This window comes from Rattus rattus, chromosome 11 (genome assembly GCF_011064425.1).
Source record: "Rattus rattus isolate New Zealand chromosome 11, Rrattus_CSIRO_v1, whole genome shotgun sequence".
Lineage (NCBI taxonomy): Eukaryota > Metazoa > Chordata > Mammalia > Rodentia > Muridae > Rattus > Rattus rattus.
Window position 1 is genome coordinate 40,160,825 of NC_046164.1, and position 72,089 is coordinate 40,232,913.

At 36.6% G+C, this 72,089-nt stretch overlaps 1 non-coding gene across 1 annotated transcript; it reads right to left on the reverse strand.

The window, feature by feature from the left end:
- Window positions 1-28,594: 28,594 nt before the first annotated feature.
- Window positions 28,595-28,722, reverse strand: LOC116912990. The gene has a single exon (XR_004389553.1). It is a non-coding gene; the product is annotated as a small nucleolar RNA SNORA17 (small nucleolar RNA).
- Between the last annotated feature and the right edge of the window lie 43,367 nt (window positions 28,723-72,089).

A 72,089-nucleotide genomic window follows, 5' to 3' on the forward strand; every position in this document is an offset into this window, starting at 1 on the left:
CTCTGTTTGGCTGGTATTGTTGTTCTTATGCGGTGCAACCCCCTTCAAATCCTTCAGTCCTTTCTCTAACTCATCCAATGGTGACGCATTCTTAGTTCAATGGTTGGCTGCAAGCATTCACCTCTGAAATTGGCATGTCTTCTGGAGAGTCTCTCAGAAGACAGATAGATCAGGCTTCTGTCAGCAATAACTTTTTGGCAACAGCAATATTGTCTTGGTTTGGTAGCTATGTGTATATGGACTTGATCCCCAGGTGGGGCACTCTCTGGATGGCCATTACTCCAGTCTCTGTTACAAACATTGTCTCTGTATTTCTTCCTATACTTATTTTAGTTCCACCTTCTAAGTAGAACTGAAGCATCTGCATTTTGGTCATCCTTCTTCTTGAGTTTCATGTGGTCTGTGGATTGTATCTTGGGTAATCTGAGATTTTGGACTAATAGCCACTTATCAGTGAGTGCATACCATGTGTGTTTTTCTGTGATTGGGTTACCTCACTCAGGATGGTATTTTCTAGTTCCATCCATTTGCCTATGAATTTCATGAAGTCATTGTATTTAATAGCTGAGTAGTACTGCATTGTGTAAATGTACCACATTTTCTGTATCCATTCCTTCGTTGAAGGACATTTGGATTCTTTCCAGCTTCTGGTTATTATAAATAAGGCTGCTATGAACCAAATGAAAGCATGTGTCCTTGTTATATGGTGGAGAACTTTTTTGGTTATATATCCAGAAGTGATATAGCTGGGTCCTCAGGTAGTACTATGTCCAATTTTCTGAGGAATTGCTAGAATGATTTCCAGAGTGGTTGTACCAGCTTGGAGAAATGGTCCTCTTTCTCCACATCCTCTCCAGCATCTGCTGTCACCTGAATTTTTCGTCTTAGCCATTCTGACTGGTGTGAGGTAGAATCTCAGGGTTGTTTTGATTTGCATTTCCCTGATGACTAAGGATGTTGAACATTTCTTTAGGTGCTTCTCAGCCATTTGATATTGCTCAGCTGAGAATTCTTTATTCAGCTCTCTACCCCATTTGTTTCATCTTTATTAACTTGGGTATTTCTTATTTACATTTCGATTGTTATTCCCTTTCCTGGTTTCCTGGCCAACATTCCCCTAACCCATCCCCCTCTCCTTCTCTATTGGTGTTCCCCTCCCCATCCTTCCCCCATTATCGCCCTTCCCCCAACAATCTCTACCCCATTTTAAATAGGGTTATTTGATAATCCGTAGTCCAAATTCTTGAGTACTTTGTATATATTGGATATTAGCCCTTTATTGGATGTAGGATTGATAAAGACTTTTTCCCAATCTGTTGGGGTTGTCGTTTTGTCCTAAGGACAGTTTCCTTTGCCTTACAGAAGCTTTGCAATTTTATGAAGTCCCATTTGTGGATTCTTGGTCTTAATGCATAAGCCATTGGGGTTCTGTTCAGGAAAATTTCCCCTATCCCATGTGTATGAGGCTCTTCCCCACTTTCTCTTTTATTAATTTCAATGAATCTGGTTTTATGTGGAGGTCCTTGACCTATTTGGACTTGAACTTTGTACAAGTCAGTAAGAATGGTTCCATTTTAATTTCTACATTCTGACCACCAGTTGAACCAGCACCAGTTGTTGAACATGCTATGGATGGTTTTAGCTCCTTTGTCAAATATCAAGTGACCATAGGTGTATGGGTTCATTACAGGGTCTTCAATTCTATTCCATTGACCTATATGCCTGTCTCTGTACCAATACCACAAAGGTTTTATTTTTTGTTTTGTTTTGTTTTGTTTTGTTTCTTTTTTTTTTTTAATCACAATTGCTCTGTAATACAGCTTGAGTTCAGGGATGAAGTTTCCACCAGAATTTTTTTATTGTGGAGAACATTTTTTGCTATTCTGGGTTTTTGCCATTTCAAATGAATTTAATAATTGGTCTTTCTAACTCTATGATGAATTGACTTGGAATTTTGATGGGGATTGCATTGTATCTATAGATTGTTTTCAGAAAGACGTCCATTTTTACTATATTAATCCTGCTAATCCATGAGTATGGGAGAACTTTCCATCTTCTGAGATCCTTTAGCATCCTTTGTCATCAGTGAAATGCAAATCAAAACAACCCTCATGCCAGTCAGAATGACTAAAATAAAAAAATGCAGGTGACAACAGATGCTGTCAAGGAAGTTGAGAAATAGGAACACTTCTCCATTGTTTGTGGGATTGCAAGCTGGTGCTACCACCCTGGAAATCATTCTGGCAGTTCCTCAAAAATTGGACATACTACTGCCTGAGGACACAGCTATACCACTCCTGGACATATACCCAAAAGATGCTCCAAAATATAACAAGAGCAAATGCTCCACTATGTTTAATTTATAGCAGCCTTATTTATGATAGCCAGAAACCTAAAATAACCCAGATGTCTTTCAACAGAGAAATGGATACAGAAAATGTGGTACATCTATACAATGAAGTATTTATTCAGCTATTAAAGACACTGACTTCATGAAATTCTTAAGCAAATGGATAGAGCTAGAAAATATCATCCTGAGTGAGGTAGCCCAATTACAAAAGAACACACATGGTATGTACTCACTCATATGTAGATATAAGACCAAAATCTCAGAATATCCAGCATACAATTTACAGACCACATGAAACTCAAAGAGAAGGAAGACCAAATTGTGGAAGCTTCAGTCCTTCTTAGAAGGGTGAACAAAATATGCACAGGAGGAAATACAGAGACAAGTGGGGTAGAGATTGAAAGAAAGGCCCTCCAGAGACTGCCCTACCTGGGGATCCATCCCATATACAGTCATCAAAATTCAGACACTATTGCAATACCAGGAAGTGCGTGCTGACAGGCACCTGATATAGCTGTCACCTGAGAGGCTCTGCCAGAACCTGAAAAATACGAAAATGGGAGTACCATCAGAGGAGTTACAGAAAGGACTGAAGGAGCTGAAGAGATTTGCAACTGCATAGGAAGAACAACAATATCAACCAACCAGACTCCCCAGAGCTCTCAGGGACTAAACCACAAACAAAAGAGTACACATGGTGTGACTGATGCCTTCAACTGCATCTGTAGCAGAAGATGGCCTTGTTGAGCATCAGTGGCAGGAGAGGCATTTGGTTTTGTGAAGGCTCTTAAACCCCAATTTAGGGGATTGCTAGGTGGGGAGGAGTGATGGAGTGTGTAGGTAGGTAGGGGAACACTCTCATAGAGGCAAGGGGAGAGTGGATAGGGTAGGAGTTTGCCAGAGGAAACCAGAAAAGTCGATAACATTTGAAATGTGAATAAAGAAAATATCCAATAAAATAAAAAAGAATTAAATGCACATATGATGTGTTTTTCTCTTTATTATTGTTTTCATGCCTCATAATTTATGGTGAAGTTATTTTGTTAGTTTCTAAACAGTCCAGAATTCAAGAATTCTTTATTTCTAAGCTTTAGATTGATCTCTCAGACTTGTAAACACCATCTGTTCCAGATGCTTTCTAGGAGTTCCTGGGTCAATGTTGGCTGCTAAAACCAAATATTTCATCTTTAATAACCCATCCAATTGTGTGGGCTGCCATGTATGAAATTTTCAAGTCTCCACACTTAGAACGACCTCATGTTTGATTTGATGAACTGTCAATTCTGTGTTAACTTTCTTACTAATTTTTAACAAAGGCATATCATTTTCTTTGAACTATCAAATATTTCAGTTTTAATTAGAGCTAAGCCTACTTGCCTGGAATTTTTTTTATGATTCTCTTTATTTAGTGATTCTTGTCCCAGATTTGAAGGGCAGTTTAGTGTCAACTCCAGGTTCCATTTACTGCGTCATCTTTCTGTAAGCAAACACTTAAAATAATCAGAAAATCAGAGCATAAAACATTGACATTGACATAGAACATTAACTGAATAATCATAATTTCCTTATTCTTGGTTGTTGTTAAAACAGATAGACATCTAAACCTCATTTCTATTGCTCTATAGTCACACTTATAATAATAGTTTTAAAACCTGAGGATGTTTCTAGGTTAACTAAAGTCACATGAACATTATTCAACATAATACACAGCTTATACACAGCATTTGTATTCAAAATTTTCTAATTGTAATAGTCACTATACTTTAAGGTATTTGGACACAGTGTTTCATTTGGATCATATTAATTTACTATGACTAATATACTTAAATGCTTACTTTTATTAAGAGTGATTTTATTCATATTATATGTCTGGTTTAACACAATTTAATTAAAGGAAAAATAATTATAAACAGATTATGAACAAATATTAAGTACCAAAATAATAAACATACTTTCAAATTTACTTCTGCTTACTTTCTTGTAAGAATAAAAGTAACCAAAAATCTTTTAAATATTCATATATAACAATTTTTATTATAATATTAGTAAATTTTAACATAAGAAAGAGTAGATTACAATGAAGTCACAAAATTACAAGTTATGTAGTAACTAATCTTTGAATTACTTGGTGGTATCAAGTATAATTATCAAGTAATTTGTAGGAACATGTAATTCCCCTGTAATTATAGAGCTATTATAGATGCCCTACAAAAGAGGGTGCGAACACGGCCTTACGAGTCTGGAATCATCGCCATCTTTTCACATTCACTGACTGATATTCATGAATGAAACATCTGACTTCTAAGTGAAAGACTCCAGATGCATTATGTACAATAGCTATTCTTTCAATCAAAAGTCTTCCTTATTCTTATGACATGTGTAGAAGAGATTTCCCCTGCCATTGACTATGAAAACATTCTAAATTACACTGCTGTGTGATTGATTTGGATAAGAAAAGTGGCATCAATATGAAAAAGACTCACACTCTCAAAAAGTCTTACCTGTTTTAAATCCAGTTTTGCCTCAATATTTTTCTTAAATCCTTGCTCATCAAAGAATATTTAGAATGGAAAAATCTGGTATATTTTGCAGAAACCTACACACAAACAAATGTATTTCCAGGAAGTCTTTGAAAGAAATGGCAATGATGAAACATAATTTAAAATAGAGAATTATAACATTTCTAGTGCACAACCTAACACAGATGATGTCCTTGCTTTTAGGCTAGATATTCTTGTTTTGCTTTGTTTGCTTTTTGGTCTATTTAGTCACTGAGTACACAGCTTATCACAGCCTTTGGCACGTTGACAGGACTTCTAACCACTGTTTTATGTGGCACTGTGTTTCATGTTTCAATTTCTATGCAAACCATTAAAATTAAAGATATATGGTTACTGAGAGAGACATTATCTCCAGTCAAGAACACTAGAATTTCAGATTTTTTTTATTATTGATATCATTGTAAATTTTTTATTCTTCACCCAGTAGGATTTCACAGATTGTATCATGGGTTGAAATATATATTAGGACAGTGACATGGTCAAAAATTGGCCACAGTGACAGAAACAGATGTCTCTGTGTTGACCTTCCAAAATCAAGAAGAACATAATCATAAGTTCATGAGTTATAGTATAAGAAATATTTCAATAAAATGGGCTACCTAACTGATAATCATTAATTAATCAAATCTTTTAAAATATTTATTTCATCCAAAAGTATGAAAATTTATGACATTTGCAGAAGGTCATACACTCATTTTGAAGAACTTGTATTAAAATAGATAAGGGAAGGCAATGGTTTACCTCACAGTTGAAGAAAATTTAGTAAATCTTAATTTCATTTCTCCTAAATCAAGTGTAGTGACCTAAAATTTGAGTTTGTAGTTTTCTACTTTTCTTTAAGCAGAAGCACGTACTTTGATCTGCACGGCACTTTTTTCAATAGATGCTATTTTATCATAAACATTATTGTAATTAATCTTGAATTTCAGTTTATATGATAGAAGATAATGAAGTTAACAAAAATAATTGATGTTCTCAATGCTAAAGCTATTAACAGAGAAATAATAAATTCAGTAGACCAGCAAGAAATGATATATCAATCACTTCTGTTCCATGACATCAAGGAAACTGAATATTCAACAGTTGCTCAGTATCAAAAATCAGTGGCAAAATTGCGTCTGCTTTTTGACTCTCTGAGTAACGCCCGCCTTTCCCACTGCATTTAAGATTCTTCTAAGTCTCATTTTATTTAAAGTCATCTCTCAATAACTATATGTAAGTTAACATTAGATTACACATGTCTATTGGTATTAGAAAGAGAAGATACAGAAGTAAAAACAGCGGAAAAACTGTAGGAGAATAGTTAAACTAGTCCAAAGAAAACATTAGAATAATACTCTTTCCATTAATAGTTTATGAGAAATTTAAAGTTTATTAATTATACAAAAGAAATTAAACTATCTAACATTAATATTTATCATGAGTGAAATTATATACCCTATATCTAAATACATAAAATATCATACATGTTATGTTAAAGATAAAAATATGTGCCATAAATATAAAATTATGTGATAGAAGCTTTTTTATTTTGGATTGGATATTTTCTTTATTTACATTTCAAATGCTATCCCCTTGCCTGGTTTCCCCTCCAGGAACTGCCTATCCCATCCTCCTTCCCTCTTGCCTCCCCACCCTTTTAAATAAAGGGGCTCATTCTTCATTTCAAGCCTTGTTTTGTGTATCATTTATATAAAACACAATACATCAACTTTATGTAATTTCATTTCCTGAAATATGTTTATGATATTTGCATGTTATCTATATTTTACTAGCATCCACATATTATTTACAAAATCATGTTTTATAATTTTTGTCACATTATTAAAATTATCAGACTAATGATTTTCAGAATGAATATTTTACACTGAAAAACAAAAGCAAAAAATAGTTTGGATTTTAGCTCCAGTTGCCTGCAACTTTAAAGAAGCTGTTTGACTTCTCTCATTTTTTGTTAATCAGTTCCCAGGCTCATTCCTTATTACTCAAAAAAATATGACAACACTGAAATAAATGACCGATAAGGTCCTAGAACTCATTGGCTACGATTTTAATGCCTGTTCATGTAATCCATTTCTACGTAGCTAAAACACATTAGTATTCAGTGTGTAACAAGACTCCCAATACTTATTTATAAGACATGGACTCAGGGTAATGTACTGTGTCATGAAATACATAATAAATCCACGAATGAATAATGCACACTCCTTGATCTTTGACCCTTGCCAACATTGTTCATTAATTGAATGGCTAATTTTGAAGCGAGCAACAACAACCATAGGGTCTGGTTTATTTGACTGTAGTTGTAAATGACAAGGTTACTAATGTGAATTAAAGTCTAAAAATTTGTGCACAAAAATAAATTAAAATTAATTATAAACAGAGGACATATTGAGTGACTATATGTTCATTAAAAAAAAAAGAAAGGTCTGATGAATTCTTTCTTTATATCTGCATCCATTCCAAAAGCAATAAATGTTAAAAAGAGAAATCCTTATTAGTGAATTATATGTGTACAGTGAAAAGCAAAATAAAATTATATTGCAGTACACTCTGCAAGTTTTGGAGAGTCTAATAAGCAAATATGTTTTTTTTTTAAGAAAAAGCTTAATCAATGGAAAACACTAACAAAGGCCTTTCTGCTATTTATATGTTGTGCAGATTACCTCCCAGTGAAGGCAGGCTATGCAGTTTAAATTCTTAGCAGGAACCCATGAGTTATGGCTTCACTCTGCCTCTCTCTCTATTTCACAAGCTCCAATATAGAATCTCTGAAGCAAAGCCACATCATTTCATAGAGAAATTATTCCCCATGTATTCCAAGATGATACCAATCTTAGTCTCTCTGGCTGGAGCCGCATTTCCCACAACAGTAATATATTCATTAGAGAACAATGATTAGTTTGATCTGTATGCTAAAATATTCATCCTGTAGAAAATATCAGTTGAATAAAACCATCCAAAAGTTACTGAGAAAAAAAATATCTATCCAATTTTTCAACTCTTCATTCTATTGTTTCTTTCTTAGGACCATTTATACATGATGACTTTGTCATATTCCAGTTTCTTTTTTCCACTTTGAAAAGCTGCATTGATGTATAGTCCAGATTTCTCTCAAGTCTTTATGTCACCTACTCTGGATCTTTCTGTTGCAATATCATCCTGGGTATGTGTGTATGTTTCTGTGAGAATATGTGTGTGTGTGCACACACGTGTACAATGTTTGTGTATATAATGTGTACATGTGTGTATTCTAACAGTCCATGGGTTTTTTTATTTGTTTGTTGTTTCCTAACTGTTGTCTTTGAATCAACCGTATGTCTTAAAGTTGAGGAAAAATTCCCAAAATAGGTCCAAAAGAGGTTCTGTGACCCTTGTATTCAAGGTCCTTTAATTAGTTTAATCACTATATTGTACAGCTAAGGTTCCACTTAATCATTGTAGCGTCTAGTGTCTAGAAGGGCATTCCTAATTTGATTAAAATTTCCAACATAGTATGCGATAGTGTGCTTCTACGCTGTTGTGATAGTTACATGCTTCTTATGATGAGAGACAAGATATGCAATCAAGACCAAGTAGTCTGAGAGTAAAAGAAAAGCGGAATCCCAACATGGCTGACATCTTCTACATGTTATAAACTGGTAACCCTTTTAAATGAATGAGGTCTGCAGACACATGGGAAGATGTTCCCTAAACTTTTAATGGACTACCAGTTACCTTTATTCCTTGAAAGAATCATGTCATGAGTGATATAGTAAATAGTGTGTGAGCACTAATTTTTAGTAAAAATATTTGTAACTGTTAATGAGGAATTGTAATGAGAAAGGACATGAAATCCTATCATGTGCATATATATATACATATATGATATCATATGCATGTGTGTATATGATGAAATGAAGTTTCTAGGGTTCAATTTCTTACAGCAGGCTGAATACAAAGGAAAGTGGACAGCAACTAGGTCTGTGACAAGTGTCCTTCTCATGATCTAAAAATGCACAGTCTACAAGACAGAGTAGAAGTAATAGAAAACCCCTACCATGTCTAGCATTAGTACAAAGGAAAAGTCAATTCATGATTCAGTAAGCAAGAGAGCCTGAATAATCATCTATGCAAAAACTGAGAGACGCTGGCACAGGTGTAAGGCTTTAGTGACTATCCCTGGCTGCATAGTGAGATATAAACTTTACATGCTTAGAAGAAAGGCTCTGGCAGATATAACTATGTCAGTGATATCAGACTATGCAAATTGAATTGGTAAATTGATAAAGCAATCTAAGAATAGTGGGGAAAGCACAGGAGAAAAAGGATCAGATTGAGTCACTCAGAGGCAAATATTAAGATCTTTGTTTAGCCAGATTTTCTACAAAACAAAACTGAAATGTTGAACTAGTCAGCTCCTCAAAGGCCTCAACATCTGAGGAACAATTAGCAGAAGGCACAAATGGTGAAAAACTGCTGGGAAAAAGTGAAGCTCATCACAGAGCTGCACAGCTATGACCCCAAGGGTGTGCTGTAAATAGTTCTTTTCTCAGAAAAGAATAATGAGAGAGGAAAATATTCTTCCAGCCAGGAAATATTCAAGCAGTCAGGTGTGGTCTGTGTAAAGGCATGGGCTATTGTGCTGTGAGAATAAGGACCAGATTCCAGCATCATATGTGGCGAGCATTCAGTTTAACTCTGATGGAGGCAGAGCTATGCGACTGACACTGTAGACATGGTTTGAATGACCAAGTGTATAGGAGACCTACAGTCGTCAAAGCACCCAGAACGAGGAGACCAACTGGGTGTTAGAAAATGCCTAACGTCACTGAAGCTGCTAACATGCAGACAGAACTGAACTGGGAAGTCTCTATTGCAAACATTAACCCATGATTGGTTGGCAGATAATGGATAAATCAGGCTAAAACTGAGCTGGAAGGTGTCTCCTTCCAGCCTCAGTCTTGGTTTACAATGTGCTGTGAAGGCTGCTTGGAGGACACTTGTTGCTGAAAGTCCTGCCTGTTTAGAGACTCTATATAGTATTCTACAGGCAAAATATGTCTACGCATGCAATAATGGTATAATGAATTCATGTCTGTTGGGATTTGAGATCTGCTATGCAGGAATGATTTTATATATGATACCAGGCCAAAGATCCATAGGTAGAGCAGGTATAAACTCGGGGGAGAAGCCCTTGATTTTGTGTTAATGCACAAATGTGATATACTTTTCAAACTTCAGATTGAAATGGGTGTGCTTGTGCTCATATATTACTCCACAAGCCAGGTTGTGGAAGTAAAATTCATTTTGAAGTATACAGATGTTAATTCAGACACTAGGCTGGGCTTCTGAGAATGACTGACAGTTGCTGTGTGATAATGTCTTTATTCTCAGCCAAGAACAGAAGAAAATAATCAGGTGTCTGTATTACTTCCTCCAGGGATCATCATATAAAGAGGAGAATAAATAATACAAGAACCAAAGAAAGGATGGAGAGTTATATATCTAATTGCTTTGAATTGAAACATTTCATCCTAGAAGAGATTCTTAAAACATAAAATACATGAAACTAAAAAGATTTAGAAAATGTAGTTACAAGATTCTTAACTCTTAGTTCAAGGATATATAAGCAGGGGAAATGAAACTTTCTTTGATGGGATTCCCTGCAATTTACAGAAGGTTTCACGGATATACGTTTCATGAGTCATTTGATAGTCCAGGGTGGGGCTTTTGCTGATATGGTGGCCTTTGGCATCTATGATCCTGTAAGCAACTGTAATAAAGTTATGAGCTCACGACCTAGTCCTTGGTGCCTAAATGGATAGGTACACATGGGTCAACAGTATACACACCAGGTCCTCTGTGCCTATATTATAGCAACTAACAGAATTTTATGAAGCTAATTATGAGAACAAGTCTATCTCTGACTCTTGCCAGCTCATATTTCTTTATTTCTGTTGTTTGTTTTATTTCTGTTGACTTGCCATGTTCAAATTCAATATAATAGTGTTTGGTTCATTTTAATGTATTTTAATTTCATATTTGGTTGTTATCTCTTAGAATCCTGTTCTTTTTAAATGAGAAACAGAAAGGGAGTGGATACATAGGGTTAGTGAGGTGGGGAGGAGCCGGAAGGAGTAGAGGGAGGGGTAACTATCTATTATCAATTAGGAGAAAAAAACATTGACTTTGTTGTTTATGCAATTATCTTCTGCTTGTTGCTTCAGTCTCTGTCAGCTCATATATACCTTGCTTAATTGATTCAGAGTGTCTAGTTCTCCTGTTGTTTGCTATCTTCTCTGGCTCCTATAGTCTTTCCTTCTTCACTTTCTGGGGTTTCCCTGAGCTCTGAGTGGAAGAATTTGATGGAGACCTCTAATGTAGACTTGATCTTCTCATAATGTCTGGCTGTGGCTCTCTGCATCTGTTACCAACAGGATCTGTTAATATTTAAGAGTGGATATTATTAATCTAGACAAAATAAATAAATAAGAAAATATACTTGGGGCAATTATGCCTCAGAGGCGCATATCAAAATCTGTTCTTTCTTTGTCCCAAAACAATATAATTTACTTACCCTTTTCCATCGTGAATTGTGCAGCATGAACAATATGACTTCCTTCATTTTCAACCATCATTACTTAAATCCCAGGGAAAGTAAGGTTTTATCTTATTTCCACAGCATTGTATGGTGACCTACAGTGGCCCTTTAAACAAACATTAAGCAATTATCGTGACAGCAATTACCGTTGTCAAAGAATTGAAGTAGTTCTGAAAACTTAAGGTCCAACCTAAGATACACCTTGACGTTGCTCACACTTAACAATTATTTTTGTATTGTGTGAAGTTACAGCCTTGCGATAGACAGTCTCTAAAATAACTCATTATGGTTTTCTCTTAGAGAAATGGGTAGACGTTAATTTGTCAGTAGAGGAGTGCATAAAACTCTGCTTGAAAAATACCAGGAATGCAAAATTGTTGAGGTTACAGAAAGGAACAAAAAAAATTATTTCAAACAGGGAAGACAGTAATTGCCCCTAAAATGAATTGTTTTTTTTTCTTTTTTACGTTCACTCATAAGTTGTGAATTGAATATCCCTGGAGACTTCATACTTCAAATCAGCTAGATTAGAAAACAATGGGAAGAATTTAACATCATTTCTTTCACTTCCCCTGTTGATTTATTTCTTGTAAAGTTAAAATATATTCTTAAGAAGGAGTCACTATAGTTCACTGAAATTCAAGTGTTCTGACAAGCTTGGTAAGAGGATGTGAGAGAGCATGCTGTAATGTCCCGTCTGGCCCTTCTACACTGTTTATCCTCTTGCCCCCATGCAGTAGAGATAGATTAAATGGTGAAGCAAACTAATGCTTTTAAATTTGTTGTAAAATTAAAGCAAAGAGGAAAAAGACAGTGAAGGGAAGTACTTATAAACTATAAGCTCGTGGCGGCAGAGTCTTCGTGGACCGTGAGTCTCTTACCAAGTCTACGCAGTATAGTTTATTTCATGCTTTCCTTTTGTTCCATTCAGTGAGTTTGCAATCATACGCACAACAAAACATTTTGTCTGAGTAATGGGCCCATCTTTTATATTATTCCATTATTATATAGCACTATGAGGTTAGAAAATAGAAGGTTTCTTCTAGAAAATGTTAACTACTTGATCAAAACTAGGAGTTTCAAAACGGAAGTGCTAGAACCAGTTTATCCCTACTCAGTTCTGCATACAATGTGGGCATTTTTTTTAAAAAAATAATTACAGTTTTCTGGAAACAGCATTCCATTTCCTAATCTTGGAATTCTTAGGATGCCTGGGTACTATAAGTTATAGAGAAATAAAATTTTATAAAATGTTTAAATCAATTTTCCCAAGTGGCTAAGATAAAGTGTTTTATGAACACTATACAAATTTATCTAACACCAAGCCTTCCAAAACTTGATATTTTTAGCTTTCTGTAAATTGTCTTTCTGACCTAAGATGTAGTAATACTATCTGTAATTTTTACACTTTCTCTAATAAGTAGTGAGTATAGGATACTATTACCTAATGCCTACTTACAAGTTTTAATGCTGTATAATAAATGTTCATATGCTTTCTGCCTGGAGGGTTGTTTAATTAGTTGTTAGCAGAATATTGTGAATATTTTGAAGTTAGGTGACTTTTATTTTGCCAAAATCTAACAGACTTATTTTATATATGATTATTTGTCCTGTGTCTTGACTTTTGTTGAAAAACTTTGCCTATACGTAAGTGAAATACATGCTGCCTCTTATGTTATTCTGTAAGTCTTTTGCATGACCTAACATATGTAAACTAATGATTCTTACAGGTTGAATTTTAGAGGAATTGTGAGGTATTAGTAGAAATTCACACTTTCCCAGGACATCTACCTATTTTGATACTAGTTGTTAAATGACATTTGTGTTGTGGGTTGAGAGCGCTACAGGTTACTCATGGCCTTCATGGCTCATGAACAGAAAAATAAATTATATTTATTACTCCTTATTTAATATATACGTATCTACATTAAAACCAACAGGTAGTAAAGGCGCATAGGGCACAACCCAGGAAATCCAAATTCAAGTTCCACACGCTGCCTTACTGTCTGGCTCCTGAGACATGAATAGTTGTGCTGAAATGCTACCCAATCATGTACAGTGCTTACAGAGATCTTGTTGGAGGCCATTTGTAGGTACAATATAGATGAGCGACCTCTCCCACTAAGAATGGAACGCCTATGCTATGTGCCTGAGGGGATCTCAGAAAAGCTGAATGAGAGAAAACCATGATCAGAATATATTATATTTAAAAATATATTTTTTTCAATTAGAAAAAATAAAATGCCCTGAAACAAAACATGCATTTACATAAAACTGAATGTTACCCTAAACTAACTCATTAAACTTGTTCGATGTGTTAGCACTATTATAAACATAGGTGGTCACCATAAATCTCATTATTAATATGAATGGTTTGAATTTTTATGGTGAAGTACCAGGTATAAAAAAAAAAAAAAAAACAACTTCCTTTTCAAGGAGAATTGGCCAAGTGCTAAGAACTCTTGTTTTAAGAGTTGAAGACTCCAGGTACAAGGATGGGTGTTTAAAAAGTATGTGTGTCTTAGGAAACTCTGTTTCCTGAATCAGCCTGCTTCTGCACCTTCATCCAAGAAATGTTTGTCCATTTCTGAAGACAAAGATTGATAATTATGTTAATATAGACAACATTGTATCCTATTACTCTGTTTGACTTGAGTCCTGTAACATTATAGTAGAGTTAAACTTGTTTCTAAAACCTTCGAATATCTTGTGCATTTTAGTAGTTACAAGTATTATATAACTTTGAATTAACATATATCCTGAGAAAATACCCTCTTAATATCTCCACATGGACTCACAGATGTTTCTTATAACTTTTACTCATTTCAAATGTGTTTTGATCATACACGGTAATTCTTTTTAAGTATTTTGATCCTTTTGATGTTAAACTCAGAGATTATCCTTCTTAAGAATAAAAAGCCCATGTATGCTCTTTGGTTGACGGCTCAGACTCTGGGAGCTCCCAGGAGTGCAGGTTAGTTGACAATGTTGGTCTTCCTATGGGGTTGCCAGCCCCTTCAGTTTTCCTTATTCTTTTCCCTAACTCTCTCATAGGAATCTCATTGCCTCAGGGAGGGGTGCGAGTACCCTAGGGACACCCTCTCAGAGGAGAAGAGGAAGGGATATGGGGGATTAAGTGTGTTAGGGGGACAAGGAAGGGGGACATTCTGCTTAATTAAGTTTGGGAGCTAATTTCAGGTGCATCATACTGGGAAGTATGATATTATGTTTCTGAGACCTTTGTTTTATGATCTCGTTCTGAACTTTGCTGATGTTCTCTGTTTCGTTTTCCTCCCGCACGCAATCTATTCTGTAAAATCTGATTTTGTATGGTGATTACAATAAATTTGAAATAAGATATTTATTTAGTACTGACCCTACTAAATTATCATTGTGAAACTTGGAGGGATTCAATAATCTCGATTTAGTGAATTTAATCCTTTGTAGCCTTGGAAAATTCCTAAGCATATTAACAGCCGTGGCACCCTCAATGAACCCTTTGATCTCTCTATGAAATTGAAAAAAAAAACTGTATATTTACTGTTACAGTTTTGGATCCCATCAACACCAGAGCCTCAAACTGTGTTTAGTCTAATAGCCAAGATAAATGAGAGACTTACCAGGCGATGAAATTCCACCTAACAGGGTGACTCTCCAGAATCCACCCACTTTGGGCTCTCATCAGTACCTATAAGCCAATTCTTTCTTTAAAACAAAAAGGTTTTTTCCCAGATTTTTTTCCTCTGCAGATGGCCTCTTATAAAGGAACTAACTTGGCTCCCAGTAGAATCAGGGCTTCCTTTATAATTTAGAATCACTGATGGCAAATAATGTATCTAAATTGCTGACTTTTCACTAGAAATATTCATACATGTCTTTTGAGTGGGATTGCACAGTCTGTGCTACTGAGAGATAAACTGCTAATTATGTTAAGATATTTTCACTTGTCCAATTAGTATCCCATTCCACTCCACTCTCTACTAAAAATAGATGAAAGGATTAAATTTCATATCTGTGAACAAATACAAAAGGGAACAAAAAAACCCCACATAATCACTTTGCACAATCTTTTTGAAAGCTAATCAATAGCCAGAAAGGAAATGTAGAAAGATTCCTCCAGAGAAAGGTGCTAACAAAAAATAAATAAATGGACATGGAAGTGTGTCACAACTTGTAACTTTAGAAATCCTAAGTCTGAAAGAATGGTGGGGTTCAAAAGAAGTTACTTGTATTTTAAATTATAAATTTCCATATATAGACATCCCATCTGGATACTTTCTCTCTTCTACAAAGAAAGAAAGAAAGAAAGAAAGAAAGAAAGAAAGAAAAAAGAAAAGAAAGGAAACAAAGAAACAAAGAGGTTTGTGTATATCAAAATATAAACAGGCATAGAAGTTTACAAATTCAGGTGTCATAATGAAAATGGTTGTAATAAAAAAATCCATAGTTCAGAGGTTCTTCAGACACTTGGACATTGCACTACCTGAAGACCCAGACTCCTGGGCATATACACAAATGATGCTCCAACATATAACAAAGACACATGTTCCACTATGTCTTATTATAAATAAGCAGCCTTATTTATAATAGCCAGAAGCTGGAAAGAACCCAGATGCCCTTCAACAGAGGAATGGATACAGAAAATGTGGTACATCTACACAATGGAATGCTACTCAGCTATCAAAAACAATGACTTTATGAAATTCATAGGCAAATGGATGGAACTGGAAAATATCATCTTGAGTGAGGTAACCCAATCACAAAAAACACACACACATGGTATGCACTCATTGATAAGTGGATATTAGCCCAAATGATTGAATTACCCTAGATGCCCAGAACACATGAAACTCAAGAAGGAATGCTTCACTCCTTCTATAAAAGGGGAACAAGAATAACCTTGGGAGGGAATAGGGAGGCAAAGTTTAGAACAGAGGAAGAAGGAACACCCATTCAGAGCCTGCCCCACATGTGCCCCATACATATACAGTCACCAAACTAGATAAGGTGGCTGAAGCAAAGAAATGCAGGCCAACAGGAACTGGATGTATATCTCTCCTGAGAGACACAGCAAGAATACAGCAAATACATAGGCGAATGCCAGCAGCGAACCACTGACCTGAGAACGGGACCCCCCGTTGAAGGAATCAGAGAAAGGTCTGGAAGAGCTTGAAGGGGCTTGAGACCCCATATGAACAACAATGCTAACCAACCAGAGCTTCCAGGGACTAAGCCACTACCCAAAGACTATACATGGACTGACCCTGGCCTCCAACTGCATAAGTAGCAATGAATAGCCTAGTAAGGGCACCAGTGGAAGGGGAAGCCCTTGGTCCTGCCAAGACTGAACCCCCAGTGAACCAGTGAACAGTCTTGTTGGGAGGAGGGTGGTAATAGGGGGAGGATGGAGAGGGGAACACCCATATAGAAGGGGAGGGAGAGGGACTAGGGGAATGTTGGCCTGGAAACCGGGAAAGAGAATAACATTCGAAATGTAAATAAGTAATACCCACGTTAATAAAGATGGGGAAAAAAATAATAGCCAGAAACTGGAAACAACCCAGATGTCCTTCAACAGAGGAATGGATACAGAAAATGTAGTACATGTAGTACATCTACACAATGGAGTACTACTCAGCTATCAAAAACAATGACATCATGATATTTATAGGCAAATAGATGGGACTAGAAAATATCAACCTGAGTGAGGTAATCTCTCTCTCTCTCTCTCTCTCTCTCTCTCTCTCTCTCTCTCTCTCTCTCTCACACACACACACACACACACACACACACACAGACCCACACATGGTATGCACTCACTGATAAGTGGATATTAGCCCAAAGCTCGAATTACCCAAGATACAATCCATATACCACATGAAGCCCAAGAAGCAGGATGACTAAAGTGCGCATACTTCTGTCCTTCTTAAAAGGTGGAATAAAAGTATTTATAGGAGGGAATATGGAGACAAAGTTTGTAGCAGAGAGTGAAGGAACGGCCATTCAGAGCCTGCCCCGTGGATCCACCCCATATATATATATATATATACAGCCACCATACCCAGAAGATGTTGATGAGCTAAGAAGTACATGCTGACAGGGGCCTGATATAGCTGCCTCCTGATAGGCCCAGCCAGAGTGTAACAAATACAGAGGCGAATACTAGCATTGAACCATTGAATTAAGAATGGGGTCCCTGTTGGAGGAGTTAGAAAAAAGACTGAAGGAGCTGAAGGGGCCTGCAACCCCATAAGAACAACAATGCCAACCAAGCAGAGCAACCAGAGACTAAACCACTACCCAAAGACTACACATGGACAGACCCATGACTCCAGCTGCATATGTAGCAGAGGATGGCCATGTTGGGCACCAATAGGAGTAGAAGCCCTTAGTCCTGCCAAGGCTGGACACTGCCAACCCCCCCAGTATATGCGAATGTCAGGGCAGGGAGATGTGAAGGGAGGGGGTAGTTGGTAAGGGGGAACACCCTTATAGAAGAAGTGGGAGGGGGATGGAATAGGGGGCTTATGGATGGGGAACCGGGAAAGGGAATAATATTTGAAATGTGCATAAAAAATCCAATAAAAAATTTCAGAGACTGAAAAGAAAAATATTCATACTTGTTATGCTTAGATTCTACAGTGTTGTAAATCCAGCAAGTTAATTCAGAATCAGATATCCAATTTAGAATCCTACACATTGTGTGATGTGTGTTATGCCAAGGCTTCCTAGACAAATGTCTCACTATAATTCATCATAAAGCAAAGACGAAGCACTAGATGAATGAGTTATCAAGAGCAGCACCACATGCTCTCCCTACATTTCTCTATGACAAATGGAAAGAACGGATGAGGCCACTGTGTGCAGTGTGTTGGCTTACTCACACAGAGGGAACATTTGGCTTACAATAAATTCTCATTGCCCCATATGGATAGCTTACATGGCATTCTCTAAAGAGACATGCTTTATATGTCTGCCTTTATTATTCACTGTAGAGAGACGGTGCTAGAATATTTCCTAGTTAGTTTACTATCTCTACAAAACGTCATGTCTTTTTTTGTATTAGAGTTCATCTAGACAAAATTACACAAAGTCACTTCCGTTCTTTTTCTTCTCTTCAACGTTCCTTCAATAAATGAAGTCAATGACTTATAGACCAGCTGCTTTTAAAGACTTTTTTCAAAAATGTGACAAGTTGTCTGTTCCCCAAGTGATACCTATGGTTAGGAACCCAACCTATCTTCAATTTATCTTAAATGTGAACAACTTCTAAAGAATTGAGAAACAGGAAAAACAAAGGAAAATAATTGAACAACATAATAATTTTACTCCTTTAAGAATTTTCCAGGAGATCAATTATGTCACTGACAAGAATTTGTCAGCCAGGATATAAAGTCTTAAATGTTTAAATCTCTAAGACTAGCAAATAGAAATTGAAAACACCAATACTAGGATAAATGCAAATAATCAACATAAAAGCTTGCACATGCTATAATGAAGATTGGTGACAAAATATAAAGTTCTTTCAATTTGGAAGGAAAACAAAATCTATACATATCTGAACAATCAAGTCAATAGGTATAAAAGTAATAAAGCTAATTGTTTCTTTTTGTTCAAACAGTAGACCATTAAAAATTATCTTAGAAAGCTAAAATAAATAAGAATGATAGAATCAAACAATTTTGCCTACTCATGATGGAGAAAGATATTGCAACAATATACAAAGCTAGATATAGTAAGTTTGTATAGTTTTTAGTACTCTTGATTATATTGGGCTGATACAAATTTCTAGATAAGCGCTCTACCACTGAGCTAAATCCCCAACCCCTACAAATTTCTAAAGAGCGGGGAAACTACTAATGTAGAGATCCAATGAAGAAGAGAAACTGAGTAAGAAATACTGATACATTACTAGAATGATAATAATAAAAGTAAAAGTTTGAACTTAGGAATAAACAAAAATGTAAAGGAATGACATTAAAGAGAAATGTTGAATGTTGATGTTGCAAGTTATATGAAAATGGCCTCATGTGTCAAAGGCCTACTAAACCCAATTTTTAGGAAAAAGTAAATTGTGGGAAACTAAGGAATCTCTGTATATAAAATCCCTCATCTTTTCTCTCCTCATGTCATATGAGTCCAAAATTTGGTACCTTTCAGTTTATTTTTTTTTAAATTGCACCTCCATAATGATCAGTACTGATCAGTTACCAGACTGCACTGCAGTTACGTGTTGCTACTTTGATCTCCACCAATAAACTAGCAACTCTTTTGAAAGACATAATGTTACAATTGTTTTTGCATTTTTTTGGTGTATCTCTTATTCTAGCTAGTTTTGAGAGGCTGTGGCAAACTACCTGACTCCTCTTTAAAAATGACTTATTTTTGCCTCATGGGATTTCTATGTCAGATCCTGCTCAGCTGACAGCTGTGCCCTGCCACGTGACAGCTTATCAACACAGGGACCATGTTCAAAAATTCCATTTCCCTTCATTGACCCTGATATACAGAGATAAAGAGGAAGGGGCTAGAGACAGGCAGTCGTCCAGGTCACTCCACCATAACTTACTGCCACCAACTCAGGCTTTCCCTTTAATTTCTTTTTCCTCCTAGTCAAGTCTGTCTGTCTGTCTATCTATCTATCTATCTATCTATCTATCTATCTATCTATCTATCTATCTAAACCCATCATTATTTACCTCTCTATCATATATGTACACCTTCTTTTATGAGTATATTTAACGATTTCCCCTAAAAAGTTAGGAGCATATGATATGAAATATAAGAACATATAAAGAAACTATGATACATTAATGAATTAGAGCATAGCCAACTGGGAGACAGTCTCTGGCCAAATTCCTGTCAGCTGCCAAATAAACCTTTAACTCTTGAGCCTTGGGATGGCTCTGATTCCATCCATAACAAAATCAGATTATACTTCCTGTAAGGAAATTCAATAATTTCTTCTTGGTGTTTGAAGAATTGTGCAGACTACTCTTTCTTATTATGTTTTTACCTTACTCATTTGCTACCAATAAAATAGAATTATATTGTAATGTTTAAAATATAACTGTAATAAAATACAGAAAATATTATTTTGAATAGAGTAATGAATTTGTAAATGCTTAGATAATAATGCTGTACGATCATACAGCCCTAGACAAAATGGATACCAAAACTAAGATGGTCTTATATTACGTATCATTTCAAAGTAAAAGCATAATTACTGAAAAGATACATGTTCCTAACTTTTTGAGGAAGATGTTTAAATATATCCATAAAAGAAGATGTAAATATATGATATACAGGTAAATAAGGATGGGTTTAGATAGATAGATAGATAGATAGATAGATAGATAGATAGATAGATAGATCATAACTACTAGCCAATCAAAAGAAGAAGAGAGGAAGCTTGGAAGCACATCACTGCTGGCTTTTCTTCAATAGCTGTACATATTACACATCCATATTCTGATCTCATTTTCTTATTTCTGCTAAGATAATGAATTGTTATGGTGGACACAGTCAATGAACTGTTCACGAAGACATATTATTAATTTTCTTAAATGAATCTGCTAAAGCTAATAATATCAATCATTCTATATAAAGTATCTTTATATTCTCTCTCCAAGTCATTAAAATTGTATCAAGGAAGAGAAATGGAAGACTCAATTAATTAAACTACTACTGTTTAGAAGAAAATATAATAAAATGAAATGTATCTGATTTGCATTTAGATACCTGTCACAAATGAAGTTCTAGAAGCAATGGCTGAGGAGGGAATGAATGCACATGAAACACAGATGTCACTGGAATGATTACTTAGAAATGTCCCCCATCTTCTCTTCCCCCCAAAAACGTATCATGGTGAAAATGTAATCACATTTTTTAGTCTATGACAACTGTTTTTGAAAACCACTGTGTTTTAAATTCTATGCCAAAATGATTTTCTGAGGTTTAATCTACTTAGATGTCAAGCATAACAGAATAATTAAATTTAACAAAAATAGGACATAAATATTGCATGCACAGATGAATCATTCTGCCCATGTCAAGCATTTTTGAACGGTGTTCCTAATATACAATTAATATGACTTAATTTAGGGAAGATTCATACATTAAACACATTTATTTAAATAGACATTTTAAAGATATGCATTAAAAATAAAGCAAGAATTTTATTTCATTAACAAAGTAATAAAGTTAGCTAGGTCAAGTGTGCACAATTAAAGCTGCAAATGAAAATGTCTGAACAGCATCATATTTTGTACTGAAAGCCGATGATTAATACTGTTTACTAAAAAAATCAGACCCTTAGATTTCCACTTGTGCCCACAGATAATCACTTCCTACAAGGTTGTGCCTACATTTGTACCTTTGGGCCAGTGGGCTACATCTCTTTCATTATAATATATCAGAAGTAGTACGCGAGAGACACCTTTAGACTTACCTTGCGTGAGTTATATTTTAGTCATCTGGATTCCTGGTATTATTCTTTCTCCCCAACATTATGTCTTCCTTAGCTCCTAGGTTATCTCCAACTGTGCTCTACAGCTGTTGACTCAGTTCATGATAAACAATTGATTACACAGATCATAGAACAAGCTAATCAGTCTGGGGCATTGGTAATGAAAAATAAAGCTTTGGCAAGCTAATATATCAGTGTTTAAGCCGAGAAAGTATCTAACATTAATTAAACACTGGTCCCGGTGTAAATGATTTAGGCTGGTTTCCTGCAGCCTTTCCAGTTTTATTAATGAGAGCTACAAATTGTAATTCTATATTCTGAATCAGAATCATCGAGCACTGCCAAGTGACCTTGAAACCGAAGTTTTGTGAGAATTACAAAGTATGATATACATGTATCTGTGGGTTATTGGAGCATTTTTTCAGTATATTGTCCAGGAAAGTACAGCTGGGTCTTGGAGTAGAACTATTTCCAATTTTCTGCGAAATTAACGTCAAAATTGGTTGTACAAGTTTGCACTCCCACTAACAATAAAGAAATGTTCCTCTCATACCACATCCTCGCCAGTAGGTGCTATCTCTTTGAGTTTTTGAGTGTAAGACAGAACTTCAGTTGTTTTGATTTATATTTCCCTGATGACTAAAGACTTTGAATACTTCTCTAAGTGCTTCTCAGCTATTTGAGAGTCTTTGATGATAATTCTGTTTAGTTCTGTACCCTAATTTTTTTTAATTGGGTTATTTGTTCTTCTAGACTTCTAGAGTTCTTTGCAAATTTTGAATATTAGCCCTGTGTTAAATGTAGGGTTGATGAAGTTCTTTCTCAATCTGTGAGCTGCCAATTGACCTTACTGACAGTGTCTTTTGCCCTACAGAAACTTTATGAGGTCCCATTCATCAATTGTTAATCTTAGAGCCTGAGCCATTGGTGTTCTGTTCAGGAGCTTGTCTCCTACACCAGTGTGTTCAACGCTATTTCCCATTTTCTCTTCTGTGAGATTTAGTGATCCTGTTTTAGGTTGAGGTCCTTAATCCACTCAAACTTGGGTTTTGTGTAGGGTGATAAGTATGGATCAAGTTTCACTCTTTGACATGTAAACATTTAATAAGTCCAGCACCATTTGTTGAAGGTGCTTTCATTTTTTCATTGCATGGTTTTGGCTTCTTTATCAAAACTCAAGTGTCTGTAGGTGTGTAGGTTTATTTATGGATCTTTGACTTGATTCTATTGATCAAAATGTCTATTTCTGTACCAATACCATACAGATATTTTTTACCTCTATTGTGCTGTAATACAGTTTGAGGTCAGAAATGGTGATTACTCCTGAAGATCTATTTTTCAGGGTTGTTTTAGCTATCCTTAATTTTGTTTTTGTTTTTTTTTTTCCAGATGAAGTTGATAATTTTTCTTTTAATGTCTGTAAAAATTCTGTTGGAATTTTGGTGGGGATTGCATTGAATCTGTAGATTGCTTCCAATAAGATGGCCATTTTCACTATGATGACCCTACCTATTCATGAGCACGGGAGATCTTTCCATCTTCTGATATATTCTTCAATTTCTTTCTTCGAGGACATGAAATTCTTGTCATACAGATCTTTCATTTGCTTGGTTAGATTTACACTAAGATATCTTACTTATGATATAAATCTCAATTCTGAGGAGCATTGAAAATTAACAAATAACTTCCTGGATAAAACCTAAGAAATGCTTAAGCTTGTTATAGAGAAGTTTTGTTTTTAAGTTTTTATTTTATGTGCATGAGTGTTTTGCCTGCCTGTACCTATATTCCATGTGTGTACCTGGTTCTTATAGAGGCCAGAAGAAGGCATCATCTCCCCTGGAACTGGTGTTATAGCAGTTTGTGAGCTGCCATTTTGGGGTTAGAAATCAAAAGTTTTGCTAAATAGTAACCCACCAACCTTTCCACTCCTAAGGAAAATTTCTTTATGTACTTATACTTTAAACAATATTTGTTGAGTAGAGATTTTGTAAACATATTGTGGGAGTGACCAATATTAAATTCTTAGTTTTCATTAGGTCATTTGATAAGGGATCCTTAGGTAATGTGATGATATTACCATATTACCTCCTAAATGTCATGTATAAGTATTTACCTTTTTTGAGGCACAGTAGCTCACACCTAGAGGCAGGCTAATCTCTGCCTAGCCTATTCTACCCAGCTACTTCCAGATAAGCCAAGGCAACAAAAGGACACCCTGTCTCAAAAAAAAAAATACAAACAAACAAACAAACAAAATATCTTTCTTTTAAAACAAGGCAAGACAGGGGTTCTGTGTTTGAGGCTAGCTTGGTTTACATAATTAGATCCAGAAAAACCAGAGCTATAGAGTTGAAGCAAGTCTCAAAATTAAAAATGGATAAAGAAAAAAAGATGAAATTTAAAAAGAAAAGAACTACCTTGTAAGTAGCCTTTGGCTGCATCGTAAAGTCCTGGCCTAAAGTTTTAAGGCATATTTGGACACATTGGACATTATCATTTTTACTTTAACATGATTCCATAATCATTAAATGCTACTTAGGCTTATAACTTTTTTAACTTTATGTATATGGGTACTTTACCTATATGGGAGCATGTGTGTTAATTACAAGCAGTTTCCTCAGACACTAGAAGAGAGCAACAGATGTTGGAGTACAAGAGCCTCAACTGACCATAGTCAGCTAATACACATGCGCTGGGAATGGAAACCAATATTCTCAAAGTGCAAACAGTACACTCAATCCCTGCTTGGCCATCTATCCAACCCCAAGATGTGGATAGTTTTTAAAGGATTGCATGTTTAGGACTTGATCTCTGCTATTGCAACATCAGAGTTAATATAGTCTTTAATAGATGAAGTTTTTAAAATTAATGTTTTTATTGTTTAAAATGAAAATATAGGTATATCATTTTCCTTCATCCCTTTCCTCTCCCTGACCCATGTCATATACTTTTCCTTGCCCCTTCTTAAATTCATGACCTCCTTAATTTTTGTGTACATAACACACACACACACACACACACACACACACACACACACACACACACACTCACTCCATCCTTGGTCATTTTGTATAATGATATGTGTCTATGTTCATGTGTCAATGATTTCAGAGCTCACCACTGTGAATTGGCTAACCAACTGTGTGACTCTTACCTTGCTCTTACTCAGCTTCATTTTCAACACAACTCACAACTATGTCGCAGGGAACATCCAGAAGACAGGACAAAAAGACTGTAATAGAGTCTGGGGGAATGTCCTTGGACCACTGATGCTACTACCTTCAAGACAGATTAGATTTCTCCTGACTACTTGTCAACTAATTGTTGTGAAAGCCGGCATCTGGTTCTGCCCAATCTCAAAAGCTTCTTTTACTTCACGTGACTTACTGCTCTCCTGAGATGGATGCCACATTCATGAAGAGATGCAAATGAAGGGACCCTTGTCGGAGCCAGAATTCTGCCGCTGTTTTCCAGGCTTTACCTAACGTATTAAACTTCCCCCTTCTATAAATCCAGTCCCTTAAAGCATTTCAACCTGGAAACGAATGTGTCTAAATACAGAAGATTAAGGAAATGGCATATGAGTCTTCTTCCAGTTAAGTATTTAGTCTTGTCAGAGTAAGATTTTTTCAGAATTTTACTTGCCAAAGTTTAGAAAATCTACATCTAATGCGTACCGTCCACATTTGCTCACACCGAGATGGCTTTTAAGGGGACTCACTCACTCGGAAACACTAATAAATGTAAAGTGTTGCGCAAGCCCTGTGAAAATCATCACTAACGTTAGCAAGAATTCCAAACAAAGGTCTTATTTCACCTGTTATATCCTGAACATAGGATACTGCACTCGCTCCACCTTTCACAAGCATTCAGCTATAGAGCTAAATCCTTAGCAAAACTTCTATACACTTAGGATTAAAACTTGATAAATATCAATGAAAGGTGTGGTGTGGTGTGTGTGTGTGTGTGTGTGTGTGTGTGTGTGTGTGTGTGCGCGCGCGCACACACATGTGTATGTGACAACATTTTCTGTGTGTCAAAAGAAAACTAGCAGAAGTTTGTTCCCTCCTTCTACAATATGGGTCCCAGAAATCAAACTTAGGTCCTACCATTTGGTGACAACTGTATCTTACCCTGTTGAGCCATATGCCAGGAATAAAAGAATTTCAAAAATGAATGCAAACTACATTCAACTTATCAAATTGAAACGTAACTTCCTTACTCTTTCACAAAATTACTCAGAGACTCTCTTGAAAATAATATTCCATAATATTAACCAAATTTAATTTGTTTGTTTTCTGGTGAATTTTTCAGATAATTAGATTCTACTTTTTCAAGGCTTTTTGGTTTCTGGGAAATTACAGATAGAAAAATAACGTAAGATGTGCTAGGAAACCTGAAATTTACAACAATGGAGATGATTTACAAATAGAACAAAATGAGAAATTTCCTTTGAAATCTCTTAGACCTAAATGAATAATTATCAGACCAAGGACTTTGATCAATCTTGTACTTTCCACATAGCAACTGTCAATCTCTCTTAAGACTGTTGCTAATGTACTTTGCTATCTTAACCGTCCATTCGGGATTTATATGGAACCCTGACCTCAAGTCAATTCTGTTAAGACAAAATTGATTTTGGATTTGTCCTCATATAAAAGAAACATGGGATTAGTTTCACTGAATAATCTTGTATTTTACAATAGTCTTAGTTAAAGGCAGGTATCCTTTTAAAATCAATACTAATTTTAGAAGGGGGTCTTTTTTGTATGCTTTAGGTTTTACTGTAATTATCGTTAGGCGTCAGTTATCACCTTCTACCCTTAAATTGGATTGTGTTATTGAGTGTTTATTACCAAAGGACAACATAGAGTAAGCTCTATTTTTTCAAGTATTGTTATTTTTTACATTTTATTAGTACTTTGTGAATTTCATATCATATACTCCAATCCCATTCATCTACACCTCCCTTCATACCTGCCCCACTCTTGTAATCCCTCTAACAAAGAAAAAAGTCTCATTTTGAAAGCTGTAGTGTCACAGTGTGTCCCGTAGTATGCCCTTTTTTCACATTTTTTTTTTTTTTTTTTGGTTCTTTTTTTCGAGCTGGGGACCGAACCCATCACATTTCTTTACTTGCACATGTTCAATTTAATGACTCATTGGTTTGGTATGAGGTCTCTATCTTCTACTACTCCCTCAATAACTGAACCTTAGCTATCCTGTTGTTGCCTTGTGTCACAGAGATCCTGTTGTTTTGTATCTGCGGGACTGGCTTCTTCATGCACTCCAGCAGTTCATAAATTGAATAGGCCAATTCAAATGTCTGGATCTGTACCTGAGTGATACCTGAGCCTGTCAGCTCTTACTCTCTCAGGGATAACTCACTGGCACCACCCACAACCACGGCCAGCTCTACTACCCTGCTGCTCAGGCAAGGTGCAGGGTACGCCGCCCAAGTATTGCAGCTGGTAAGAGACATGGAGAGTTCTCCCTCTTTCCTGACTGGAAGCCAGCTCTTAATTCTTCATAAATAGCAAAAGATGAGTGAGAGGAAAAGGATATCTTCCCTTAGATAAGCCACCACTCAGCAGACAATAGACTTGTCTGGACCTCCCACACTCATGCCCTCAGGGTCTGGCTCACGGCAACCTGCTATGTTGCTCAGGCTAGGTACTAGGTCAACTCTCCAGAGTGCTTCATCAGCTGAGCAGTGAGTTGAAGTATCAGCTCTCCCACTCTGTTGACCTGGAAGCCTGCTTTCCTGCCTGCCAAAAGTGACAAGGGATAGGGAGTGAAAATTTCTCTCTTGCCCATGTCTGCCTAGGGCAGGAAAGTGGTAGGGTCACCTCTTGTGGTCTCATGCCCCCAGGGCCAGCTCTCCCAGGATGCTCAGGTGATAAATGGGTCCTGTCCTGCACAGGTTGTAGGTATCAACATGTTTCTGGCTGGCAGTCCAAACCAGGAAAACTTGGGTGGCCTTCAGTGGTAACGGACCTCTGCTGCTGCAAAACTATGGACCCAGATGCAGTCCCCGGAAGAGGCTCAGACCAAGAACCAACCACGGTCCCAGGTGACATCACAACGCTATTCTTGTCTACCTGTTCTTCACTTCCTCAAGTCTCTACTTTTGTCTCTCTTCATTGTGTCTACCTCCTTCCGTTTCTCTCTTCCATTTCGCCACAACCTACTTGCTCCTCGTAGTGGGGCCAGTGAACTCTCAGAGTCTGGGGTCATCTCAGACATGGTCTTAGGAGTTCTATGCCATCCAAGACTGTGCACTACAACACTGGGAAGTAGTCATTTCAGGCATGGTCTGCATGCCTCTACAGAGGGGGACTTGTGATCCTCTCAGGCTAGTTCTTTTTCCTGGCACCATGATTAGTAGTCTATGAAGGCTAGGTCTTCCACCTGCCTATCCAAGTGACCCCTTGATAGGAAGAGTAATCTGTTTCAGGCTCACTCCCGCCCAAGTTCCATGTTGGGTTCTCCTAGTCTCCAACTTACTTCCCATACTGACAGTCCATCCATGCCTGCCTGGCACCAACTGGTGGCCATCTCAGGCTACCTCCTTGTCTGGGCCTCCTTGTGCCATACTGGTGATTGTCTCAGGCTTCCTTTTTAAAAGGAATATCACACTATTAATCATTCAGATGTTGGCAATTCAGAACACTGAGCATAGACATAGCCTGTCTACCTTTGCCACCTACTGACACATGTGACACAGCAGTCATATGTGTAATCCTCTAGTGGCCCTTAGATTACTTCCTTAAACACAACTTCTAATATGTAAATTCTCCATCCAGAATTATTACTGCAGAAATGTAACGTTGCCTAGAGAAAAATAAACTGCACAATCAGTCCATCATCCCCTTAATATTGTGAAGCTCAAGTTTTGGTACTAACCATTCATCGTGTTAGTATCTCTTTTGGGTTTTACTCAATGATTTCTAGTTACACAATTGAAAATACTTTCTATGTAACTTCTCTTGATACTTCAAACTTCAGTCAACATTGAAAGCATAAAACATTGAAAAGTAAACATTACAGTAACAGTCATTTGCCAAAATAGCCAATAAATGTATTTTGAAAAGAGAGTATGGTATTAAAAGTGAAATTTAGTTTTATATATATTTATATAACTATATGTATATTAATGACAAATACTTCTATTAAAGAAAATTTTTAGATAATAATTTTATAAGGTAAATTCTATGCATTGAATATCATGTAAAACTTCCAAATAAAGAACCTCTTCTCATACAAGATCTTTACCAATCCTACATCCTATGGAGAGCTAATATAAAATATATACATAGAACTCAAGAAGTTAGACTAGAGCACCAAATAACCTTGCAACCCCATAGGAAGAACAACAATATCAACCAACCAGACTCCACAGGGCTCCCAGGGACTAAACCATCAACCAAAGAGTATACATGGGGGGACCCATGGCTCCAGTCACATATTTAGCAGAGGATGGCACTGTCTGGCATCAATAAGAGGAGGAGCTCTTGGTCCTGTGAAGGCTTGTTTCCCCAGTGTAGGGGAATAACAGGGTGTTGAGGTGGGAGTGAGTGGGTGGTAGGGGGAGCATCCTCACAGAAGCAAGGGAAGAGGGGAAAAGGAGAGGGGGAACCAGAAAAGGGGATAACATTTGGAATGTAAAGACATAAGCTATCCAATAAAAAATAGTTTAAAATAATGGAGTACATCTCTTGTTATCTTCTCTTGCTTCTTGCTCTTCCCCTCTTCCTCTTTGTCCCTTCTCTCCCAATTCCCCTTCCCCCTTCCCTCCATGTGCTCATGGCTAACCTTTACTCTTCTCCTCTTCTACTCTTCTTCTCTCATTAAACCTTTCCACTTGGAAAATAAATAAATAAATAAAATAATGGAGTACAGAGCTAAACAGAGAATTCACAACTGTGGAATCTTGAATGGCTGAAAAGTACCTAAAGAAATGTTAAACATCCTTAGTCATCAGGGAAATGCAAATCAAAACAACCCTAAGATTCCACTTTACATTAGTCAAAATGGCTAAGATCAAAAAGTCAGGTGACAACAGATGCTGGCAAGGATGTGGAGAAAGAAACAGTCCTCCATTGCTGGTGGGATTACAAACTGGTAGAACCATTCTGGAAATCAGTGTGCTATTTCTTCAGAAAAATTGAAATAGTTCTACCTGAGAACCCAGCTATATTACTCCTGGGCATATACCCAAAAGATGCTCCAACATATAACAAGGACACACGTTTCACTATGTTCATAGAGGCCTTATTTATAATAGCTAGAAGCTGGAAACAACCCAGATATCCCTCAAGAGAGAAAGGAATACAGAAAATGTGGTTCATTTACACTGTGGAGTATTACTCATCTATTAAAAACAATGATTTCATGAAATTCACAGGCAAATGGACAGAACTTATAAATAACCTGAGTGAGGTAACCCAGTCACAAAAGAACACAAATGGTATGTGCTCACTGATCAGTGGATATTAGTCAAAATGAAGCTTAGGTACCCAAGATACAACTAAGCGACCATATGAAACCTAAGAAAGATCACACCAAAGTATGGATGCTACAGTACTATGCAGTAGAGGAAGTAAATAATTTCCAGGAAGTAGAGGGAGAAAGGGATCTGTGAGGGAGAGAGGAGGGGGAGGAAAAAGGAGGAGCAGTTGAGATAGGGGAAGACACTGGGGAGAAGTACAGAGGGTCAGGAATTTGAAAGTAGGTGTGTGGCATAGGAGGAGGGGGAACTGGGGGTAGCCACTAGAAAGTCCCAGATGCCAGGGATCCAAGAGATTTTCAGGATCCAACAGGGAGGACTTTGGCCAAAATATCCAACCAAGGGGAGTTAGAACCTGTAGAGACCATATCCAGTCTGGCACAGCCCCCAGGTGAGGGATGGGGCCACTCACCCACCTCAAAAATAGTAATCCAGAATTCCTCCTGTCAGAAGGAAATTCAGACAAAAAGAGTGGAGCAGAAATTGAAGGAAAGGCCATCCAGAGACTGCCTCACCTAGGAATCCTTCTCACATGCTGTTACCAAACCCAGTCACTATTGCTGATGCCAGAAGTGCTTACTGACAGGAGTCTTGTATAGCTGTCCCCTGAGAGGCTCTGTTAGAGCAAGACCAACACAGATGCAAATGTACAAAGCCAAACATTGTACTAAGTGCAGGGACCCCAATGGAGGAATTAGAGAAAGGACTGAAGGAACTGAAGGGGTTTACAACCTCATAGGAAGAACAACAATATCAACCAACCAGATCCCCTTTGCCAAAGCACCCAGGGACTAAATCACCAACCAAAGAGTAGACATGGGGTACACATGGTTCTAGTTGTATACGTAGCAGAGGATGGCCTTATCTGGCATCACTGGGAGAGGAGCATCTTGTTCCTGTGGTACAAGGACCCAGGGTAGGAGAATGCTAAGGCTCTGAGGCAGGAGTGGGTGGGTAGGTGGGGAGCACCCTCATAGAAGCATAGGGGAAGAAGGAGGGGATGGGGCTTATAGAGGGGAAACTGGAAAGGGAATAACATTTGAAATGTAAATAAATAAAATAACCAATAAAAAATGAAAAAAAGCAAGAATTGAAATAATTCAAGAATAAAAAAATACAAATAATAATCTGTATTCACTCCTCATGAGAAATTATGTTATGAATATTTCAAAAATAACTTTTGTTTATATATGTAATTATAAAAATTATCAATTGAAAAACAATCCACATGTCATTCTGAGGTAATATTTGGTAACCTTTTTTTTCTTGCCAACAAACTTTTTGGAATATAATTTAATTAAGCATGATAATATGAGTGAGAATTTTTAATATAATATTTTATTAATTTTTAAGCATATTATAAAATTCATCTTGGCTATATTTAACTTCCATTCTTCTCCAAAAGTCCTTATAGATCATCTCCACTACTCCTCTCTAATTACACTATTTTTCCCTTCCCTTTTCTCTCCCAAACTCTCACATATACTTCTTGATCTCTTTCAAATTCATTGATTCTCTGTCTTTAAAAATAAGTATTGTCATGTACATGTAAAATATAAACAAGGTCGATATGAAGAAAGCATGTTCATATTGGGAAGTGGGTTTCAATGTGCACTGTCTTTTTCTGTTTTTTTCACTTAATCTTAAGAAAGCATTATGGTCAACAGGCCAACATGAAAGATATATTTGTGAATCCTTGAAGTAAGTCACTTTAAATTGGGGCGAGGACATGGTGAAATCCTGCTGATCAACATGTCTCTACCCTCTTTACTTTCACAAATATTACATGCATCTGACAATATACTTCCAGTTTTGCAAATTTGATAAATACTAAGTAATGCTGTTTTAGCTACATCTAATAAGATTTTGAAATCTCTACATGAGCTCTGGTGACTTTCTTTAAGGCATCATAATAATTATAAAATTAAAAAAACCCAATCTACTGAAAGATTGTAAAATACTCCTGATGAGTGGAGAATCTGGACTCTGACGGAAAACAACTGTTAATGTCTTAGATGTATAAAAGAAGCATTAGCTGCAATGATTCCTGTGTTTCTCTCAGAAGCATGGAGCACAAAATAGCATTGGCCAAAGTTTCAGTGACCACAAGGAAAATGTGTTTGTTTTCACAGAAGATAGATGTATGTCGAGCTAGAAGTTGTAACCTAATTTCCATTACTCTTCTTCTGTACGGGTCATTACTGCAGCTCTAGAAATATAAATTTCTTCCAGCCCAATGCATCTGACAGTATTTCTTACTTCTACTGTGAAACACAATTCATTTCCCAGTAACTTTTCTATTCTATCAACTGCAAAAAGAGAGCTTTTAAACACTCTTCATTTTTACATAGAAGTATTTCATGACACTCTGGAATAGGAGAGCAATGAGGAAATCACTGATCTGAAAGGAACTAAATGCTTGAAGTATTCTGTTAAATGCAAGGGAATAGGCACATAAGACGTGAGGTTGCTCACAGGCATCCTTCCTTTCTTCCCATAGTATCTGTTCCATACTGATACTAATTTTCCCTCCAATTTCATTCTTCTAATTTTTACACAGGCCAGGGAGTTTAGTTATAATAGAAGAAATACACGAAAGAATATTTATTATAGTTTTCAGTTCAAACTCAAGTGTCTAAACAAATCAAATTTCCCTAAAATGAATATTTAAAATTTTACACTATATTTACTACTTCCTTCTCACAAAGGATAACCAGATATCCGTTCTTCTGCAAGTTTTAACACCCAAGGTGGTTTTATTACGACCTCATGATTTTGTGTATTATCTATACAACGAATAGTTTCAATTTTGCATCTTTACTCTGTGTTTCTTCAGGGCCGTAGAATCATACAGACAAGTGTTAGTACCAACAAAATCACATTCATATGTAACTGGTTTCTTATGTGTAAAAGAATCCAGAGAAATTCCTTCTCTGTGATTCTGGGACAAATGAAGACAGTTCAGATATTGATGCTGTCAATTTGGTCACTGGTTTCGTTTTGGTTTAGTACTTCTTTACCTGCATGTGTACAAGCTTTGTCATGACAAGAAATCTTGGTCACTCTTTCCAATTATTTCATATCTTCCTTTCTGTGGTAAGCGAAAGCTCTATCTTGAGGAAGTTGGTAGACCCACAAGTCACACCTAGATCCTTATATTCAATAAAAAGAATATTGGAATTCTACAGCATGAGTGACTTTAGGAGCACATGACTTGAACTTCTTCACATTTAGAATGGATGGTTTTCAGCATAAGAATATCATCCTCTACCCAATTATTGGGCACTAGATCATTCCATTACTTAGACAATTGTTAAAAATTTTCCACAGCTTTAAGACAAAGATGTATTAAAATTCATTAATTTTTAAACATTTGAAAATGAAACTTAGTGTAATACTTAAGTCTAGAAAGGTGTTTTATTGAAGCTCTTTAGAAGCATTGGCAGTGTAAAATTATTATTTCCGGTAAACTATAGGATGTAAACGATGGTATAAGAGTGAGCATCTGGGAGAAAAAAAAACTAATTTTATGAACTGGAATGAGTGCTTTCCTGGGTAAAATGATTCATTTGAGAAGTGTTTGATAAAATATGATAACAATGATAATGATAAAAACTGTTTATAATCATGCTCGATGGTTAAATTGAGGTAGGCTGAATACAGGCTATAGATTTTGAAACTTTTTTTTCTAAGAATAAGTATAGGGATAGTCCTGAGAAGGAGAGGATGCTGGAAAATAGAATAGTTTCCTCAGTTCGTCTTTCTTCCTGGGCATCTACTTTTCCAAACAATAATGTTACAACGTTATATTCTCGTGTGATCACATGTGTGTGGATGTGCCACAGATAACATTAGCTACTTTCCTAAGGCCACCTTGCATGTCAATCAACAGCTAGAGTTGCATTGGCCTGGCCTGTAAATGTTATCAGGAAAGTACGAAGCCCAGAAGTGTAGGTGGGTAGAGACTCTAAAAATCCATGTGATTTCATGGAGCCTCTATAAACTGGATAACTCTCTAGAAGTGTTTTGCTTTGAAGGAATTGCATGCTTAGAATTGGAAAAGAATGTTAAAATATCTTCCCCATTTTACTTCTTCAGTGAACTAATCAAGTACAGGAGTACTAAGGTTTGAAATTGTGTGTGTATGTGTGCGGGGGCGGGGGATATATCTCCAAACTTCTAATCCATATACAAATATGCATATATATTTTTCTAAGTAATTCTACTTTATACTCAGCTTCCTAAATGAAAAACTATATGATAAATCTCATAAATTTGTTCACAAAGCATTATTATACAAATGCATATATAAACTAACTTTATGGATTTTCCATAAAAATGAAGCAAGTATAAAAACAAATAACATTCAAAATATGTGTTTCCTTAGAACTAGGAAATGCCTTATTATCAAAATTTAACTATATCCTAGTACACTAGTACTCAGAGTACATATGTCATTGAATACTGGGATGAAACATAGAGTCTATGGCAGCATAATATTCTGAGATGATATGTTGAGTTCCCTAGTAATAGAATATTCAAACCAACTTAGAGAATAAGAGGAATATCATGTATCTTTCAGAGTAAGTTTTTAAGTTACTTAGTAAATTCATAAGACCCTTTCCTTAAATCGCAAGTCCATTCAGTTTTCCCCAAACTATGCCAAAAAAAAAAATCTGTAAAATGATAGAAACATTAAACAAGCAAAAACAGAATAAGCACTTGAAGAAATTTAATTTCTATCTTCAATGGAAACAACAAATGGCAAAAAACCCCATTTCTTTAATGTAATAAGCTTCTAGTTCTGACAGGTATCATATAAAATTGTTTCTGTATATTTAGCATTTTAAGAGAGATAATCATCACAGCCTGAAGCTCTGAGATGGTGAGACCCAGTGACTTCAGAAAAACAGTGTTTCTAGAGGGACTGACCTAGGGCAGGGTATGATTCTAATAGTAGATTCAGACACAAAGTTAATCAGTAGAGCTGTTGTATTTGATGGTCCTGTCTGAATTGAAACAACACAAAAATAGTTTTGGAAATTTCACATTGGGGATGTTCCCTGTTCTTTTGATTATGTTCTAAAACTTACATCAAAGTTTGCTTTAAATTTAATTATTTGCCTTTTCCATTTTTAATCTTTTAACTTGTCTTTGTGAGAATTATCAATGTAGCATTATTTACATTATAATTCATAGGATAATTTTAAAAATATGAAAATTTTCTCAATCTAATTTGTAGGATATAATTGGTATGAACTGACAATCCCTTTACTATAAGCCATTCCACATTTACTTGTTACAAGCTAGCAATATCATGCCTATCAATCATCAAGTGACATATCTAATGACTTTCAGCATGCACTGTGCTTATTATGAGGTATTTCTCAAAAACCTTTGGAAAGACAGCACCTTTGAGAATTTTCTCTAAGTTCATTTAACTTTTGAATTCAAGGGAAAGAAAAAGAAAAGTCTATTTGATACTGAGTCAGAAGTTTTTCTCTGAAGTCAAAGAGAAGAGGTTCTTCTAAATATGAAAAAATATAAGATATATAATATATATTTTATATTTTATATAAAACATATGAAATATAGATATAAAAGTATCTGCAGGGGGAAAGTTATAATAATAGACAGAATATAAGGCAAATAAACACAGACGACACAGCATGAGAAAATTGTTAGAATCATATGTGGATGCCAGAGAAAAGCTGTTGCCAACATCTGAGAAGAGCCTTGGATATTTTGGTACACCAAAAACTCGTAAATAAGATTGCAAAGAGACTGTTATTGCTTATACTGATACCAGAATCATGCATTTACTCCAAATAGAAACACGCATGCCTATGTTTTGTATATGAAAAAATACAACATCCATATCTTCCAGGAGGGACTTGATTTCTGTATTTTAGAGAGATAATTAGTGATGACTCTATATTACTACTGCCTATCTGGGGGAAAACTGTCTAATATCCACAAAAAGTTTTTTTATCTAAATAAATACTTGTAGTTTTTTGTATCTACACCTTGCTGTCCTGGTACCTAAAGATGGAGTGAATCTTTGGAAAATGAAGAAAAGGACTCAAGTGGTATACACCAAGGGACTTAATGAATGGAGCAGAAAGAAGGAAGAAAAATGAAGAGGAAATAGGAATATCTACAAGTAAATAAAATGAGAATGACTGCCGCGCACTGATTTTAAGGAAATTATGAATTGCTACTAAAGGTAAGTCAATATACGCTACTGTGTGATAACTCAATAATGCCTATGAACCACAAAGTTTTCCTTTAATAACATTTAAAATATTACCTCTAAGATATTGTGTAGAACCACTTTCATATAAAGCAAGTGTTGGATTCCGTTGTAATTGTTAGTTGACTTTTAAAAGTCTTATACTTCTTTCTTTTGAAACATAGACCTAAAGCAGGGAAGTTCAGAAACTTTACTTGAAGCGCTGATTACTATCAACACGGTAGATAACTTTAATTGTTTTCACCTTATTTTTGATGATGGTTCTTAAATGCTTTAACCTCCCTTGTAACCCACTACCAACTAGAGGTACTGGAAAATAAAGGATCCAGTTTTTTTGTGGTGGGAGGGAGATGAGTGAGTGGACCTATTCAGAAAGGTTGTTTGGTTCTCTGTCTGTGTTGTCTGAAAATCGTCAGTTCAGTTTACAGGTTAGCAGACACCAGAAGCTTACTCACTAACACTCCGTGGATACACCAGTTCGGTAGAGTCAGAATAGCCACAGTGGTGACATGACCTAGCAGAAACAGCCAGGCCTCAGCCTTGGCTGAAGTCAGCAGGAGTGACCAGGGCAAACACCAGGAGAAGTTCTCAGCGGTGCCTCTCTCAGGGAAGGGAAGATCAGTGAAGACCCAGGACCCACAGGCATTGCACAGCAAGCTGTACCAGCAAGCCAAGCTCTGTCTCCGTCATTCCGGGGAGTTCTATTTATACCTTCCAAACATTACGCGTCCTCCGTGTGCCTTGCTCAGCTCGGGTCTTGCCTTAGCATATGCATCCAATCAGCCCGAGTTGTCTGACCCAGCAACAAACCACCAGAAGTTTTTTGGTGCATTTCTCACTATGGTGTCTGGACAAATGCAGCTCAGCCCGGCAATGCTAGGTGGACCAATACATGCACGTCATTAGCAAAGAACCTCTCATCATGTGTCCTTGCGTGCGCTTGCTTTAGCAGAATATCATCTCTCCTGTGTCTGCTTTGGTGAACTGTTCCTTCAAGAGTCTGCCTTAACCTTATCACACCTGTGTCCATTTTAAGCAAACGTTCTTTTACATGTTTGGCCCAGAAAAGCACCATCCAAATGTCTTTCCAAAGAACCCTTTAGTTTCCACTTTCATTAGTCTTTTGGCTAATTTTTCACATTCTATTGCTGTTATGAGAATTCAAAGCGAAGGCTCCTGTTGAGACACCCGTTATCAGTCTGCTGGTTTCCTGACATTGCTTCCAGGTCTTTACTCAGTGAAGCTCTGCCCAAGACTCTGTCCATACAACCTTTTTATTGATGAAGATAACAGTGGTGGTACGACAAAACATCGGTGTTGGTTACTTTCCCCTGAAGTAAACAAATACATTTTTCTGCATTATTTCGAGTCAACTAAGCTTTCCACATGCCACGGGAGAAGAGAAGATTACATTCCTTCAAATCAGCACTAGTTGATGGTTTCTTACTGGATTAACAGGTTACCATTAAGTTACAATGAATTTTCCTAAACTGAGATTTGTAACCACAAACTGGATCAGTTGTCTTACTCAGAGGTACTTTAACAAGCACACCAATTAATACAGACGAAGAACCAATAGTATTTTGGTAAAGCTCAAATAAAATTAAACATTAGAAATAATCAAATCATTTTTGTAATATTTGTTTTAATTATAGAGCAGCTATATCCCGATCAAATATTAACCTTTTGAAGATAAGTTATAGGAGGCAAACATTTGTGTCTAAGCCTATACATATGTATGTGTGTGTGTGTGTGTGTGTGTGTATACATATATATATATTTGTTTAAATATGTATATATTTGTTTAAAAGCTTTGCATTTGTCTAGGATCAAGATTATATATGTGATCATATATATATTCACATATATAATACTATATGAAGCTATAATTAGTTTTTCTACATAGACGTAATACATGAATATAACCAGTAAGATCAGTCATGTGAATTGATTATGAATCTTAATGAAAATAATATGAAAGAATGTCAGATAATTAGTCATTTACACTAATTTATTTTCTAATAAACATTTTAATCCGAAGGTAACTAGGAAGGTTCTGATAGATAAAGTAATCACTTTTATAAACAGGTAACTCTAAATTTGTTTGAAATACATAATTTTTAGTCAACTCTGTTAGTCACAATTTTCCTTCAAAATGATGCAAACAAACTACCTAAGTGTTCCTTGCTTCCTAACTCAGGGATCTCTTCCCTTTGTGGTGTTAATTACAGCAATAGCTTCCACAAACACTCTTCTTTTATATCATATAGTGTGCTTCCTTGTCTGCTTTGTTAGTGCTCTTTTTGTTTTTTGAATATTTGCTTGTTTTTCCTGGGTTTCTACAGCTCCTCCTCAAAGTAGGTCCCCTACTGAAAGAAATCCTCCATTATATACCTTATATGTCTGCACAGTCCTTACCTGAAGCCAGGAGTTAAGAGAAAACCTTCCTGTTCAGTTGGTGACAATTGATTTTTATCTATTCTGGTATTTAAAGTAGGGATGGTGAAATCTACACTTTTAAAAATAAAAAAAATACCTTTGGATAGATGTAGTTTGGGTATATACACAGATGTCAAGAATCTGCAGATGCTAGAACAGACTATTGGATCTCTTGGAGCTGGAGGCAGTTATGAACTGTGTGATTTGGGTGGTAAAAGTGAACAAGGAACCTTGCATGAACAGCAAGCACTTCTATTTTTCCTTTTACACACACACACACACACACACACACACACACACACACACACATCTTATTCCTCTATTTCTTTAGGAACAAACAAAAATGCAAAATAAAAAGAATGAATGAAAGAATGATATATTTAATCAGTTTTCTCTTCCCCAACATTTCCCAGATCCTACCAACTGCCACACACACACACACACACACACACACACACACACACACACACACACACCTTATTTCTCTATTTCTTTAGGAACAAACAAAAATGCAAAATAAAAATGAATAAATGAAAGAAAGAACACAAAACTCACACACTCACAAACACATGCACAAACACATACACACAGATTAAAAAGCCCAATACCAATATAAACACAAAATATGGTATAGAAACAAAAGATGAGTAAAACAAGTGCTCTTCAATGATGAGTCACCTTGGCAGCCCTAATTAAGGAACTATTCTAAAAACAAAATACATCAAAAATTCTTATCCACTGAAACATTTTGAAATGGGGAGGGGATTTTGAAGATGGAAAACCGTTTTGTTGGTAATACTTTATGGGTGTAGCTTCTGACCTTCCTAGGACACATAAGCTCTCTCATCCTCTAGCCATTGCAATCTTTTTTACCCTTCTTTGGCAAGTCTCCTTGAGCCATAGATTCAAGAAAAGTAGAAAAAATTGAATGACATTCTAATAGTATCCTGTGGGACTGGACTCTGTAGATATCATTGGTGGTGGTTTTCATAACAGTCTACATCTGTTAGAAAGGCAAGATGTTAGAAAGACTGTTAGAAGGTTCATAACTGCCTGCAGCTCCAAGAGATCTAATGGTCTGTTCTAGCATCTGCAGATTCCTTGATAAGGGGTGAGAACTACATTTAGCGGAGAGTATAAGGACAAATATATAAAACATAGTTAGTCGCCCTGTACAAAGCTCAAGTCCAAGTATATCAAGGGCCTCCACATCAAACCAGATACACTCAAACTAATAGAAAAAAGTGGGGAAGTGCCTTAAACACATGGGCATTGGGGAAAATTTCCAGAACAGGACAACACTGGTTGATGATCTAAGATCAAGAATCAACAAATGGGACCTCATAAAATTGCAAAGCTTCTGGAAGGCAAAGGACATTGTCATTAAGATAAAATGGCAACCAACAGATTGGGAAAAGATCTTTACCAATCCTTCATAACCCTATTAAAATGGGGTACAGAATTAAAGAATTCTCAGTTGAGGAATATCAGATGGCTGAGAAGTAACTAAAGAAATGTTCAATATTTTTGGTTCATCAGGGAAATGCAAATCAAAATAACCCTGAGATTCCACCTCACACAAGTCGGAATAGCTAAGATTAAAAAAAAAACTCAAGTGACAACACCTGCTGGTGAGGATGTAGATATAGAGGTGCACTCCTCCATTGTTGGTGGGATTGCACACTGGTATAACCACTCTGGAAATCAGTCTGGGGGTTCCTCAGAAAATTAGAAATAGTTCTACTTGAGGACTCAACTATACTAATCCTAGGCATATACACAAATGATGTTCCAACATATAACAAGGACACATGCTCCACTATGTTCATAGCAGAATTATTTATAATATCCAGAATGAACGCAGATGGAAAGAATACAGATGTTCTTCAGCAAAGGAATGAATATAGAAAATATGGCATATTTACACAGTGGAGCAATACTCATCTATTAAAATAATTGACTTCATGAAATTCATAGGTAAATGGATAGAACTAGAAAATATCCTGAGCGAAGTAATCCAATCACAAAAGAACACACATGGTATGCACTCACTGGTAAGTGAATATTAGCCCAAAAGCTCAGTTTACCCAAGGTGCAATCCACAGACCACATGAAGCTCAAGAAGAAGGATGACCAAAGTGCAGATGCCTCACTCCTTATTAAAAGGGGAAACAAAAATATTCATAGGAGGAGATATGGAAACAAAGTTTGGAGCAGAGTCTGAAGGAATGGCCATTCAGAGCCTGCCCCACCTGGAGATCCAGCCCATATACATACAGCCTCCAAATCCAGACAATATTGCTGATGCCAAAGTGCATGCTGACAGGAGCCTCATATAGCTGACTCTTGAGAGGCTCTGCCAGAGCATGACAAATACAGAGGTGAATGCTCACAGACAACCATTGAACTGAGAATGGTGTTCCCATTGTAGGAGTTAGAGGAAGGATTGAAGGAGCTGAAGGGGTTTGCAACCCCATAAGAACAACAATACCAACCAACTACAGTTCCCAGGGACTAAACCACCAACCCAAGAGTACACATGGAAGAGACCCATGGCTCCATCTGCATATGTAGTAGAGGATAGTCTTGTTGGGCACCTGTGAGAGTAGAAACCCTTGGTCTTACCAAGGCTCGACTCCCCAGTGTAGGGGAATGTCAGAGCGGACAGTCAGAAAGGGGTGGTTGGTTGGTTGGGGGAACACACATAGAAGAAGGGTGAGAGGGCATGGGATAGGAGATTTATGGATTGGAAGCTAGGAAAGGGGATAACATTTGAAATGTAAATAAAAATATCTAATAATAAAGTATATAAAACATTGTGAGGCAATGTTTTAGTAAAAGGAATTAGTCTTCCCCTAAACCAAATGGTTAACCCTGAAAATATACACACAAGTAACATTGTAAAGACTGACTTAATTTTGTACCCAGGCATGTGTGCATACCACACATGCCTACTGCACTGAAGAAGGGGAAGTCAGAAGATACAGGTATGCTGTCTCTCTCCTTTTCCTCATTGGTTCTTGAGAAACAAACTGGTCATCAGGATTGCCAGCACAAGCCCTTATTCAGTGTTTTGTTTTGGTTTGGTTTGGTTTTTGTCACAGAGTTCCTCTGTGTAGCCTGGGCTGTGCTGGAAACCAGGCTTGCCACAAACTCAAAGATCCACCTGTCTCTGCCTCACAAGTGCTGGGATTAAAGGCTTGCACCAGTATCACCCAAGTTCAAAATAATGTCTGAGCACTGAGCAAATAGAATATAAAATGGGGACTATATCTGAACTATTCATCCCATAAATACCCATAATCAAGGCTTCCTGCCTATTATTTTTCGCTAGCCCTACATGACCAAGGTTCACTTGGGAAGACAAAGTGTCAATTAAAGAATTGCCTGGATGTTAGAAGCCTACAGCCACACGTGTGAGAGACTGTTTTGATTGCCAGTCAATGTGGGAAGGTCAGGTCACTGTGTGTCATGGCTACTCTAGGCAGGTGGGGCTAGGCTACATAAAAACCTAGAGGAGTCTGACCCAAAGAGGAAGCCTGCAAGTAGCACTACTTCTCGGATTCTGTTGTAGAGCCTGTTTGAGTTTTTGCCCTGACTTCCTGCAAAATGAACTGTGACCCAAAACCATGAGCTAAAGCTAACCCACTCCTTTCCTAAGTGTCTATTCCACAAAATGTTTCATCACAGCAACTGAAAAATAAACTAAATACTATAATAATCATCATTGAATATCTTTCAAGTTCAATGAAGACATGATTATGCATGTCTAACTTTGGGAGATTAGGTAATGCATCACTGTTTAAGTATTGTCCAAATAAAGTTACTTTCCTATTTTTTTAGGTCATCCATCATTGAATTAACTTATTAATTAAACACTCTAACATTGTCTTTTAAAATTTATACCATAACCAGCCTGCTCACTGGTTCAATATTAGTTATCGTAGGTGAATTCTTCACATTCCTATGGGCCACAGAGATAATTTTCTTTATTAATAACTGCCATATACATGTATTGCATTTTGCAAGTTGATTTTCAGCCTAAGCCTCAACATCATATTACTCTCAAAGGTTTTAAAACAAAGTATTACTCTATCAGAACACCTTGACTGCTTCTTTATTGAGAACATAGATCTTCAAACACTTGTCTACTGTTTCATTTACATATTTTATAAAAGCAAGAGAAAGAGAAAACATTATTAGCTGAGTGAATGAAGAATGAAGCACAAGTTTACTTACTTTGCTAAACCAATTAGAAAAATAAACCACATCCACACTCCAGCTCTGCTTTAAAAATCTCACAGGGAAAGATACTTATCAAAATTGATACATAGTTACTTCTTCAAAGATAGACAGCAAAACTTGACAAAAATCAGTCTGCAAATTTTTATAAGACTGCTGTGATACATATCTTTAGAACATAAGCTCCCAAAGTATCCTTTCACATCATTTTTATTTGTTTTTACAAAACAATATTTCTTGAACATTTATTGTGTTCCTGGACTAAAGCAAGAAAATAGTAACAGGATAAAAACCTCTATGTAAGGCTCAAAATCTAGCAATGTTTTGTGTGAAGATGTTCTGTCTGACATCTACTATACATGTCCATATTGTGGAATAGTTCAATTCAAGAAATAAAATTTTATTTTTTACAAAAGCTAGAAAATATGAAATCTTTGAAGTTTATACTCATAACTGTGTAAATACTACTATGCTACAGGGCTCTTTTCAATTTTATGTCAGAAGACCATGATGTAAGTGAAAGGGACTAAGAAAAAAAACTCTCCAATAAAGATTGTTTCAACATTACCGCTGTCAGTGAGGCATAAGGGCAGCCAGAGAGCTTGATTAATTAATGCTTGCAACTGGGATCAAGTTGTATAGGTCAGCTTCTCGAAATATTTCAGGATTGGTGAGAAATTAGAACGACTAATAAATGAAGAGTGAGTGACATTAAATTAATGGCGACTTTAAAGCTTCTGGGGCCTTGAACTCATCAGTTGAATTTATCCTCAATAAGAGAAACAGCAAAGAGGAATCCATGCAATTAGAGGCAGTGTGCTTGCAGTGAAACCCAACTACTGACAAAAACAGCCGAGAAGATTTCATTGGGATTTAGGAAATAGGTTTGATGAATTAAAAGAGTCACAGCTAAAAATGTAGAAATAATCACCGTGGCAATGCTGCACCAATGCCTAGTTGAAATATTTTGAAAACCTCGAGGCCATTTGAAGTGCCAAGGGAGCATCTGGCTCTATTGAGAAAATTGAAAGAGAATATTTAGTAATAATTTCATTTAAAAGAATATAGGACTAAAGATAGTCATTATTAAAAAATCTAACTGGATCTGAAGTTTGTGACATCACTTGGAAGTCAATCCAGGTTCTGATGCAATCTTCCCAAATCGTTTACTCCTCTTCCCATCATCCTCTTTGTTTCCTAACATCCTATGCTCTAGGAAATCTAATTACTCAGATTCTTCCCTTTTCCTACACTGCACAATCATAGTCTAATTTATTTTTATGTATAAGTAAATCACATTAATTTTGGATTCTCTATTTAGATGTCACTATGTTTGATTGCTTGCCTGTGCTTCTTTTCTGATTACGAACATGTATATGCATATACAAGGCACCACATATGTTACAATGTAACATTTTCTTGGCCAGAGTCATCCTTCCTAATAGATTCTTCAAGTAAAACATTATATATTTCTTGTGTACTATTGTATATTTAACAATCAGGAGAGTTCTCAGGAACAGAACGCAGAGTACATGAGTGGACTGAAGAGTCTATTAAGTTTTTGCAGGTTTAATATTAAAAAGTTCTTTTCAGGAAATGATTTAGAGAAGGCTTATTTCTGTATACTTTTGTTTGTTTATTATCTCCGGCAGTTACTTCACAATCCAAACATCTATAATTATATAATTATTTCATGTTTTGCACAGCGCAGTACTTAATCTTTTCAAGATTAAGCACTCTTCATAGAACTTCATGTTTTCCTATTTATGCGTCAAGAGACATTATTATAAAGTAGAGTAGCAACACAAATAATATGTGCTATATATAGCAAATAGACCAGTGGATTAGCTCTCAAGTGGCTCGCCATGAAATAATAGTCAAATAAGATGAAGAATATATGAATTGTTTGGATTTAATCATATTCCATTGTACACATATATTAAAACATGTCATTACACCTCATGTATAGACATATAAAACTATGATCTACAAATCTCAACTATATTTAAAGTCTTCTTTTCTGTTTATTATTTCTTATTAAGTAACTCTATGTCATATAAAAGCAATTTTTAGCAATTTTTCATAACTCTTAACTGTAGACAATTTCAGAAAAAAATTTAGTCAGACATTATTCCTGCAATCAAAATACATATACTGCTTTCTGGGACCATCTGACTTAGAGGGCTTACACCATTATTAAGGGCACTTTGTTTTAGTCTCAGTAGTGTCCAGTTTTAATGATAATTCATTTCCATAATACACACTTTTCACGGTGTCTCCAGAAGTGACCCACATTCTGTAATAACTTTGTAAAGATAAGTACAATATTTATTTTATTGTTAAATTTTGTTTTTATATAATTTAATCTTTAGGGTAAAATGTTACTAAATTAAGAGCATAATTTATTTTAATATTTCTGGGTACATCTAAAATATAATGGTAAGATCAATTAAAGATGTGATGTTTAACTTCTGAGTTCCTCTGTTTAGTTTTGTCTCCATGACCTACTTATTGGCAAGATTTATTGAAGTCACTTTCCATCCCTGTGCTAATGTTAATATGTGATTTTAGAGGTAATGTTTTTTATTTTCTTTTATGATGTTGGATGGCCATGTATTTGGTGCATTAATGTTTAGAATTACAGTATCCTCTAGGAGTGTTTTCCCTTTAATGCATATGTAGTGTCCTTCACTATTCCTTCAAATTAGCTTTTATGTTCTGTCAGAATTAAAATAACCATGCCTGCTTACTTCCTCTTTCCACGCTTGGAATACTATTTTTAAACTCGTTACTGTAAAATGTTGTTGGTCATGGATGGCAAGCATGTTTCTCAGTTATAGGAGAAAATAGATTATGTGTTCTCTCTTTCTCTAACTGAAATGATTCCACAATATATTTCTGATCATGGTTTCTCGGGTAAAGGGAAATTTTGTTTTCTAATCATTCTGCTAGTGCATGCAGACACTTGTGAGGATATGGAGAAAGAGAAAGACTATTCTTTGCTGATGGGAGTTCAAACTGGTACAATTACTATGCAGTTCATCATGAAGCTTCTTCAAAAACCTCAAAATAGGTATACCATGATATTCAGATGTACAAGTCTTGGACACATTCCCAAGGGACTTTGCCTCTTACTGCAGTGATATTTGCTTATCCATTTTCATAGCTGTTCTGTGCATAATAACCAAAACTTTGAAACAGCCCTCCATATCCAAACCCTGCCTGGAGAGAACTGGTCTCCCAGGAGTGCTAAGATCACAGGCTCAGAGGTTCACAGGCCCACAAGAGGGACAACTCCTGTCAGAGACAGCAAGACCAACTAACAACTGAGATAACCAGATGACAAAAAATGAAAAATATCCTCTAGTCAGCCATAAGCTCTACTCAAATTGATGAAAAGTATCTTTTACTGTCACCCTCTTCCTTTGGTAACGTGGTTTATGAACCGGAGAGCTATCCGATTTTTAAGTAGCAACATGTCATTGTTGAAATGAGATTACATTTTATCCCATGTTTTAAAGCTAAAGAAAATTTAATATCAGAAAAGAAAAACTAAAGAGTGATCCTGCTCATTGATAAAAGAGTGCCAGTCCCATTGCCTTTTGTTGTTAAGGAAATGAGAAACATCAGTCTCCCTCCCCTTATCCTAACAAGAGTATCTTGTAAAGGCATGAATTGGTATTTTGAAGAGAAATCATATATCTTCTGCTTACAAGCGAGGCCACATACTCCTTAAGCATTTGTCATACACATCCGCTGGGAGAGGGCAGCACTAATCCTTTGGTGAAGGTTGGAACTCACACTCTGATAAGCAGAGTTTGCAGTTTGGGCCTTGTGGAAATAAATTTGACTTTGCAAATAGCAGATTAGTAACTTAATTAACTTTTTAACATAGCTGCATATATTAAAATCTATTAAATTCTGCTGAAAATGGTCAAGATTGCCTAATCAGCTTGTTTTGAATAAGCTCTACTTCAAATTTAGCTGTTTTTATACTTTTTCTATGTAAGACTAATGCTAAATATAAATGTATGAATACACAGAAACAACAACAAAAAATAATGATTCCATTGATGTGCTTAGCATTTCCCTATGTCTCTACTGGAGATCTTATTTAGGTCTCCAAAGCACTAAGTAATCAAGATCATTGTACTTACCTTTCCAGAGATGGGTATATTTGATATGTGAAGACATGGAACTTTGCCAGAGTATATGAGAGATACAATTCTGATGCCAAAATAAAAGCACCTAATGATTTGCTCATATTTTTTCACTGACTTTCTCAATAAAATGGTATGTTTGTATTCTCCACTAAATATCCTATTGTTTAAATGAATCTCTTCTAGCTTCTCAAATCCAGATTTATATATTACCTCCTGGGTGTGGCTTAGGAATGCCATGTGGATAATTCTGACTTATTAACATGCCAGTACATTGAAGGGGAGTTTAACCAATACAAATAAAATTCATTGTTGATTAAAATCTTGTCAACAGACAGTTTTGTATTCTGTCACTATTACCATAATGATACTTTCGTTTTAAGGAATATAAATCTTGACCAGGACAATGACAAATAGGTCATGTATGCTTATTGTATTAGAAAACTGAACACTGGAAGTCATGTTCAGAAGGGACTTTTACATGGTTCCATCCCCAAATGATGAATAAATCTAAGGCCTAAATGAACACCAAATACAAGGGCAATGATTGTAATGGAAGTCAGTTGTTCACATTGTTACATAAATTGCATACTAGGTAGAGGTTAAATGTATTTGTGTGACAATAAAAGAAAAGAGAACAAATATACACCAAAATATCAAAATTACTCATAACTGGCCATATTGGTGGACTTATTTTCTGGTCTATAAAGCATTCTGCTTATTGAGAGGAAGTTATCATCATTTTTAATCATGCTTTTTTTGGCCCTCTGTCGTGTAACTTGAAGAGCAAGTATTTGGGATTAGAATTATAAATTTGGGGATTATTTGATAAGTACAATTCTTGCCACAACATTACAAAGAAGTACGCATGAGTGGCAATGCCCAATTGTAATGCCAGTAAAGGAGACGTGGAAACAGGTAGACCACTGAGGTTTGCCGGCTTGCCACGCTAGTTGAATTAATAAAGTGATAAATTCTATCTCAAATGAGGTAGCTAACAATTACGGAAGACACCAATTACCCAATAATGGCTAGACAGGAACATGAATGTGTGGCCAGCCTCCAAAATGGCACACATACAGCCACACAAACTATAAATACATTTTCATATTTATGATATTAAAACTTTATGTGAAAAAATAAACGAATCATTCCATGTGATTTTAATCATGTACGGGATGCTCGAAGCCAAGAAACATAGGATGTGCTTGGATGTTACTGGAAAAAAATGATTTGGGTCCAATTGGTTCCATAGGTATTTGTTAGAGAGAATGAATGGAAGTGAAATGAATGACTGACTAAAACAAATAATACATCCTGATACTTTTGGAGGCAAGCTATCAAATTGAACTTAAAGTTCATTGATTTGCAAAGCTTACTGGCCAATGAACTTAACGGATTCACCTGTCTCCTCTCCCTGCCTCTATCTCCATGATGTTCTGGGATTACAGTGCCACCACCAAGCTTAGCCTCAAGATTTGTCTTGTTCTCTATTGTTTTTGCATTTTGTTACTGAATTTGCGGGGACTCCCACGTTCATTTCTGTGCAATGCCTACGAAAAGTCACTCCTCACTTGTGGTAACTCTATTCCATTTAAATAAAGAAGAACGTAGCATAGTGCAACGGATTGCCTAACGCCCAGCTAGGTATTTACTAGCAGAAGATGGCTTTGGCCATGAAACTCCATTTTACCTCTAGGATTTCTCAAATAACCAATTCCCTCTTTCCTAGAATTCAAGGAAAAAAGTAATAACGAAAAATAAAGATGATTCCATTATCATTGACTTTCTGCAGGGAAACTGAGTAGATTGGAAAGCTATTCCCCAATATACCTCCTCACTGATACTGACAGCACTGAACCCTGTTCCGCTGTGTAGATTCCCTATTAGGGGCTTCACCTTACAACGTAAATTTCTGATAAAATCTTTGCTCAAAATTATTCTTTATTTCTTACATTGAAATTTTGTATAATGCCTGACATAGGCAGGTATGAAAAAAAGGGTAAATAGAAATATATAGTCTAATAAAAACACAATTCTTGAATTCGTGCTGACTTGATTTTGGTGTGAAAAAAAATCTCGGTTTTGAATTTTAATATATATAAGCAACTGTGAATAAATAAAAAAAACTTTTGTTTGTTCTCTGCTTATGTACTATATAAACTTTATAAATCACCCCCAACCCCTCTTTTCTGAAATGGGCTGCATTGAATTTAATTACTATTAATTACTGTTATTATTTCCTGATGTTTCTTATCAGAATATTTCATTTTTATGCCAATTAGAGTATAATTATTAGGATAATGGACTCTACAAAAACCAATTATGCAATGAAACTAGATGGGATTTATCTGAAGTAATTGAGTCTCACAATTTAAGATCAAAATAAGTCAACCAAAGTGAAAATGTTGAATCGTTAAAACCCCTGGGCATCAACAATAAGGTTGATTTTCTCCTCTGCCCCAAATTAAGTTAATATTTTACAATGTCACGTCAGTTGAATTATAGACCCAGTTCAAGATGACAAGAGTATGTTCATTCAGTAACCATTCAGCCTCAGGCACAGAATGTCTATAGAACTTCATCAGACTTTGACATTTGATCAAGACTATACACATAAACATGTGGGAGATCCTCAGTAACACTGCTGCTTATAATTCATGTAGTACATCTGGACCACAAGAGAAAAATACATACTTATAACATATATTTATACTTTAAGTAAGAAATAATGGACACATTCTAAATGTGATATTCCTACTCTTCAAGTCAGATGACAAAACTTTGAGTAGTCAAAATATTGTTTTATCTAGATTGACTATGAATACAATTATAGTGAAAAAGATTTTATATTAAATTTGCCAAGAGGAAGGAGAAAAAAATTTCAGGACAAGTCATGACTAGAGCATCTAAAAGGACTATATAAGGAGATTTTAAAATGTTAACTTTATATATATGTACATACAAATACATTTATATCTCTAAATAACTGATTCTGATGTTTAAAATATTTTTTTTAAATAAAGGCTTAAGAATAGGATTTCTAGATCTGCACCTGGAGGTGATCCTGAGCTACAGTTCCCACCAGGAGAGTCCTGATCTCCCAGAAGTGGAGACATACCTGAGAGCATCACTTCTGCTCAAATACCTGGCCCAAGAGGGATCTGCCTAGAGCCCTCAGGACATAGGAACCAAAGAACAGCCAGAGATATGATCCTTCAGGATTCCATCTATGCCCTGGAACAGACCCTGTGCCACAGCTCTCCATACACAATTCTGCCCAGATTGGGATAGTCTTCCAGGAGTACTGACATGCAGGCTTACAGGAGAGACAAGCCATAGCCTGAGAAAGCAAGACCAGCTAAGATCAGAAATAATCAGATGGCAAGAAGCAAGAGCAAGAACAGAAGCAACAGAAACCAAGGCTACTTGGCATCATCAGAATCCAGTTCTCCGACCACAGCAAGCACTGGATACCCCAAAGCATTGGAAAAGCAAGATTCAAATTTAACCTCACAATGCATGATGATGACAGAGGACTTTAAGGATATAAATAACTCTTTTAAAGAACTGCATGTGAACACAGGTAAACGGGTAGAAACTTTAAAGAGGAAACACAAAAATCCCTGAAAGTTTTGTAGGAAAACACAACCAAACAGGTGAAGGAATTCAACAAAAATAATTCAGAATCTAAAAATGGAAATAGAAACAATAAAGAAATCACAAAGGTAGACAACTCTAGAGATAGAAAACCTGGGAAAGAAATCAGGAGTCACAGATGCAAGCATCACCAAGAGAATAAAAGAGATAGAAGAGAAAATCTCAGGTGCAGAAGATATCATAAAAAAAAAAAAATTGACAAAATAGTCAAAGACAATGCAAAATGAAAAAACCTCCTAACCCAAAACATCCAGGAAATCAAGGATACGAAGAAAAGAGCAAACCTAAGGAAAATAGGTATACAAGAGAGTGAAGATTACCAAATTATAGGGTTAATAAATATCTTCAACAAAATTATTGAAGAAAACTTTCCTAATCTAAGGAAAGAGATGCCCATGAACATATTAGAAGATTACAAAACTCCAAATAGATTGGACCAGAAAAGAAATTTCTCCTCCCCATAACAGTCAAAACAACAAATGCACACTCACAAAAAAAGAATATTAAAGGCAGTTAAGGTGAAAAGGTCATGTAACATATAAAAGCAGACCTATTAGAATTCCACCAAACTTCTCACCATAGATTATGAAACCTAGGAGATCCTGGGCAGATGTCATGCAGACCCTAACAGAACACAAATGCTAGCCCAGGCTACTATAGCCAGCAAAACTCTCAATTAATATAGCTGGAAAAACCAAGATATTCCATGACAAAACCAAATTTACACAGTATCATTTCACAAATCCAGCTCAAGAAAGGATAATAGATGGAAAACTCCAACACAAGGAGGGAAACTACACCCTACTAAATGCAAGAAAGTAATCTTCTTTCAACTAACTCAAAAGAAGAGGAACACACAAACATAATTCCACCTCTAACAACAAAATAACAGGAAGCAACAACCACTATTCCTTAATATCTCTTAACATCAATGGACTCAATTCCCTATTAAAAAGACAGACTAACAGACTGGATTCTTAAGGCAACCCAGCATTTTGCTGCATACAGGAAGCACAGCTCAGTGACAAAGACTGAAACCACCTCAGAGTAAAAGGCCGTGACAATTTTCCCAAGCAAATAGTTCCAAGAAACAAGCTGGAGTAGCCATTCTAATATCGAATAAAATCAAATCTCAACCAAAAGTTACTAACAAAGATAAGGAAGGATATTTTATATTCATAAAGGAAAAATCAACCAAGATGAATCCTCAATTCTAAGCATTTATGCTCCTTTTGCAAGGGAACATACATTCATAAAAGGAACTTTACCAAAGCTCAAAGCACATATTACACGTCACAAAATACTAATGAGAGATTTCAACACCCCACTCTCAGCAATGGGCTGATGATGGAAACAGAAACATAGTGAAACTAACAGAAGTTATGAACCAAATGGATTTAACAGATAGGTATACAACACTTCATCCTAAAACAAAGGAACATACATTCTTCTTAGCATGTCATGGTACCTTCTCCAAATTAACCCTATAGCCATTCACAAAACAAGCCCCGATAGATACAAGAAGAGTGAAATAATCCCATGCATCCTATCAGATCCCCAAGGGCTAAAGCTGGTCTTCAAAAACAACAGAAAGCCCACATATACGTAGAAGCTGAACAATGCTCTTCTCAATGATAACTTGATCAAGGAAAAAATAAAGAAATTCGAGACTTTGTAGAATTTAATGAAAATGATAGCGCAACATACTCAAACTTATGGCACACAATTAAAGCAGTGCCAAGAGGAAAACGCATAGCTCTGAGTGCCTCATAAAAGAAACTGGAGAGATATTACACTAACAGCTTGACAACACACCTAAAAGCTCTAGAACAAGAATAATCAAATATATCCAAGAGGAGTAGATGGCAGGAAATAATCAAACTCAGGGCTGAATTCAATGAAGTAGGAACAATAGAACTATAGAATGTATCAACAAAAGCAGAAGCTGTTTTTTTTTTAAATCAACAAGATAGATAAACCCTTAGCCACACTAACCAGAGGGCACAGAGAGTGTATCCAAATTAACAAAGTCAGAAATGAAAAGGGAGTCATAACAACAGAATCTGAGGAAATTCAAATAATCATCAGATCCTACAACAAAAGCCTATATTCAACAAAACTGGAAAATATGGAGGGAATGTACAATTTTCTAGACAGATACCAGATACCAAAATTAAATCAGGATCAGATAAACCATCTAAAGAGTCTTGCAACTCCTAGAGAATTAGAAGCAGTTATTAAAAGTCTCCCAATCAAATAAGCCCAGCACCAGATGGGTTTAGTGCAGAATTCTATCAGACCCTTAAAGAATGTCTTCAAACAATTCCACACAATAGAAACAGGAAGAACAATTTGTGCTAAGAAGTCACAATTATGCTCAAACCTAAACCACACAAAGACCCAACAAAGAGAAAGTACTTCAGACCAATTTGCTTTATGAATGTCAAGGGAAAAATACTCAATAAAATTCTAGCAAACTGAATTCAAGAACACATCAAAATGATCATCTATTATCATCAAGTAGACTTCATCCTAGGGATGCAGAGATGTTTAATATTTACAGAAATCCATCAACATAATCCACCACATAAACAAACTGAAAGAAAAAAATCACATGATCATCTCATTAGATGCTGAAACATCATGTGACAAAATTCAACACCCCTTCATGGTAATAGTCCTGGAAAGATCAGGAATTCAAGGCCGATACCTAAACATAGTAAAAGCAATACACAGCAAACCAGTAGCCAACATCAAACTAAATGGAGAGAAACTTGAAGCAATACCACTAAAATCAGAGACTACACAAGGCTGCCTACTCTCTCCTTATCTATTCAACATAGTACTTGGAGTTCTAGATAGAACAATTAGACAATGAAAAGATGTCAAAGGGATACAAATTAGAAAGGAAGAAGTCAAAATATCACTATTTGCAGATGATATGATAGTATACATAATGATCTCAAAAATTCCACCAGAGAACTCCTATACCTGATAAACAACTTCAGCAAAGGGGCTGGATATAAAATTAACTCAAACAAATCACTAGCCTTCCTCCACTTAAATGATAAACAGGCTGAGAAAGAAATTAGGGAAACAACACCCTTCACAATAGTCACAAATAATATAAGATAAACAATATAAGATACCTTGGTGTGACTCTAACCAAGCAAGTAAAGGATCTGTATGACAAGAAATTCAATCTCAGAAGAAAAAAAATCAAAGAAGACCTCAGAAGATGGAAAGATCTCCCATGCTCATGAATTGGGAGGATTAATATAGTAAAAATGGCCATCATGCTAAAAGCAACCTACAAGTTCAATGCAATCCCTATGAAAATTCCCATTCAATTCTTCATAGAGTTAGAAAGAGCAATTTGCAAATTCATTCGGAATAACAAAATATCCAGGAGAGTAAAAACTATTCTCAACAATAATAGAACTTTGGAGGAATCACCATTCCTGACCTCAGGCTGATTACAGAGCAATAGTAATAAAAACTACATGGTATTGGTACAGAGATAGACAGGGAGATCAGTGGAATAGAATTGAAGACCCAGAAATGAACCCACACACCTATGGTCACTTGATCTTTGAAAAAGAAGCTAAGACCATCCAGGGAAAAGAGACAGCATTTTCAACAAATGGTGTTGGTTCAACTGGCAGTCAGCATGTAGAAGAATGCAAAGTTAATCCATTCTTATCTCCCTGTACAAAGCCCAAGTCCAAGTGAATCAAGGACCTCCATATAAAACCAGATACACTGAAACTAATAAAAGAGAAAGTGGGAAAAACCTCAAACACCTGGGAACAAGGGAAAATATCCTGAACAGAACTTCAATGGCTTATGCTCAAGAGTGTCCCCGCCAGCGGGGACCCAGTTATTCAGGGTCCCGAAGAGGCTTTCTACCTGTGGGCCAAAATGGGGGTGAAGAGAAGAAGGAGACCAAGCAAGAGTTCTGTTGTCAAGGTCTCGTTTATTGAGAGGAATGTACAGCATTTAAAGCTCTGAGGCGGAAATGAAGCAGGAACTGAAGCTTAGGGTGGGGGAGTTTGGGAGTGCCCAAAGGATATAAGGTGAATCACTATACTGCAAGATATCCTCCTATAACAAAGGGCAACAGTCTTCGGGGACATGTTCTTTGAAAGGTGAGACCCTTCTCAGGAATCTGCTCAGGGATATCCGATTGTTTTGCTCAGGCTGAAACATCCTGTCATTGCTCCCAGGGTCTTCCTGGGAGGGCTCTTAGTTCAACAACCTCAAGTCTACCTGTATGGCTTGAGTCAATTCAAAGTTAAACCTCTGTGGCCATGCGCTGCCCAAGGGAGTCAAGTAGCCACCTTGAGCTATGCATTCTAAGCGGCTGAGGCCCAAATCCGTCATCGGCTCTGCATCTCCCCGTTATTCTTTTATTGCAAAAAAAAAAGGACCATTAGGTGGAAGTAGTGGTCTGAGATAGATCAGACATGCCTCACAGAGTGCCCAGCTCAGCCATGGCGAAAACCACTCTTTGATTAGGACTGCACCCCAATGGCTAAGGAATGAACATGTGCTGTAACACACGTTCTGGGCTATCATGTGTGTGTTATTGGGGAAGAAAACTGGGCAGAGCATTTGACTGGCCCGTACATTTAAGGGTGTAGCCACCTCTGTCTTAGGATGGACCTCTCGAACCAGCCTTATCTGTCATAGGATCACCTTGTCGCCCCCAAGGCACCATGTCTTAGATTGGTCAAGGGTCAGAGAAGTTGCCGTCCTGAGGATAACTACGATTGGATCATCTTCTCATTCCTCTTGAGCCCAGGGGAAAAGAAAAGTAGGAAACCAGATGGCATTAATATAAGAGATTGTGAAATTGAGCCTCTCTGATAAGTAGTGGGCACCTCATCTGGTTCTCCTCAGCTGCTATAGCCATACCACCAAGGCCTAGTCAAGCCTCTCCTGTAATAAAATTTAGAATTCCCAATTGTTAGCAACTTCTCCAGAAAGTTCACCACTGTGTTTGCCTAACAATAGATTGGGGGACAAGTAACTCAGACACTGCAGACACAATGGCTGCAGCAGTAATGCTTTTGCTACAAAAGCAGCGAAAGTGCAAAGTCTTTCCCAGGACAGTTCAGGATCAGTCATTTCTTCTCTGGAACAACCAGAAGGCAAGGGAACTCTGCCCGGTTATAGATCTCAGACAACACCAGTTAAAGGCGGCAAGAGTCACCAGGGAATGAGGGGGATCTTCTTCTTCCTCTCAGGGCAGAGGAATGACTCAGGGACCCGAACCAGGAGAGCTGAATCTTCATGCTCCCAGGATCAGCATGTCTCACCAGCCACTCAGGCAGCTGGCATGCCTCTTGTAGCATCCTGTGAAAAACACAAAATTCCCTCTTCCCCATATAAAATATCTGAACAGGATCATGCCAATATGTGGACCTTTCTATTTCACCTAGGCAGAAGTATGCCCTGGTTGAAAGCTACCATAAACTCAGAGTGTTCCTTGGCATCCAAATTTTTAAATTGAAATAAAAGGATATTTTTAGCATACAGGATAACTCCTTTTTATTTATTAAAAGATTATTTAAAATATTATTTATTAGATAAGTCCTTGAGGATTAAATTAGTACACTGAGCACTGAGTATCTATCGTTGAGCTTTTATACCAATTATTGTCTCTCAGCATTATTGTTTTTGGATATATAAAGAATGAGATTTTTTTGACTAACTGTTTCTATATAAACCTATAATCTGCCTGGTATCATTGTCCTCCCTTGCTAAGGGTCAGGCAATCAGTTTGAGTTCTTAAATGGCCCTATAAAAAGAACAGTACTTGGGCTCTTAACCACTAATACATCCTCCCAGCCCCTCACCAGCTTTATTTACCTAAACATAAGCATTAATTAGAGATGCCAAATCCTATAAATACTGTCCAACTTCAGTCTTACTAGAAATCCCTGAGCTTGGCAGGGAGGTGAGGCTGGGCGTTGAATGTAAGCAACTGAGTCTTCCTCTATTTGTGAGGGGAATGTTATCAACTCATTATCATTTCAAAAGAGCTAGGTCTATGGTTTTGTTTAGTTGTCTGAGTCAGAGCACTGAAAGGACAGTGAGTTGTCAGACATTCACACTGAAATCATACCACTGATTTTAAAGTAGAAAACGGTCTCTAGTAAAGCATTAAGTAATTTGTAAATTTTGAGGGCTAGTAGTAACTAAAAGGAAACTTTTTAATCAACTATAAACCATAAGCCATACATTGGCTATCAGTATAAGGAATCAAAAGCTTGATTTTTTATTTTTTTTTAAACATTGGCTACAGCACGAATTTTAATAATCTGTGCTGAAGCAGGAGAGAAACTCAAGAGAATAAACAAGGATCCAATCATGTAGCCTTTTCATTAGATGAACCACCTATAAAATACAAGCGCATATTCTATGGGTTGCATGCACAAATTAGTAAATGAAAAGCATGCAAGAGTAAAATTATCAATTTTTGAAAATTTCTATATGTAATAGGCAAATATCAGTATTTTGTAATAACCAATTAATTGCTGTTTGGAATAAGATATATGTTCAAGGTTTTTTTTTAAAAAATTTCCATGACTCTAGCCTACAATTTTTGTACTAATCGACAAAAGCTTTATCTCCAATCGAGGATAACAAACAAGGCCCAAGTCCTCTGGTAAGGTGTACCGAGCCAATTAACATATCCTTAGAAGCTTAAAATAGCTTCAAATATTCTTTTCTGGAGATGCAACAGCTACTCCCCAAATATAAAAGCTCATGTTGAGATAAAGGTTTGTAGTAAAAAAATTTCCATATACACTGAAAGATTCAAGGTTCTTTTTACATTGAAGAACCAAAATTACATAATATAAGGCTATTATCCATTCTTTTTGTAAAATTTTTGATATCACTTTATGGGCTCTCTAAAATCATAAGCAAGCTCACAAAATGAAAACTCCACAATCGCCAGGACATAAATAATTTGCATAAAACAATCCTCTAAATCTACATTGAAATGGCAGTTGGAGTAAGCAAACTGGCTATAATGTCTCATAAGTTCCAAAACCTCATCAATCCTTTGTAAATCCTGTAACAATCTCTACCTGTTTGATTCTCTTTTTTTTTTTTTTTTTTTAATTATAAATAAGTTTGAGTTAGTCAATGTAACACTGGCATCTTAATCACAATCTTTAAGCTCTCCTTGTAACACCAGACAGCCACAACTTTGGGAAGTCACCTGAGTTCTGGTATGTGACTAGGCAGCTGCCCCTGGGGCAGTGGAATTAACATCAAAATACAGGTAACTTCAGGGCAAACCACAACTTTGGAAAGACACCAAGTCTGTCCTTCATGCTACTAAGTTTGACAAAGAGACATTTTCTAAAATCTTTTAGAAGCCTGGTTTCTAGAATAAGAGTTCCATAAAATATTACCTCAATTTAGACCTGTTTCCTAGGGTTGGCTCATTTTTTATGTTATCTAGAATGACTTCATCCAAATTACAGTTTTAAGCCAACTTTCTGTTACCAATGTTACACCTTTTAACCATATCTAGTAATTTAAAAGCCAATAGTCCATAACCAAGGCATGTAGAGCATATTTATACATTTAAAACCAATCAGAAACAAAATTGAAGTGGCCACACATGTCTTTTAATATTTACACCAAGCACCATTTTAGTTTTCTAGCTGTGATTTTAAGAGAAGCACCTTGTCACCTGTTGAGTCTAATAATCAGCTCCTGTAGATCGCTCACCCCTGGGCAGCTTCTCCAGCTGACCTAAGCTCCTAGCTTTAGGTATAGGGCTCCAAAGGCCGATTGAAATTTTTTATTCATTTGTTCCTTTTGAAACGAGTTAAAACCAAGTCAAGGTGTGAGCGACCGGCAGATAAAGATTTTTTACCATTTTTCTTTTGAACACTAAACATAAAACATTTAAGCAACAGAAACAAAAAACCACAGACATAAACTGACAGACATGGAGAGCTTGGTGCACCAAGGACAGACAATAGACATAGAAGGAAAAAACTAGATGGTGTCCCACCAAAGGGACCCACATATCCTACCTATGGAACCCAGAACCAGAAATAAGCATTTCTCCAATAGAGCCAGCAGAGAGGCAGGACGCCTCCTGCTTTCCCTCTGTTCTAGGAGAGCTCTGAAAAGTTTTTCTCTTTCTCCAAAGCATCTGCGGAGAGTCTGGCAGGACTGTTTTTCCCAAGCCCATTCTCTCTCATGTCTGGGTGTAAACTATCTCTAGTCAGGGTCCAAAGACTAAAACATAACTCTAAAGAACATGACAATAAAAAAACACTTTACCATTACCTTGTCCCTTTTTTATTACAAGTTTTACTTACCCTAGCCCAAATCATCAAGGCCTTTTCTAGCCCATCTTACCCCAAAGGACACTTTTTCATCAACAAAACAAAAAAAAATTGATTAAATCCTTTTTCTTAACTCTTTCCTCTCTCCCTGAATGCTTTGATCTCTCCTATGAATCAAGCCTCCTTAGACATAATACCTTCCCCATGGCAATTAGGCGACAATTATTCGACCCGGTCCTTACCTCCCTCTCCAGCGACGCATGAGCAATACGGCCTGAAGAGTCCTCGATTCCTGCTGCAGCTCTCTTATCTTCGTAGTCCTGTAGTCCGCCTTGCTTCGGGGTCACTGTTCGGGCGCCACTTGTCCCCACCAGCGGGGACCCAGTTATTCAAGGTCCTGAAGAGGCTTTCTACCTGTGGGCCAAAATGGGGGTGAAGAGAAGAAGGAGACCAAGCAAAAGTTCTGTTGTCAAGGTCTCGTTTATTGAGAGGAATGTACAGCATTTAAAGCTCTGAGGCAGGAAATGAAGCAGGAAGACTGAAGCTTAGGGGTGGGGGAGTTTGGGAAGTGCCCAAGGATATAAGGTGAATCACTATACTGCAAGATATCCTCCTATAACAAAGAGGCAACAGTCTTCGGGGACATGTTCTTTGAAAAGGTTAACCCTTCTCAGGAATCTGCTCAGGGATATCCGGTGTATTGCTCAGGCTGAAACATCCTGTCATTGCTCCCAGGGTCTTCCTGGGAGAGGCTCTTAGTTCAACAACCTCAAGTCTGTATGGCAGTCAATTCAAGGTTAAACCTCTGTGGCCATGCAGCCCAGAGTCAAGTAGCCACCTTGAGCTATGCATTCACAAAGCGGCTAGGCCCAAATCCAATACGGCTCACTGCACAAGAGTTGACATATGGGACTTCATAAAGTTGCAAAGCTTCTGTAAGCCAAAGGACACTGTCAATAGGACAAAATGGCAAACAATAGATTGGGAAAAGATCTTTACCAGTCTTACATCCAATAGAGGGCTTATATCGAATATATGCAAAGAAATCAAGAAGTTTGATGCCGGAGTACCAAATAATCCTATTAAAAATGGGATACAGAGCTCAACAGAATTCTCAACTGAGAAACACCAAATGGCTGAGAAGCAGCTAAACAAATGTTCACCCTTAGCCATCAGTTAAATGCATATCAAAATGACCCTCAGATTCCACCTCACATGAATCAGAATGGTTAAGACCAAAAACTCAGGTGACAACAGATGCTGGCAGGGATGTCGAGAAATGGAGCACTCTTTCATTGCTGGTGGGATTGCAAGCTGGTATAACCACTCTGGAAATAAGTCTGGTCATTCCTCAGAAAATTATAAATAGTATGTTGAACACCCAGATATACCACTCCTGGGCATATTCCCAAAACATGCTCCAACATATAACAAGGACACAGGCTACACTATGTTCATAGCACCCTTATTTATAATAGCCAGAAGCTGGAAACAACTCAGATGTCCCTCAACAGAGGAATGGATACAGAAAACGCAGCACATCTACACAATGAAGTACTACTCAACTATCGGAAACAATGACTTCATGAAATTCACAGGCAAATGGATGGGACTTGAAAATATCATCCCAAGTAAGGTAACCCAATCACAGAAGAACATACATGCCTTGTGCTCACTGATAAGTAGCTATTAAAGAAAGAGCTTGGAATACCCATTATTCAATTTACAGACCACATGAAGCAAAATAGGAAGGAAGACCAAAGTATCGATGCTTCAGTTCTACTAAGAAGAGGGAACAAAATTATCAAGGGAAGTAGAGGGTGGGAGGGACTTGGGAGGAAGGATCAGAGGAAAGAGAAAAAGAAGGGACAGGCTCAAGTATGGGAGAAGATGTAGGAACTGTACAGAGGGTCAGTAAATTGAACAGAAGTGTGTAGCAATGGAGGTTGGCAACCTGGGGTAGCAACCAGAAAGTCCAAGATGCTAAGAAAGCAAAACCTCCTAGAATCCCACAGGGATGATATTAGCTGAAATACCTCACAAAGGGGTGGGGGTACCTGTCAAGACCACATCCAGAAGTTAGGAATAGCCTCTGGTTGATGGATGGGGCCACCCACCAATCTCCAAATTTTTAACCTAGAATTGCTCCTGTCTGAAGGAAATATAGGAGCAGAGACTGACGGAAAGGCCATCCAGAGACTGCCTGCCCAGGGATTCATCCATCTGCACACTAAACCCAGACACTATTGCTGTTGCTAAGAAGTGGTTGCTTACAGGAGCCTGATACAGCTGTGTCCTGAGAGGCTCTGCCAGATTCTAACCAATACAGGTGAGGTGCTGGAAACCAACCATTGGACTGATCACAGGGACCCTAATGGAGGAGTTAGGGGAAGGACTGAAGGAGCTGAAGGGTCCTTATCTGTTATCAATGGGAGGGGAGGCTCTTGCTCCTGTGAAGGCTTGATGCCCCAGTGTAGAGGAATGTTAGGGCAGAGAGGCAAAAGTGGGTAGGTAGGTGGGGGAAGCACCCTCTTAGAAGCAGGTTAAGGGGGGATAGAATAGGGGGTTTGCACAGGGGCAACCGGGAAAGGGATTAACATTTGAAATGTAAATAAATAAGAAAATCAAATTTAAAAAAATACGATTTTTAAATTTATTTTCTAACCCTTCTCTTATAATAATTAAGGTTATAAGTTATTACATGTCCAATCTGTGTTTTAGTCAGTTTTGTAATATTACAATGATATAATCAAAATTGCTAAGTTATGAGGAGAAAGTTGTATTTATTTGGCTTTAACGATAGGAAGGTATAATGCCTACATTGGTTTTGTTCTCATCCATGTCACATATGACAGAGAATAAATACCGTTGTTAAGATCACATGCTGAAACCAGCACATGGTAGTATACCAAATTAGGAGCAGAGAGAGGATACTCTGATAGCTGGCTTTTATGATAAGCTTTTATAGAGATCAGATTTCAGAAGGCTAATCAATGGCTCAAGAACTTTCTACTCTGCACCACATACTGGTAACTTCTCCAGTAGTGTCCAATAGCACTCCTCTGAGTTCCACTCTACGTAGGGTTCAATCACTCCCAACCTCACCAAGCACCACACATATTAAGTAGTTTTTCTCTACGGTGAAAGGAATTCTTATATCCTATAGTCTGAGGTAACTATTTAAACCCAAAGCCAGATTCCCATCTCTCCAATGAGTAACTTACAAAGTAATTAAAGTTTCTGATTTGTGAACTATTTATTGTCAAAGTGATTCAAAAGAACTATAATCTATGTATTCTTATAAGGTGGTTTGTGAAGTTTCTAATGAAACTTAAAACTTGAATCAGTTAAATCCTAAGAAATTAATTGATCGATTATTTCATTTTTAGGTTATAATTACATTAATTCTTCCTCATTTTTACTTCCAAACCTGCCATATACCCTTCCATACTGTATTTCAAATTCATGACCTCTGATTTTACTAATGGTGATTTCATACATATAGATGTATAATATGAGGATATGTAGTTATTGTTGGATCTTTTTTTTGTATCCTTGACAATGAGACCTCATGGATCTAGTCTGATATTTATAGGACACAAAATATCACAACAAAGTTGTTGTTACTCTGATTTGTACACTCTTTCTGCCACCCTCTCCCCAAATGAACCCAGAGACTTGCATGCCTGATATACATCATAGATGTGTCAGTTGGGACTTGGGCTCACACATTGTCTACTTCTCTGCACTTTGATTGGTTGTAGTTTCTGTAATGATCTATGTCACAAAGAGAAGTTTCTTTGATAAAAACTGGTAAACACACTCAGCTGTTGATATGAGGTTAAATATTAGGTATTATGCTAGTTTAGTAAAATGGCACTTGTGTGATCTTCAATATCCATGACTTCATTAGCCCCAGTTATTTGGATAAGTTTCCGGTACCAGATGTGGTTCTTCTCTTGCTGAGCCGGCCTTTAGTCCAGTTGCAGAGCTGTTGGTCACCTCCAAGGTATGCACACTATTGTTGCAACGTTAGGGTTACCGTGTCATGGAAGTTGTTGTAAATAGGTGTCCTACCTGAGGAGCAGTATTTTTTGCTTCCCTCCCTTGGACACATCAATGGCCCTTTCTTGTTCTAGGACAAGTCATCATGAAGAGGGCCTTTCAGGTTAGATCCACATCATTTCCTCTCTGTACTGTATCTGAGATGATGATGGCTTTAGCAATAGCAACTTACCTTCTATCTCTGAGAGGCAATCAAGGCAGCAACAACAGCATTTCAAATACTGGAGTTTCTTAGACAACCCTACCCAACAATTTTAAAGGGGTTTCTTGTGTCTAGTATTGGGACTATTTTTAAATAGCTCTTGAGGAAAACATAGTCCAGATGGGGCAATTTCATTTAGTTACATAAGTAGACATATACATGAAGTTATGTATTATAAGAATTTTAGGTTGCTAGACAATGTAAGTCTTATTTCAATAGACTTTTCTTTTATGACTGCCTTCATTGTAACCCACAGATTTTAGTTTATTGTATTTTCATCTTCATTTAATTCAAAAAAATTAAATTTCCTTCATGATTACTTCATTGACCAAATTAAAATTCAGTAATGTGTTGTACATTTTCTAATAGTTTCTGTGTTTTCTATGGTTTTTAATTACTGTTGACATACAGCTTTATTTCATTTGTGGATAGAGAGGATATAGGATTAAAATCCAATTTTCTTATTTTTCCAGATTTTTGTGTACTAATATATATTCTCTTTTTGAAGAAAGTTCCCTAGACTGCTCAGAATAAGTATATTTTTTAGTGTTTACACAGAATGTTAAGTTTTGATGGTTTTTTTCTAGAAGAATTAGCTATATAATGGTGTCACAGGGATATATGAATCACCCACTGTCACTCTGTTATAGTAAATCTTTGATTTTATACTTAACAGCAATATTTTTTAAGGGTTATAATAACCTCTTGGTATATGTTTTACTTTAATAAGTTTTCTAAGGTTTCTATTAGTGTGCTGTGAAGAAACACAACAATAATCATGGCAAATCTTATAAAAGAAAATGTTTAAAGTTTCAGAAGTTCAGTCCATTGTCACCATTGCTGACAACAAACAGCAAGCAGGCAGACATGGTACTTGAGGGGGAAGCAAGAGTTCTTCATCTGGATCAGTAATACTGGGCTTGGTTTGAACATATGAAACCTTGAAGCTGGTGCCCAGTGACTTCCCTCAACAAGGACACACTTATTCCAATTAGGCCACACCTCCTAATAATGTATTTCCAATGAAACTATTTGGATACCTTTTCTTCCTTCCTTCCTTCCTTCCTTCCTTCCTTCCTTCCTTTCTTCCTTTCTTTCTTTCTTTCTCTTTTGATTGTGACTACCAGATATTAAAATAGGTACTCTTTTTATTTCATAGTTTCATTTGTTTGGAATAATTTTTCTATCCTCTTATTTGTAAGTATTGTAAATCATTGAGTGAGGTCCATTCCTTGGATGCAGCAATAAAATTGATCATGTTCTCTATACCAATTTGTCTCCTATTCTCTGATAAAAAATTTATGCCATTTTATCAGAGAATAGGAAAATTAAAACTCAAGAGTGGTTATTGAAATATGTATACTAATTTTTGTCACTTTTTATTTAACATTTTTCCTTTTCCCTCAGGTCTTTTGAAATTGCCTGTCTTTGGATGCTTTGTTTCCAAAGACCACTTAGGTGTGTTTAGCATTCTTTTCATGTTTAAAGAAGTTTATGACTATGAATCCAGCTCTATGGTTGCTTCTAGAAGAATAATTTAACATGAATAAATTTAACATCTTTTTTTATGTTAAGAAATTATTTTTTATAAAGTCACAGGAGGTAGCAATTTCAGCAAAAATTTGGTGAGTCTGAATTTTTGCAAAAAAAAAAACCTCAAGAATCTCTCAAATAGCTGATGTATTATTTTCCAGTGTGAGACCACATATTAAAATATAAGTGTGTATGTATATATACATACATGCATACATGTGATGCTAAGTTTTACTGAGCAGCAAATACATATTATACACACACACACACACACACACACACACACACACACTATACATACAATATTGAAATGACCTAAATGAATGAAAATTCAGGATTACAACGAACAGATAATATGACATTTTGTGCAACATTCATTTGAATATATAATTTGATTTTGATAATCTATCTTAGTAGATAGTTTCATTTACCAGCAATAATTTTTCTTTATTCCCTTGCATAATTGATCATATTCTTACCAACTATTAATCATACATTGAGATTATAAAAGTCTATGTTCTAAGCACATCTTATTCATAAATGATTTTCTTTAAGATTGCAAAGAACAAAACAAACATAACTACTGCAAATTGATTTCCTTTTCGTTTGAATAGGAAAATCTAAATTTAGCAAAGTTAAGTCATAATAAAGTTGTAGACACAAAGGACACAGCCTACACATAAAGGCTAAGCATAGATGGCTTTGATTTCTATCTCCACTTTGTTTGGTATTTCAGCTAATGTCATCCCAGTTGGGTCCTGGCAGCCTCTTGCTTTCCTGGCATCTGGGCGTTTCTGGTGGCTACCTCCAGTTCCCCACTATCCATTACTATAGACCTCTGTTCAATTTCCTGACTTACTTTATATCTCCCCATTTCCTCCTCCTTTTTTCCTCCTCCTCCTGTCTTACTCCAAGTCCCTAAATGGGTATTTCTTTGCCTGTCAATTAATTATTCACTTCTTCAATGGGCATCTATTTCGGGAAGCTTATAATGCCATCTCTAATGTTAGTTTTAATCATTTTATCTTAATTTATCCTTCTACATCTTTTAACAATAGGATATCTTTATTATAATTTCAGTCTTTGAATGAAGACTTTGAAGGTTAAAATATCAGACCTCAATTCTCAGAAGTGTTTGTTTTCCGGATTTTTGTTGTTGTTGTTGTTGTTGTTTTTTGTTTTGTTTTTTGTTTTTTTGATGAGAGCTATTTTAAATACCTAAATAATGCTTTGTTTACCTAGAACCTCTGAAACGTCAAATAACTTAAAATTATTTTTAGGTAAATGGTATAAAGGTTCTTCCTAATTTAGTGTCTTCATAGCTATGACTGACAACATAAAGTTGTCAACAAATAATCCCCATTTCAGTTTTTGAAAAGTTTTGTGAAAACATACAAAAAATATTTATACTTACTTGCTTTCTCAGTCCTCCCCACATACCTACCTGCCCATTTTATTCTCGTCTTAACGTAGCCATGCTGCACACAATGCAGATTTTTTTCTTTGAAATATTTCCCATCCTAATTTTGGTCTGTAGTACCAAAAACAAGAATCAGAAGGAAGAATTGGAGGAAGGCTGAGTGGAATACTTATTAAGGTCATTTTTCTTATGGTCATTTCCTTCAATGTAGCAATATAACACCAGCTCTGATTTATTCCTATACACTTGGCCAAGAGAAAAGCGAGTTTGTGAAAGTTTCTTGCTGTGGGTATTTTTTACTGTAAATGGTTTTGCCCTTTGCCAGTCTTCCGGCTCAGATCACATCTCCAGGATGCACATGTCACACTGTATTCAACATCATTTACTGCACACTGTGCCTGAAGGGATAGATGATTAATTGTGATAGATAACCGATTTTATTGTAAATAACATGGTATTGTTGTACTGACAGCACCATATGTTCTTATTAGTTAAGATTCTCAACTGCCAACAATGTAAATACATTTAATTTTGAAAAGGAAGCTGGAAAACTTTGAGCAAAATGATAATCTCAGGTGTGCTGTAGAGTACATTGAGGCCAACACATGAAGTAATGCTAATTAAGCCAATCAAAGAGGAAAAGCTAATTTTGAAGAAACGAGCAGCATCAAGTACTAAATTATGAAACAAAATAGAGTTTAAAATGAAGGTGACATTGTGGTCCCTTATGGAATATTCATGCTTAAATATGTTTTGAGACAAAAAAATGTGTGCTTCTTATGTACAATGAAGGAAAGGACACCTGCCAATTAAATCGGATGTAACTTACAGTTAAAAGCCTGGATTCTACCCTTCCCCTTACTTGCAATAAGAAACAAAGAACACCTGCTGTTATTAGCATTTGTCATGGAAAGCTTTCAGTCCTATTAAGGATTTGACTGAAAAAAAAAAAGTAATTTTAAAGATTCCAATGCTCCAGTTACTCAGTGCATCATTTGGGCTCCAAACTTACACAGCAGACGTTATGATGATGCTTTGAGTAAATATCAGAGGGAAGTCACATTTTTATCTATAGGAAAACAGCCAAACGACACTTCGTAAAATTATGCTATGGGATGCTAGCTTATATACAGATAGTTGTAGACTTGGACTTTTTAGAACCTACTTTTAATAAGAGTTCTTAAATGCCCTGACCCCACCCCCTTCTAGTCCACCCCTAGGGGAGAAAAGATGTGAGAAGGACAAGGGGATGTGGACCTGCTTAGAAGTAGTTCCTTGGAGCAATTCCAATCTCTGTGTTAGGATACCAGCAGTCCAGTTTTGTCCTGTGAGGATACCAAACACAACTCTGCATCGGTGACATAATGCAGCAGAGATTGCCAGACCTTGGCAGAATCTGTTACAAGTAAGTGAGAACAATCAGGACCATCTGGGATGCCAGGAGACGTTCTCTACTGTGCTGCTCTCATGGAAGAGAAGATCATCGTAACACCAATGAAGCATTGCAAAGCTAGCTATATATTTCATTCAGAGTTTGTATTCATGCACGACCATCATGACCATGAGGTAACTTGGGGATGAAAGGGTTTATTCAGCTTATACTTGCACATTGCTGTTCATCACCAAAGGAAGTTAGGACAGGGCAAGAACTTAGAGGCAGGAGCTGATGCAGAAGCTAAAAAGGGGTACTGCTTACTGGATTGCTTACTGGATTACTGCTTCCCCTGGATTGCTCAGCTTGCTTTCTTATAGAACCAGGACTACCAGCCTGCTTATGGCACTACCCACAAGAGGCCTTCCCACCTGTGATCACTAATTGAGAAAATGCCTCACAGCTGCATCTCACGGAGGCATTTCCTCAAGGGAGGCTCTGTGATCACTCTAGCTTATTCAAGTTGACACACAAAACCAGCCAGTATACTTCATATGCTCGCAGATAATGTCCATTGAGTCCTATTTATACTCTCCCCCAACATCACTTGTCCTCCCATGGGTCTTACTTAAGGAAAACACAATGTAAGTCTACATCACATGACATATCCAGAAAATTGACTTCAGTTAAAACAATACAAACATGCTCACTATGTGGAGATGACTATTCAGATACAGTTTATTTTCATTTGAAAGTCTTTATCCAGTCTTTAGGGTCATAAGTATTGACCAAATCACTTAGGACAAGAGACTTTTAGTGGCAAAAACTACATGCTGGTTTCTTACTCTGTAGCTGCAGAGGGAAGATTTTGTGCAAGCATGCAGCTTAACAGAAGCTAAAATAAGTGTTTAGTTGGATAGGGACTTTTGTACAAGCAAGATGTTTAACAATAACTAAGAAAAGTTAGCTAGGGTATCTTGATCTTGGGTCATAGAATAGAGATGGGTAATTTCCCTCAGGATCCTCCATCAAGAAGATCAAATTCTAGTTAAACCTGAAATTGCCTCAGCAGGAATAGAAGATGGAGGAACTTCTGTACTGCCTTGCTCTGTCACTTTGGTTAGTTTTTGCTATGAATTAGACAGAAACTACTGTCAACTGTGAAACAAGAACATTAGCTGAAATAATTATTTTCAGTCAGATTTTTGTGGCATTTTCTTACCCGTGAGTTGATGAATGAAGTCCTAGGTCTAGTTGGGAAGTCCTTTCATTTAGGACTGGAAGTAGCAGAAGGAGAAGGAGGAGGGGGGAGGGAGAGGAGGAAAGGAAGAAGAAGAAGAAAAAAGAAAAACTTCACAACTTGCTTTTGGTCCTGGAGTTTATTACAGAGACAAAATAATAAACTTATGTGTGCACTAAGTTAATTGCTTATGTCTCAAACTTTCTTTAAAATATATTATTTCATTATGTCCTTCAGATTATAATCAGATATTTTATGATGATCTATTAGAAGTCAAATTATACTTTATATACTTTTGATATAAAGTATATTTTATTTTTTTAAAAATTAGATGTAAGAGTATATAATTTATAAGATTTAGTTCATAATGTAGGGCATGAGGGAAATCTATTATGTGGTTTCTAGCAACAAGGAACAGGAGATAAATTTGGGTAAGGAAAATAAGAACAGTGGGGTAATGTAAATGTTTCTAAAATCAGGGAGTAATTTTGCTAAAAAACAATTATTAGTTGTGCTATGGTGAAATATTGGACATAAATTTACACACATACTACAAAGTGATATAATAAAAAGAAATTTAGACTTTTAAATAATTAATGAACTGATTGAATAATATTCTATTGCAGTGTATGTGTATTCAGCATGCCATAATGCCACTGGGTGGCTTAAATTCCAGAAATTAATATTGCTCCAACATTGGACATTGGACCCTGGGAAGTAGAGGATGTAAGTTTCTACGTTTTAAATTTTGTCCTGTCTAGGTAGGTAGGGAGAGAGAGAGAGAGAGAGAGAGAGAGAGAGAGAGAGAGAGAGAATGTTTGCTATTCTTTGCTATTTCTTTTCAAGTACTGCTTGCTACCTTCACAAAGTAAGGTTCAGTTGCTATTACTTCTATCCTCATTTACCTTTTAATATATCATAGTTACAAAGCAATCACAAACATTTGTCAGTGAATCAATTTAGTTCAGAATCATCTCTAACATATCCTCTATGGCTTGTCACCTGACTGACAGGCAAATCATTTACTTTTAATTTAATTATTATATATTTGATCCATTATTATTAATTATTATATAAATATATGAATAGCTTCAATCAACCTGAAAACGATATTACTAATAACATTATAGCAAATGAAAAAACTGTTTGATCAAGAAAATTGCAATAATTGTTGAAAGTCTTACTCTTCTTTTTAGATAGATTTTAAAATTATTTAGATTTATGAATGATTTGCCTGCATGCACTTCTGTATGTCATTTGCTTGTTCCTGGTGCTACAGATAATGTAAGAGGGTGTAGGATCTCTTGTGTCTGGAGTTACAAATGGTGAACCCACACAAGGGTGCTGAGACCTGGGTCCTCTGGAAGAACAATGGGGACTCTTAACTTCTTAAGTTATCGTTTCAGTCCCCTAAGTCTTGCTCTTTTTACAGAGAAAACGAAGATTCATCAACCTATCCCATCATAAAAGTGTTAAGTCCTAGGCCACTGACAAAGTGGCCTGAGTTCAGGCTGGACACTGAAGGATAGCAAAAGTTGAATTACAAGTCTTCAAATCAGCATTCCTCAGGTACCAGGGAAGTGTGTTTCTGCTACAAGGAAGTAGAACTTTCTGTATCTCTTTTATCTGATACTAATGGAGCATCTGGTTACACATCAAAGTCACATGTACCTGTAATGAATACCAAAGCCCTAAGATAGTCTTCTGGTTCTTCTTATCCCCCAACTCCCATTACTCCCCCACAATGCTAATTCCCAGACTGTTCCAGATTATAGGTTTCTCCTTTATCCCACACCTACCTGTTTTCTTTAAAATTTTGAAAACTGATCACGTTTTGCTGCTTTCTGCTCCCAGGTGGTAGCTATGGCAGCTTCAAACTCCCCCAAGTGCCTCTGGCTATTCGCTCTCTACCACCAGGTGAGATAGCAACATAGCCCTTTCATATTTATAATAAATCTTATCTTTCCACACACCTGTGGATAGATTCAGTTCAGTGGTTTCATTGGGCCCTCATATATAACAAATAACTAGAAATCATATACTAAAAAATGAACATTAAGTGTTTTACAGTTTGGCCACATTAGAGAAGGAGGGCCCAGTTTTCTCTTCCTTTCCTATAGCATTACATTGTTATGATTTGAAGCAAACAAACAAAAAAACCAACCAACAAACAGAAAAATTAAGAGATCCTCCCACCTTCTCTGCCCACCTTCATCAGGCCTGTGGATACCAAACCACACAGATTCCCTTCTCCCACTCATTTCCAGGCACATTGAGTCTTCTGGTGTACCCCAAGTTCTGCTGAGCAGTCTTCTATCCCCAATGGACAACTATTCTCTCACTCTCTGTCCATCATCTTCAGATCTACTGATTAGCCACCATACCACCCAAGAATACCCATGAGGGGCCTACCAAACCAAGACCATCTGAATAGCAACCTTGCCAATACCTACTACAACAGGATCATCAAAGTACTAAAGCCAATTAGATGGGTAAAGGTCCTAGAAAGAACACAATCAACAGAAGCCAGTAAAATATGACAGCTTCAGAGCACAGCTACCTTACTACAACAAACCCTGGATATCCTAACTCAACCAAAGAACAAGAAAATAACATTAAGTCAAATCTCATAAAAATAATAGAAGCCTTTAAGGAGGAAACATATAAGTCCCTTGAAGAAATACAAGAAAATACAATTAAGCAAATGA